At 41.3% G+C, this 72089-nt stretch overlaps 1 protein-coding gene across 5 annotated transcripts; it reads right to left on the reverse strand.

Annotated features, from left to right (window-relative positions):
* Nucleotides 1-33668: 33668 nt before the first annotated feature.
* LOC121757290 (protein IQ-DOMAIN 31-like) lies at nucleotides 33669-41755 on the reverse strand. Of its 5 annotated transcripts, none has more exons than XM_042152830.1 (6): nucleotides 40935-41755; nucleotides 40542-40820; nucleotides 39878-40069; nucleotides 39440-39511; nucleotides 38304-39318; nucleotides 33669-33927 (listed from the first exon to the last, which is right to left on the reverse strand). In XM_042152830.1, the coding sequence occupies exons 1-6, from the start codon at nucleotides 41007-41009 to the stop codon at nucleotides 33896-33898; spliced, it is 1665 nt and encodes a 554-aa protein (XP_042008764.1). In that variant the 5' UTR covers nucleotides 41010-41755; the 3' UTR covers nucleotides 33669-33895. The 5 variants fall into 5 exon arrangements, with proteins under 5 accessions (XP_042008764.1, XP_042008763.1, XP_042008762.1 ...); XM_042152829.1 differs by lacking the exon at nucleotides 33669-33927 and having other exon boundaries at nucleotides 38179-39318; nucleotides 40935-41077; nucleotides 41556-41755; XM_042152828.1 differs by lacking the exon at nucleotides 33669-33927 and having other exon boundaries at nucleotides 38179-39318; nucleotides 40935-41077; nucleotides 41527-41755.
* Nucleotides 41756-72089: the final 30334 nt, after the last annotated feature.

Consider the following 72089-nt stretch of genomic DNA (forward strand, 5'->3'; position numbering starts at 1 on the left):
GTAACCAAGGCCGAGAACGAGACTCATCATTCATTCAAATAGTTTATTACATCATTCCATGTGCTTATTACACAATTCAATTAGGCTATCATTCCATTTTTTTCAGCGTTGTGGCAGTGGTGATAGACATTGTAGAGAGAAAGAACGGTACGCGACAGCGAAACCGCCTTTACTTACTGGAATGAAGTAATAATCCTATTGGAATGAAGTAAAAACCTACTGGAATGAAGTAATATATACTCTGGAATGAAGTTAAATCTTCGTAATATGTTAGTATGTCTTATTTGCTATGGGATGAATTAAAATAGGCTCATGATGAAGACTAAAATAATTTATAAATTAGCGCATTTCATCCATAAAAAACTAGATCTAAAAACCCTAATTTGGTATGGTTCTGGGGTTCGACAATAAGGAGTGGATTTTCTATAATGGGACTCTCTCTCTCTCTCTATATATATATATATATATAGGGACGTGATCAGATCAATAAGTGAAATTTCATAAAAAATCAAAGCAAATTTGAGTCATTGGATCTTGTGATGTAACCGTTAGATTAATGCCATGTGTCATCTAGTAATGTAGATTACTAGTCTAATAATGTAACTTAGCTTATAATGTACTATTTTAGTAAAATAATGCAGCATTTTTGTCTAATAATGTAGCTTGGCTAATAATGTAGCATCTTAGTCTAATAATGTAGCTTATCACAACCATCTAATCTAAGGATTCAATGGCTGAGATTTGCTTTGATTTTAGACAGAGTTTCACTTATTAACCATAGTGCGCCCCTATATATATATATATATATACATATATATATATATATATATATATATATAGGTTAGTGATAAAATACAAAACTCATAAATTGTACACACTCCTAACTATGATTTGGACTGTTAAAATATCAACAGATGACAAAATAGTAGCAACAGAAAATGTTAGAGTCGAGGAGTCCTCTTTCCGCAAGACGAGATCGGGATAGATCAGTTGTGTTGATCGGGATAGATCGGTTGAAGGTACTTTGATTTTTGCACTGTTCTACTGAGTTTCCACAGAATTGTTGAAGGCTTGTGTTGATCGGAATAGATCGGTTGAATCAGAAGTTATGGAGTTGAATTTGTTGATTGATGGGTTCAGAATGCTTGGATCCGGAGTGGATTAAGCATCTGACGTTTGGATCTGAAACAGTGTGATCGGAGTTGATGTCGGATTTTCGTGTTTTCATTTCATTCCGTCTAGCGTATGTAGATCTATTTTATTTCCGGCTAATTGCAAGTTTCCAACGTCCACACTTTTACATTATGTTTGAATCTGAGTTTGTGCTCTGTTTTCTTCATGTTCGCATTTGATACAGGTAATGAGATGTGCCACAGTGTTGGTTAATCTTTTAGTTGTTATTTGCAGCTTTAATACCGTACTTTCTGTTTGCGGAAAATAGTCTCCACCGTTTTCCTGCTTTCTGTCTAGTCAAATTAGGAAGTTGATTTCTCAGTCTAAGAAGTTAGTTTAATGTCTCGCAGTTATGAGAAAGTTTAATGTCGGCATATGTTTTCAGTTTCCTAGGTCCGGTGTTTACTTCATTCCTAGGTCTAGTAGTAGTTACACCTCAACCCAAATTTGCGTGGCAGCAGCCGCTTTCTAATCAGAATCTTCTAAATGCTTTCTTACACATCCATCTTCGTGGGATCGACCCCTTGCTTCTCTATACTAGTCTATAGTATAACGGGTTGAGGGATCTTTGAAACGCGAGAGTTGTGTGTGCAATGACCGAGTCTTTTATATTCCCTTGAGTTCCTAGACCGAGTGATCTAGTGGATTCATTGGACTTAGTAGCTCGACCTAGAACAGTAGAACGCAACACACTCTTAAGCTACCTTCAAAATGGCGCCGTTGCCGGGGATGGAAGGCGTAATTTGTGATTGTGTTTAGAGATTTTGACGTACATAGTTTTGATTTGTTCTTTTTTTTCTTTTCAGCATTCAGTTTATGAGCAGCAGCTCACCGTTTGGATACTGGGGTAACTCATCTGAGTGGAGGAACGATCAGTTTATTTGGCAAGTCAAGGACACAACATCTACGGTCACCACCAGATCAGGGTTATCTACGGGAGATCCATTTCCGTTTGGTTCAGGAAGCGACGAAAGTTGGAGTTCGTCAGGAAGGGAGGATCCTAAGTCGTCTTCAGAAACAAGTACACAGGAGGCAGAAATCGGAGACATGGCACACGTAGTCGATCCAGACGGTGAGCCAGCCCAGGCTATAGTGATGAACCCGCGTCAGAGAGCCATAGATATCAAAACAAATGTGTTAGGCATTTTACCAACATTCTCTGGACGGAGGAACGAGTGTCCGTATGAGTTCTTAAATGAGTTCAGCAAGTTGTGCAGTATTCAGAAAAGGCCCAACGACACAATAGAAGAGGATTACCGCCTACGTGCGATTTCGTTCGCCTTGAAAGGAGAGGCCAATACCTGGTTACTAAGGTTACCTTCGGATTCCATTTGTACATGGATAGATTTCAAGTTAGAATTCCTGGATTACTTTTTCCCATCGAACAAGACGAACGCCCTCAAAAAGGAAATCGTGGAATGTAAGCAAGAGTATGTCGAGTCTCTGAGTCAGTATTGGTCGCGGTTTAAGGGATTGTTGGATGCCTGCCCGAATCACAGAATGATCGAGGCAGAGATTTATTATCTGTTCTATGAAGGGGCAAACCCCGAGTCGAAGGATTTGATGAATTCCTCGAGAGGGGGAAATTTCACAAAGAAAAAGGGGAGTGAAGCCAAAGAGATCTTGGGAAAGTTGATTGAAGGTAAACAGGTATACGACAGCCCGAGGAATGCTATGAGGAGAGGGTCAGCAAATGCGCTGAGAGAGCAAGATAACGAAAGAGTTGAGGCGAGAATAGATAGGCTTGAGAAGGCACTCCTGAATGCAATCGAGAAGACTAATTCAACAGCCTCACAAGAGAAAGAAAAACCTACAGGTCCAGGAGAAATTTTATCCCAGAAATACTATGGCCCTCAAGAGGGAGATTACCAGGCCCAAGTTAATGCGATGGGAAGTTTGAACCTAGATGGAAGTTGGAGACCGGGGAGACAGAGGGATGCACCCTGGAGGAACCATCCCAATTTTAGATGGTCTGACAATGATCCGAACCAGCCACCCCCACAACAGAACATTCAGTTGACACATCAACCAGAAAGACAAACTAATTGGTCTGGGAGAAATCAGGAGGGGCAGAGCAACTGGAACAACCGGAACCAGGGAGACCACTATAATTGGGGAAATAGGAATCAGACTCAGGGAAACTCCTATGTGCCACCACACCAGAGGAACCACACTGGAAACTATCAGAATTCCCAACCACCTTACCAAGGGAACCAAGGGCCAGGAAATCAATACAACAACAATTCAGGGGGTCAGGGAAACTTTTGCCATAGTCAGGGAAGTGGACCACATCTGGGTTCAGGACCAAGTTCAGGCTAGTCGAGTTCTAAAACACCAAGGAATCTAGATGACATGGTACATGATTTAGTCAGTTCTCAACAGCATATGCAGAACAACTTGCAATCCAACAATGACGTAGTGCATAAGCATCAGGACGCGCAGTTGGAGCAGAAGGTAGCAATGGATATGTTAGCAAAACAAATGTCCCAGATCGCAACATCCTTGAGCGAGATGCGAGGAAACGAAAGGAAGATTCCTGCCTCAGTAAGGCCGCCAGACAGAGCTAACATCAGTCAAATCACTTTAAGATCTAGGCGAAGTTATGAAGGTCCAGTGATGAGGAAGGAGGAAGAAACACCTTCCGTGAAGGGCAATGAAGAAGGATCTAATTCCTGAGTCCAAGAATTCGGAAGCAGAGGGTTCGAGGAATAGAGATGACCTTCAGGCAGGTGATCTGGGGAAACCGCTACCTATAGAAACTGAACCATTCTTCCTAGACCCAGAGCTGGAAGCAGAGAAAGAATTAGCAGAGGGAAAATGGATGGATTTCCAGCTGAAGGATCTGCAAGACCAGGGAGACAAGTGAAACTGTTCCCGCACCGAGGAGAGGCTAAGAAGAAAAAGGATGAGCCTGTAGATTTTATGGACATCTTTGGAAAATTGGAGATCAACCTACCATTTTTGCAAGCTTTGAAATTGCCTATGTTCAGAAAATTCATCAAAGAGTTCATAGCGGGTAAGACCAAACCCAGTGGGAAGATTCTGATTGGAGAAAATGTATCAGCAGTAATTCAGAAGCGAAGGATGCCATCGAAATGCACTGACCCAGGTATGTTCACCTTGCCCATTTCAATCGGTGATGTCAAAATTGAGCATGCCATGTGTGATCTAGGGGCATCGATAAATGTTTTACCGCTGTCCATATACAAAAAGTTGGTAGGAGTAGGGATGGTGAGTACAAAGGTGGTGATTCAATTGGCGGATAGGTCGTGCATTTGTCCAGAGGGAGTTTTGGAAAATGTTATAGTCAAGGTGCATGATTTTCTGTATCCAACTGATTTCCATGTTATCAAAATGAGCGACAATGAGTCTGCTGAGTCTAGCGGCGTACTTCTAGGGAGACCTTTTCTCCGAACCGCTAAGACCATACATGATGTTTTTGATGGTTTGGACTATAATAGGGAGAAGTATACGTTTAGCATAGATGAGGCAATGAAGAAACCTTTAGATGTTGAAAATTCGCATGCTATCGATGTTATTAACCCCTTGGTCCAGAAATATCTTGAGACAAAGTTAATGCAGGAACAGATGGATAATTCAGAGTCGAGCCATTCTATCGACAGAGAAGTAGCTGGATGGTGCGAGGCAATGCACACAAGAGAATTATCGGATGAAGAGCTGGCCGACGCTATTTCGGAATTCTGCATGGATCTGGAGACATCAATATCAAGAGGATCAACTCATGTGGCTAGTATGGAAAATACTCCATGGTCTGGGAAGGGAATGAAAATTGCTGAAAAAAATGATCCCTTGCCCCAGGAAACAAGCACTCCCAAGAAGGAATTGAAAACGCTTCCACCGGGACTCAAGTATGCCTATCTGGAAGAAAACGAAGCATTTCCAGTAATCATCAACATCAACCTGACCAAGGAACAGGAAAAGAAGTTACTGGAGGTAATCGGAAAGAACAAAAAGGCGATAGGATGGACTCTCTCAGACCTAGTAGGAATCAGTCTGGATCTTTGCATACATCATATTAGACTAGAGGAGGTAGCAAAGGCCTGTAGAGACCCCCAACGCAAGCTGAATCCAAACATGAGAGAGGAGGTTCTGAAGGAGGTTTTGAAGCTGCTATCCTTAGGAATCATTTACTCTATTCCAGATAGCTAATGGGTCAGTCCGATTCACATGGTACCTAAAAAGTCAGGGATACAGGTAGTTAAGAATGATAAGAATGAATTGGTGCCGACTCAACTTGTCACTGGGTGGAGGATGCGCATCGATTATAGGAAACTGAATGAAGCAACCAAGAAAGATCATTTTCCTTTACCTTTCATTGATCAGATGCTAGAGAGGTTGGCGGGAAAGCAATATTTTTGCTTCCTTGACGGATACAACGGATACTTCTAAATTTTTGTAGATCCCGAAGACCAGGAGAAGACTACATTTACGTGTCCCTTTGGCACGTATGCTTATAGAAGAATGCCTTTTGGGCTGTGCAATGCGCCAGGCACTTTTCAACGTTGTATGATGAGTATCTTCTCGGATCTACTGGAGGATTGCATCGAGATCTTTATGGATGATTTCACGGTGTATGGTAATTCTTTTGACTCCTATTTAGCAAGTTTGGATATAGTGTTAAGGAGGTGCCAAGAAAAGGATTTGGTCCTGAATTTCGAAAAGTACCACTTTGTTGTCCCTGAAGGAATTGTCCTAGGGCTTGTAGTTTTACAGAAGGGTATACAGGTAGACCCAGCAAAGGTCGGGGTGATTTCAAAACTGCCTTACCCTATGAATTAGAAAGAAGTTATGGGATTCCTAGGGCATGCTGGGTTTTACAGAAGATTCATAAAGGATTTAGCGAAGATTGCTCAGCCGCTCACCCATCTATTGCATAATGATGTTGATTTCGTTTTCGGTATGGAGTGTAAGAAGGCTTTTCAACTACTGAAAGATAAATTAGTATCTGCCCCTATTATCAGAGCACCTGACTGGAGTCTGCCGTTTGAAATAATGTGTGATGCAAGTGACTACGCAGTAGGGGCAGTGCTAGGTCAAAGAATCGATGGTAAAAGTTTCGTGATCTTCTATGCCTCGAAGACACTCAACCAGGCCAAGAAGAATTATGACACCACGGAGAAGGAAATGCTGGCGGTCGTGTATTCCTTTGAAAAGTTCCGACCATACTTACTGGGGTCGAGGGTGATAGTTTTTACCGATCACGCAGCTATTAAGTACTTATTGGCGAAGAAAGAATCCAAGCCAAGGTTAATCCGTTGGGTGCTACTCTTGCAAGAATTTGATTGGGAAGTAAGAGACAAGAAAGGAATGGAGAATAAGGTAGCGGACCACCTGAGTCGGATTTTTCAGGGAAAAACAAACGAAGCTATACCTGATGCATTCCCTGAGGAGCATCTATACTACATAGGAAAAATTCCTAGACCTATCAAGAGGGAAATATCAATTGAACGCTGAACCATGGTTCGCGGACCTAGCAAACTACTTGGTCACAGGAGAAGTACCTAGTTCTCAAGAAATAACTCGGGCCCAGAAGATGAAGCTCAAAAGTGAGGCCAATTATTACTACTGGGACGACCCGTACTTGTAGAGAATGGGAGCTGACCAGGTGATTCGGAGATGTATCCCCGATTGGGAACAGAGGGACGTGCTGAATCATTGCCATGCGTTGGCATGTGGAGGTCATTTTGGACTAAGGAAGACTGTGAGGAAAGTCCTAGACAATGGATTTTATTGGCCTACGCTACACAAGGACGCTTTTGAATTCTGTGAGAACTGTGAAAGGTGCCAGCAAACAGGAGGAATTTCGAAGCGAGATGAAATGCCGCAGGTCCCAGTGATTGTCTGCGAGATTTTTTACGTCTGGGGGATGGACTTCATGGGTCCATTTCCATCTTCATATGGGAATACTTATATCCTTGTGGTTGTAGATTATGTTTCGAAATGGATAGAAGCAAAGGCTATCACTTCATGTGAAGCCAAGGAGGTGGCCAAGTTCCTTAGAGCCAACATCTTCAACAGATACGGAGTGCCGTGTGTGATTATTTCTGACCAAGGGACACACTTCCGTAACCAGACGATAGAAGCTTTAATGAGGAAATACGGGGTCCACCATAGACTTTCTACCCCCTATCATCCTCATTCTAATGGACAAGCGGAGAACTCAAACAGGGAAATCAAAGCAATACTGGAAAAGACGGTGAATCCGTCAAGAAAAGACTGGAGTAAGAGGCTTGGAGATGCGTTGTGGGCCTACAAAACGCCCATCGGAATGTCACCCTACAGGTTGATTTTTGGCAAGATGTGCCACCTGCCCGTGGGAGTGGAACACAGAGCATATTGGGCGGTCAAGGAGATTAATATGAGACCCCAGGCTTCGAAGGAAGAGTACAAAGAGAAGACAAGGCTATGGCATGATAAAAATCTCCGGGTCAAGGAACTCCAAGTAGGGCAGAGAGTGCTCCTTTTCCAATCCAGGCTCAAGCTGATGTCTGGGAAGCTAAAGTCCAAATGGATTGGCCTTCGAGCAAACGGAGCTATGGAAATTCAAGGTAGTGCCTCAAAATCTACTCCTTTCATTGTGAATGGTCATAGGGTAAAGATTTTTAGGGATAATTCTGAGTAGGGCATAGTGCAGGAAGTGCCACTACGCGCACTCTATGTTATCGCCTAATTGGTCTAGTAAGAAGTGCTCTCGAAGAACTCCTGGGTCAGGTAAATGGGAATGCATTTTTAATCTATACACTGAACCCAGGGATCTCGAGGGTACTTGAAAGAGCATGTTTGTGTCAGGTGTCATTTCGAGCAAAGGTTGTATCCTACTGATCAGGATGGAAGTCCCAGCTAAGCCTGAACCTGGTATCAAAAATTCCTCAACCCACTTCTACTGACTAGTATAGTGGACGTAAGGGTCGAATCGCACAGAGATGATGTGTTTTGGTATCATGGTGATATTCTGGCAGGTTTGGTTAGCTACCACGCTTTGGGTTGAGACTTAATCTAGGTTGGAATTTAAGAAGGTACTCTACTGACTAAGAGGTGGGAGAGATGTTTGACAAGAGGCTGTGTACGTGAGAGTGGGGAACATGATGTTTCAGAAACATATGGAAAGTACGAGTTTACTATAAAAGGCTAAACGAAATATCAGAGGAAAAAGAGGTAGTTAGGTGACTAGGCCTACATATCTGAAAAGTAACAGCCGAAATGTAAATGACAAAAGTAAAAGTGGTTAAAAAGCAAAAGTGGTCCCAAAGTGGATGGAGATGTATTCTTCTTCAACAAGAATCAATTCGGATCAGCAAATCCAGACTTATCACAATAGAAACACAGATTAACAACTTCATGAACACAAATCTACAATTTAAACTTCAAATCAAAAGATCGAACACCGAAACTGCAACTAAACTTACTGGGTGACATGCAAGGTGGTAGAAACTACGTAAACTTGGCCTTCACACTTAACCATTTCAGATCTAAAATCTAGCAGCAAACTGAACTCATAAACTCAGATCTATCAACTCGGAAATGAAAACATTCTCGCAACAAGTGGAAATTACCTTAACAACTGGATCTAAGCTATCTAGGCAGAAAACGAAATCAAACAAGAACCGATGCAGAAAAAAAGCTTCGTATCATAAAATCGTTTGGATCGCAACTAAGACTTTAAAGTAAGCAAATATTGAACGTGCAACAGATCCAACGTAAGAAAACAAAGTGCGATTAGCTAAGAAAGCAAGTAAAGATTGTTTTGCCACTCCGGGCGATGAAACTGTTAACACTACGAAACACGCTGACTGGAACGAGAGGATGGGGAACTCCGGCGAACTGCTGAGCTTCAGGTGACCATGGTTGTGGCGAAGAACGAGAATATGAAGGATAATGCTGAAGGATTGATCTACCGAAGAGAGATTTCTAACTAAGCGTAGGAGTTGATGAACTAATTGATGATGATTCTCTCTCCAAGTGGCTTCCTTTTATAGGGAGGCCTCCCTTGATTTTTAGGTTAGACTCTCTTCATTAAATGACTCTTTTGCCCCTTGCTTGCGGCTGATTTTTCCAGCTATCATTCTTCTCCATCTCGAGCCTTTTTGGCATGAATCCTGGTCAGTATTGCACCCTACTGACGCCCTTTTCACCTGAATTATCCGAACATTCCCATACTGGCTAAAACACTTTCCCTGCACACGTTAGCAACTGTTTTGCAGATATATTCCAATTATGCACATTATACTGACCAGTAACCAAGGCCTAGAATACGACTTATCAAACTGCTCACACTTACCCCATGCTTGTCCTCAAGCGTGAAGAACAAACAAAAGAAGTAAGTCGAATTCTAGCCTGGTTACACCCCTGACCGACTCTATCCTAATCTAGACCCAAAACTATGACGCAAAGAAAAACACTAAAACAAAGACAAACACACATAAAAAAAACAAAAGAAAAAAACACTTAAACACATTAACGCATCAATCGGGCTATATTTTCAACCATCCCTCCCCTTGGGATCAGGTGCAATCCGGCCTTAGATAGCCTTGAATTTCCGCCGCCCCCCATTTTCCTTCCCAGTCAGTACATCTGCTCGTCAAGATCACCTATACTCGTGGCCACACACTGGATTCGCTCAGTCACTCATTCCTCAGCATGGGTGTTAGGACTGTTTTCTCTCAATATGCTAAACCACTGATGCTTTGGACTCGGATTTCACGTGCAACTCCTGAAGGTCTTAAAGGCTTGTAACGGGGCTATTGGTTTGTAGTGTTTGGGGTGGTTGTCCCTAAGGCTCTAAGGTTCAAAAACTACTACTTTATTTCGATTTCGGGGAACTGTGTGCACTTGGGGCTCTTGGTTGTTGCTTCCCTCGGCCGGTGTTTCTGACTTTGACTTCCAACTGGTCAGTAGCTCCTTGTGTCTTTGCCACCCTTGTTCCTTCTCTTCTTATTGTGGTCAAATATTTTTGACCATTTTCTTCGCATTTTCTCATTTTCTTCTGTGGCTTCGCAACCCTTATTCCTTCTTATCTTTTTGGGGCCTGGAATCTTTTCCTGGTCATTTTCTCCTTGTCTCTCTCTTTCTTGCTCCAGTTGGTTTCTTTCTTGTATGTCCTTTTGGCCAGTGGCCTCCTCGCCTCATGCCTTGCACACAACAGTCCAGTGGCTAGGGGTTATATCTAGGTATACACGGCTAGAAAGTGGAGTTCTACAGGGTGTTTTTTTTGGGGGCGGGGTTCCTACTGCCTTCAGTGTTTGCTACACGCGGTCACTTCAACCTAGGATTTTAACTCACATTTTAAGAGGGCTTTTGTGTTTGGCTCTAAGGATGGGCTTTTCTCTCATACTCGCATCATCTATACTGACTAGGAGATACTAAGGGGGGTGGTTTCCATTTTCCAGCATGTCTTATCTCCTTCGATTCCCCTCACCGTCAGCTCGAGACAGTTGAGTTTTAAGCCCAATCAACACGTATAACAGACCTAAAACTAGACCTAGAAAGACACTAACACAAACACTAAACACAGAAGACACATATGTACACATGTCATACTGGCCATTGCATCCCCCCTCCCACTTCACAAGTGTCTGCCCTCAGATAGAGCTGTGAAGTGGAAAAGGTAATGGCTAGTATGACTGACACACAGACATACCAAACAAGAAAACACATGCTTCTATTAAAAACTTCTCACACTTAGACTATATAATAGGCTAAGTGGGAGAATGTTAAATCCTAAACAGAACCCAACAAACACAAACACATATATACAAAAACTCCTCACACTTAGACTACGCAGTAGGCTAAGTGTGAGCTACATACACACGAAAACAAAACAAAGAAAACACGAACGCATGCGTCAAAATAGCAAACCCTTTACTTCTCACACTTAGACTATTATATAGGCTAAGTGTTATGAAAGGGGTTTGCTCACATACTACATATATTATATTACCTAAAAAAAACACATAAAAATGAAAAAAGAAAAACTAAAACTTAAGAAAAACTAACTTGTCAGGTGGGGTGGTGGTCACGCGTTTCTCCTGCTCCTCCTCGGTACAGGGACTGGTGCAGGTGTTCCTCCAAATCCTCTTCCTCATTTCCGGATGGTTCCTCCTCAGATTCCTCTTGTTCCGCTTCTTCTTTCTGCTCTGCTTCTTCCGTCTCGGGTACTACCTCCTCTGATACTCGTGGTTCATTAGTTTGGCCTCCGTGGCCACTCGGTCCTGTTTCTCTCACCAGCTTTCCTTCCGCTAATTCCATTAGAATTCATTCCATCACGTTAGTCAGGCAAGCCAATTCCGCCCTAGCTTGTCGATTCTCTTCCGCCAACTCTTCCACTGCCTTCTCTAGCCTCTCCTGTCTCTGCTCTTGATCTTGTGTCCCCGAATGTGCTGCAGATCTCCCAGTCGGTATAGCTTCCTCATCCATCGCATAAAACCGTGGTACTCCTGATCTCATGTACACATCATTCGTCCGGACGAAAAATGGGGTGTCAAACAACACAGGGGGGTCGACCATGATCTGGGGAGATAAGCCTTCAACCTCTGTGATGATGATGTTGTTTCTGACGAACACTCCCAAGATATGGCAGAGACTGAGGTTTCTCGCTGGGTGGGTGGCAATTAGATTGCATTGGTACGCTGTCCAGAATCCTAGATGTAATTTCCTTCCGCGCTTCGCGCACCACAGAAGGTATAACTCTGTCATTGATGTTCTTACCGCGGAGTTCGACTGCCCCAACAAATTGAAATCCAAGTGAAGCTGAACTAGGCGAAGGATTGGGTTATTGAAATGGATTGAGCGAGAGAGAGAGGATGCAAATTCCCCAGAGGCTGGGTGAGTTAACTCCTCCCATGCCTCCTGGGGCTCGAAGTCTACGTGTCTATGGGGAATTCCCTGTTCCCTGCTCCGCCACTCCGATCCTATCGCCTCCTTCAGACTGCACATCCCCAACCTTACTGTCCACTCAATCAGATTCATACTTATTTCCCCTCCAAACAAACGGAAGCTTAATGAAACCTTATCCAAATTTGTTGTGACCCTAAATCGGAATGTGGTAAAGAACTCCTTTGCTAACCTAACACTGATGTTCGGATTCCCATTCTCCAACAACCATTCAAATCCTAACGCATGCAAATAAGAGAGAAAATGCTCGCGGGCACCCAATTCATCTAAAGAAGGAATATGAAGTACCTTTACGCTCTTCACTTGCTTACTCCTTTCATCCTTGCTATCGAAAACTTTTTGTAGCTCTTTCAAGCCGAATAGCTTCATCTCCTCCACCAGATCATCAGTAAGGTCCACTGTCCAGCGCCGGTACCTCAGTCTCTCTACCGGGGGATGTACTGGCTCCCGATGATCGTGCGGAAGCTGTTGCTCACTGTACTCCTCATTTTCCAAGGAAATATCGCTGTCCGATTCTGACTCTTCACTGACAGCGTATTCGCTATCACTTTTTTCCCTCCGGTGTTCCTGGGTTCGTTGAACTGACTCAGTAATGACTATGCCAGTGTTCATTGTACGTGGCTTCTTGTTCCTGGGCTTCTTCTTCGTAGGGTCCTTCCCCTTCCGTTTTCTCTCTGCACGGTATCTAGCTTCCTCTCCATCATCCTCGTCTTTCTCTTCTTCGGGTTCCTTCTCAGCATGTGTTGAAAATTGATCCTGGGCAGTAGGAATGGTCTCCTTGTGGCCTACTAACCAGGATGCGAGGTCCAAACCCTCAGCCATCCCGTCAGCCTCTTCACCTTGGCCACTCAGTGTTGGAGAGACCGCTTCGTTTTCCCTAGCAGTATCCTCAAAGTCAGTAGTAGGTAAAAACTCCCCCCCAGGTTTTGTGGGAGTAGGCCTTTCCTCATCACTCAAGATCTCCACCGGATCTGCCTCTGTGTTTACCTTTGCTTTACTGGATGCCCACTTCCCTAAGCATCTTTGCGACACCCTCTTCGGCTTCGGCTGTTCTGCCCTAGGGCCGCCTTTCAACACCAACTTCCTCTTGACAGCTTTTGGTTTTATCACTGGCGGTACCACTGGTCCGGGTACCTCTGTTCTTGCTACTGTTTCCTCATCCTCGATATGCACATTACTCTTCCCCGCCTCCGCCTGGGGAGTTGTTGACTCTGTCCCTTCTTCTCTAGTTTGGCCTCCCACCACTTCGTCTACTGGCCGTTCGGCTAGGCCTTCTGAGTTGTTCTTTCCATCGTCCTTCTCACCCACTTCTGCTGCCCTTGATGCGAGGTCTAGACCCTCAGCCATCGTGGCGGTACCATCTTCCGTCCGATTTAATTCATCCAGAAGAGCTTGAAATTCTTCATCAGTCATAAGCCCTGCTTTCTGGCCGTCTCATTTAGATCTATCTCTTCTCTCACTGTTTCTTGATGAATGGGCTCCGTTGTCGGCGTTTTCTCTGGTTCATCGCCTCCCTTCTGGCTCTTTTCCTCCTTTCTTCTTCTCGCTTCCTTTCCTCTGGGTCAGAATCGTAGTTGGCGGAGATGGGGTCAACATCCATTGAGTCGCTTCATTGGGGAGTTTGGGCGGATTCTGAGGGTTCGGTTGCCGAGGGAGGTTCCCCTTCCGGTACAATTGTTGATGAAGTCGGAATGAAGTGGGTAGTTGTACGGTGGGCTGCACGATCGGTTCTGCTGCAGTTTCTGCCGGGGCTTCTCCAGTTGTGCTCGATTTTCCCCCGACTTGGCTGAAAGCGGCCAGCGCCGCCGCCCAATCTCTATTAGGGTCCTGCTGTCGAAGGAATTCCGCAATTGCATCCAAGGAGACCATTGTTGGCGCCTGAGGAGTCGGCTCCGGTAGTTGCGGTTCTGGTTGTGGGCTCGGCGGCCGTCCTTCCCGCGGCGGTGGTGATTCTGGAGTTTCTTCCCTGCGGGTTGAAGTGGGTTTGATTTTCTTTGCCCATGCTTTCTTTCCCATGGCTTAGATCTGTGATTTTCTGTGTGTAATGTGGGGGTTTGGTGTTTGTGGAGAGATGGTGAGAAATTTTGCAAAGAGAAATTGCAGGTGAGGGTTTTGAAATGAAATGGGAGAGATGGTGTGGTTATGAGAGTAGAATGGGTAGTTGAGGGTTTGTAACCGGCTATAAGCGGTTTCTAGGTTGGCGGTTGAGCGCGCTGCTTCCTGATTGGACGTCGTCCGTCCTTTTCTGCACACACGCCCTCCCAGCCACTGTCACCCTGCAAAAGCTGCAACAAAGTCCCAATTCAAATTTGGCCCTTTAATGATTTCCCCCTATATTTTCCTAGATTAGAAACAAAGTAAAAAGGACACTTAAATAAAATAGGAGTTTCACCAAAATGGGATTCTGATGGTCAGTATATACTCCAAATTAATAATTAAGGTCCGAAAATATTTTTGGGTTTTCTTAAAATTAACTAACAGGCAAAGATTAAATTAACTACCACGTATTTACACTATTTACATCTCCCATAGGAAAATTGGAATTCTACTTTGCCAGCATATGTAAATTACGCTAAAAGACCTAGCCCAGTGGAATTCCAATCCCTATCCTACCGGTAAGTATGAAACCTGAGTATGTGGTTGCAGTGGAATCTCATCCACCACAGCCATATCACTATTGTCCCTAAATACCTTTAGCCTATGCCCATTCACAATAAAAGGTTCAGAGTTAGGAAGACTCTCTGAAATCTCCACTGCTCCATTAGAACGGAGTGCAGTGATGACATAAGGCCGTGTCCACTTCGACTTGAGCTTCCCAGGCATGAGCTTCAGTCTCGACTGGAAAAATAGTACTTTCTGCCCAACAAGGAGATCCTTAGTCCTCAGATTCCTGTCGTGCCACAACTTGGTTCTCTCTTTGTACCACATGGCTGAGTCGAACGACTCCAATCTAAGTTCCTCTAGCTCCTGCAACTGCAGCTTCCTTTCCTCTTCACAGGCTGTAGTATCCACATTTACTTGCTGTACTGCACAATATGCTCGGTGCTCAATCCCGACGGGTAAGTGGTACATCTTTCCGAAAACAATTCTATATGGGGACATTCCTATGGGAGTTTTATAGGCTGTCCGATATGCCTATAGAGCATCCTCTTACCTCACGCTCCAGTCTTTCCTAGACGGATTGACGGTTTTTTCCAGAATCTTCTTTATCTCTCGGTTAGAGATCTCGGCTTGACCGTTTGCTTGCGGATGGTAGGGGCTGGATAATCTGTGGTGCACACCGTACTTCTTCATCAAGGCTTCGATGGTGCGGTTACAGAAGTTGGTGCCTTGATCGGATATTATGGCTCTTGGTACTCCGAACCGACTGAAAATGTTACTTTTGAGGAACTTGGCAACCTCTCTTGCTTCACACATGCTCGTGGCCTTGGCTTCTACCCACTTGGAGAAGTAGTCAACTGCAACTAAGATATACAGGTTCCCATACGACGAGGGAAAAGGCCCCATGAAATCCATCCCCCATATATCGAACAACTCACAAACAATGATCAGGGCTTGTGGCATTTCTTCTCGTGTTGATATTCCACCAGTCAGTTGACAACGCTTACAAACTCTACAGAATTCGTAGGCATCTTTGTTGAGGGTTGGCCAATAAAATCCGCTATCCAGAATCTTTTTGGCCATCTTCTTGGGACCGAAGTGTCTTCCACATGCCAAAGAGTGGCAATGCGTCAATACGTCTCTCTGCTCCCAGTCAGGAACTCACCTTCTTATCACTTGATCTTCCCCTACCCTCCAGAGATATGGGTCGTCCCAAAAGTAGTATTTCGCTTCACTCTTGATCTTCATTCTTTGAGCTTTGGTGACGTTCGGCACTTCTGAAAGCTCTCCTGAAACTAAGTAGTTGGCTAGGTCCGCATACCATGGCTCCTGCCCTATTTTTTCCTTTCCTTTTTCTATCACATCCTGGCCAGTAAGCTTCATCACTTCTTCCCAGTCAATTTTTCTGGCGGCGAAAATCACTTCACACAAGTGTTCCTCAGGGAATCGATCTCGTACTTCCTCGCTGCTCCCATCTTTCACTATCCTGCTCAAATGATCCGCAACTTTGTTTTCGACCCCTTTCTTGTTTTCTACCTCCCAATCGAACTCTTGTAACAGGAATACCCATCGGATCAAACGGGGTTTGGATTCTTTCTTGGTAACCAGGTACTTAATGGCTGCATGGTCAGTATAAACGATGACCTTGGATCCCAACAAGTACTGTCGAAACTTCTCGAATAAATAAACCACGGCCAGCATCTCCTTCTCAGTGGTATCATAATTCCTTTCGGCTTGATTTAAAGTTTTAGACGCATAGAAAATTACATACCTTCTTCCCTCGATCTTCTGACCCAGCACAGCTCCCACTGCATAGTCGCTGGCGTCACACATGACTTCGAACGGATGATCCCAGTCAGGAGCCCGGATAATGGGTGCAGATATCAACCTCTCTTTGAGGAGGTTGAAAGCAGTCTTGCACTGTTCATCAAATATGAATTCAACTTCGTTTTGAAGAAGTCTGGTAAGGGGTTGGGCAATTTTGGCGAAGTCTTTAATAAATCGGCGATAAAACACCGCGTGCCCCAGAAAACCCCTTATTTCCTTCTGGTAAGTAGGGAACAGTAGTTTGGAAATGACGTCCACTTTGGCCTGATCCACCTGGATCCCTCTCTCTGACACCACGTGCCCTAGGACGATGCCCTCTGTGACCATGAAATGACACTTCTCAAAATTCAAGACTAGGCTCTTCGCTCGACACCTCTCCAAGACTACATCCAAATGACGAAGGCATGAGTCGAAAGAGTCTCCATAGACTAAGAAGTCATCCATGAATATTTCTATACACTCCTCAATTAGATCGGAAAATATGCTCATCATGCATCGCTGAAATGTTCCCGGAGCGTTGCAAAGTCCGAACGGCATGCGTCTGTACGCATAGGTTCCAAACGGGCAGGTGAAGGTGGTCTTATCCTGGTCTTCAGGGTTCACGTAGATTTGAAAATACCCGCTGTACCCATCCAAAAAATAAAAGTACTTTTTCCCAGCCAGTCGCTCCAACATCTGGTCGATGAACGGTAGAGGGAAGTGGTCTTTCCTGGTCGCGGCGTTCAGCTTGCGGTAATCTAAGCACATCCGCCAACCAGTGACTAGCCTTGTCGGTATCAGCTCATTCCTCTCATTTTGAACCACCTGAATCCCGGACTTCTTGGGAACCATGTGCACAGGGCTGACCCACTCGCTATCGGGCACCGAGTAGATAATCCCCAATGACAGCAACTTTAAGATTTCCTTCAATATTTCCTCCCGCATGTTGGGATTCACCTTTCTATGCGAATCTCGATGTGCCTTTGCCCCTTCTTCTAGCCTAATATGATGCATGCAGACGTCAGGGCTTATTCCCACCAAATCTGTAAGGCTCCATCCAATTGCTTTCTTGTTCCTGCCTAGGACAGTCAGTAGCCTTGCTTCTTGCTCCTTTGTCAGGCTGCTGCTTATGATCACTGGATATGAATTTTCCTCCCCGAGAAAGGCATACTTCAGGGTTGCTGGTAACTTCTTCAATTCAACTTGTGGGAGAAGTGTCTGCTGGTAGAGGGTTCCTTGCAGCATCCCCTTCCTTTTCTAATTCTCCCTCTAAAAATTCAGTTGTACTGACTGGTAGCTTAGCCCCTGCGGCTCCAATAAATTCTGATTTCTGGCAGAAGTCCTTAATAACTCCTTCTATCTCTTCATCAGTTAACCCTTGGCTACTGATTAGGTCACACCATGCAGCTGCCTCTACATCAGCCTGCCCATATACATCCAATGCTTGTAGCTTTTCCTGCAATAATTCAGTCTCAAAAAAATCTTGGACTAGGGGGTCAATTACATCCACATAGCATAGATTTTCAGAATCGATAGGCTTTTTCATTGCCTCATTGATATCAAAGGTAAACTTCTCTCCATGAAAATCAATGCAAATTGTCCCTTCATCCATATCTACAATCGTCTTGGCTGTTCCCAAAAACGGTCTCCCTAGCAAAATACCACTAGATTCTCTAGCTTCAGACTCACTCATCTTGATCACGTAAAAGTCAGCAGGATAAGTAAAATCATCTACTCTCACCAACACATTTTCTAATACACCCTCAGGACTTATGCATGATCTATCAGCCAGTTGGATCAACACCTTAGTGTTTGACAACGTTACTCCCTTCAGCCGATTATAGATTGAAAAAGGCATAACAATAATAGAAGCTCCCAGGTCACACATTGCATGCTCGACTTTTACATCTCCTATAGTTATAGGCAAAGTAAACATACCTAGATCGGCTCTCTTGGGTGGTAGCTTTTCTTGTACAATTGCTGACGCTATTCCTTCCACCATGATCTTCCCATCCTTCTGGGCTTTTCCGGTTATGAATTCTTTGATAAATTTTTCAAGCGGGGGTAGCTTCACGGCTTGGAGGAATGGTATGGTGATATCCAGCTTCCCAAAAATTGACATGTAATCCACTGGGTTTTCCTTTTTCCTCTTGGTCACGAACCGGTAAGGGAACGGTTTTTTTCCTTTCGCTTCTTCAGTCGGTCCTTCAACAGCCTTCCCGGAGTTTTCCTTGGGTACATTCTGGGCTGGAGCCTCCTTCGTGGGTTCCGTTTCCTCAGGAAGGTCTCTCCTGGGCAGTACACCTCTTGTTTCATTCTTTTCCAATGGTGCTTTATCCAAAAAGAATGGATCATGCATCTGAGGTAGAGGTCTGTTGAGCTCTCCCTCCGAGACGACATCCTTCAGTATATTCGTCCACCTAGGCTCTCCGTTAGACTTCTTCGGTTGGGGTCTTTCATAGGTTGTACCGGGCCGCAATGTGACCTTGCTCACGTTCGCCTTTTCAGGAACATGGACTGTAGATGGGAGTTTTCCTGAATTTCCCTTCATTTCACCCATTGAACTCGCCAGCTGAGCCATTTGTGTCAGGTGTTGTTTCGAGCAAAGGATGTATCCTACTGATTAGGATGAAAGTCCCAGCTAAGCCTGAACGTGGTATCAAAAATTCCTCAACCCACTTCTACTGACTAGTATAGTGGACGTAAGGGTCGAATCCCACAGAGATGATGCGTTTTGGTATCGTGGTGATATTCTGGAAGGTTTGGTTAGTTACCACGCTTTGGGTTGAGACTTAATCTAGGCTGGAATTTAAGATGGTACTCTACTGACTAAGAGGTGGGAGAGATGTTTGACAGGCGGCTGTGTACGTGAGAGTGGGGAACATGATTGTTTAAGAAACATATGGAAAGTACGAGTTTACTATAAAAGGCTAAACGGAATATCAGAGGAAAAAAAGGTAGTTAGGTGACTAGGCCTACAAATCTGAAAAGTAACAGCTGAAAAGTAAAGGACAAAAGTAAAAGTAGTTAAAAAGCAAAAGTGGTCCCAAAGTGGATGGAGATGTATTCTTCTTCAACAAGAATCAATTCAGATCAGCAAATCCAGACTTATTAACATAGAAACACGGATTAACAACTTCATGAACACAGATCTACAATTAAAACTTCAAATCAAAAGATCGAACACCGAAACTGCAACTAAACTTACTGGTGACATGCAAGGTGGCAGAAACTACGTAAACTAGGCCTTCACACTTAACCATTTCAGATCTAAAATCTAACAACAAACTGAACTCATAAACTCAGATCTATCAACTCGGAAATGAAAACATGCTCGCAACAACTGGAAATTACCGTAACAATTGGGTCTAAGCTATCTAGGCAGAAAAGAACGAAATCAAACAAGAACCGATGCAGAAAAACAACTTTGTATCATAAAATCGTTTGGATCGCAACTAAGACTTTAAAGTAAACAAATATTGAACGTGCAACAGATCCAACGTAAGAAAACAAAGTGCGATTAGCTAAGAAAGCAAGTAATGATTGTTTTGCCACTCCAAGCGATGAAACTGTTAACACTACGAAACACGCTGACTGGAACGAGAGGATAGGGAACTCCGGCGAACTGCTGAGCTTCAGGTGACCATGGTTGTGGCGAGGAACGAGAATATGAAGGGTAATGCTGAAGGATTGATCTACCGAAGAGAGATTTCTAACTAAGCGTAGGAGTTGATGAACTAATTGATGATGATTCTCTCTCCAAGTGGCTTCCTTTTATAGGGAGGCCTCCCTTGATTTTTAGGGTAGACTCTCTTCATTAAATGACTCTTTTGCCCCTTGTTTGCGGCATGCATCCTGGTTAGTATTGCACCCTACTGACGCCCTTTTCCCAGCTATCCTTCTTCTCCATCTCGAGCCTTTTTTGCATGCATCCTGGTTAGTATTGCACCCTACTGACGCCCTTTTCACCTGAATTATCCGAACATTCCCATACTGGCTAGAACACTTTCCCTGCACACTTTAGCATCTGTTTTGCAGATATATTCCAATTATGCACATTATACTGACCAGTAACCAAGGCCTAGAATACGACTTATCAAACTGCTCACACTTACCCCATGTTTGTCCTCAAGCGTTAAGAACAAACAAAAGAAGTAAGTCGAATTCTAGCCTGGTTACACCCCTGACCGACTCTATCCTAATCTAGACCCTAAACTATGACGCAAAGAAAAACACTAAAACAAAGACAAACACACATAAAAAACAAAAAAAAAACACTTAAACACATTAACGCATCAATCGGGCTATATTTTCAACCATCCCTCCCCTTGGGATCAGGTGCAATCCGGCCTTAGACAGCCTTGAATTTCCGCCGCCCCCCCTTTTCCTTCCCAGTCAGTACATCTGCTCGTCAAGATCACCCATACTCGTGGCCACACACTGGATTCGCTCAGTCACTTATTCCTCTCCAGGAATGTTAGGAATGTTTTCTCTCAATATGCTAAACCACGGATGCTTTGGACTCGGATTTCACGTGCAGATCCTGAAGGTCTTAAAGGCTTGTAACGGGGCTATTGGTTTGTAGTGTTTGGGGTGGTTGTCCCTAAGGCTTTAAGGTTCAAAAACTACCACTTTATTTCGATGTGGGGGAACTGTGTGCACTTGGGGCTCTTGGTTGTTGCTTCCTTCGGCCGGCGTTTCTGACTTTGACTTCCAACTGGTCAGTAGCTCCTTGTGGCTTTGCCACCCTTATTCCTTCTGAGTTTAACATTCTCCCACTTAGCCTATTATATAGTCTAAGTGTGAGAAGTTTTTAATAGAAGCATGTGTTTTCTTGTTTGTTTTTGTTAAGTGCTTCTGTGTTTTGTTTTTGTTAAGTGCTTCTGTGTTTTGTTGGGATCTATTATTACTTCCATGTTTCCCCCCTTCACTAGGATAGCTTGGGGACAAGCTTGAGTGAAGTGGGAGGAGGAGGGAGTAGTATAGTTTGTGCCTAAGTTTGATAGTTTTTTTTTAGGTTTAAGTGTTTATGTGTGTCGCATGAGCTAGTGAATATAATACGGCAAGATCCCCTTAGTAAGAGCAATTGATGATTGGATGCATGTCAACTTTGAGGCCTTTTTTCTTAATAAGCTGAAGTCGGTTTGAATGAAGTAAGGACGATAGAGGATGCCCTAGATAACCTAGTTGTGAAACCCCTCTATAAAAGTGAGTTATAAGCCTATACACTTCGAGCTAACTTGTATAAAAAGGGGATCGCCACTTGATGATTTGGGAGTAGAGTCAGAAGGAGAAAATAAAAAAAATAATAAGAAGAGGAGGAAATAAAAAAAATATAGGTTTTGTAGGTATAAGCTGGACGAATTCCAGGAAAAAGGAGGTATAAGCTGGACGAATTCCAGGAAAAAGGAGGTATAAGCTGGACGAAGTCCAGGGAAAATTAAAAAATATATCCTAAGGGCAAGGAGCAATAGTACCCTGACCCAAGAAATAAAAAGAGACGATAGGAAGGAGAAACTCTCATAACCCGATGCATCAGTGGTATAACTTGGACTTAAGAGTGATTCGATCCTAACACCCTTGGTGAGGAATTAGTGATCGAGTGAATCCAACAATTGGGGAGTCAAAGGGCTATCTTGACGAACTGACAGACCGATTAGGTAGAAGAGGAAAAGGGGAGAATTTGGAGACTGTAGACGAATTGGATAGACCTTAAGCTTGTGGGGACGGTTGCCTAAAAGTTGAAGCCAGTTCATGCCTTTGTGTTTTTTCTTCGTGTTTTTCTTTAAGTGTTTGTTTTCACTCTGTTAGTCTGTTAGTGTGACTAGGTCTAGGAGTTTGTGTTTTTGCTTTTGTAGAGTCGGTCTGAGGACAATCATGCATTGAAATTTGCCTTATTTATTTTTCTTGTCTTTATACTTGAGGACAAGTATGGTTAAAGTGTGAGCAGTTTGATAAGGCTAATTTCATGCATTGGTTAAAGGGTAAAATTCATTTGTTTGCGGGGTCTAACGCATATTTTAAGCCAGGTGTGTAGAAGGTTTTCGCCAGATCCAGGAAAGAAGAGGACAATTACATGGTCCAAGGAACTGGTGAATAAGTGAGCAATTTGGAGGAAAAAAGACTAGACGGAGGAGATAACGAAGCTGAAGGGTAGAATTGAGATTTCTACGAAGGCTTCTAGAAGATCAACTCCGCACCTATATAAGGATGAGAGCATGCAAAAAGAAGGAGATCGGAGAGTGGAGGACTTGTGACCAGATTGTGGCTCGTAGCTTACTCACTTTTACACACTTGGGGGAAATGTTCGGGAGATCATAGGGTAGTTTTCGGGTTATCTTGAATTTCAATTTCCGTCATGAATTTCAACGAGCTTCGTTGTTCGAAGCTCAGCTTCGTTTTCCGTTGAATTTCTGTTGGTTATTGAAGTTTCTGTTTCCGTATTTGAGTTACTGTTAATTTCGTGCATGGATGCAATAGGTTTTAAGTTTGTCGAGGTACTTTGATTTTTGCGTTGTTCTACTGAGTTTGCGCAGAATTGTTGAAGGCTTGTGTTGATCGGGATAGATCGGTTGAATCAGAAGTTATGGAGTTGAATTTGTTGATTGATGGGTTCGGAATGCTTGGATTCGGAGTGGAATAAGCATCTGACGTTTGGATCTGAAACAGGGTGATCGGAGTTGATGCCGGATTTAGGTGTTTTCATTTCATTCCGTCTAGCGTATGTAGATCTGTTTTATTTCCGGCTAATTGCAAGTTTCCGACGTCCACACTTTTACATTCTGTGTTGGTTAATCTTTTAGTTGTTATTTGCAACTTTAATACCGTACTTTCTGTTTGCGGAAAATAGTCTCCACCGTTTTCCTTATTTCTGTCTAGTCAAATCAGGAAGTTGATTGCTCAGTCTAAGAAGTTAGTTTAATGTCTCGCAGTTATGAGAAAGTTTAATGTCGGCATGATGTTTTCAGTTTCCTAGGTCCGGTGTTTACTTCGTTCCTAGGTCTAGTAGTAGTTACACCTCAACCCAAATTTGCGTGGCAGCAGTCGCTTTCTAATCAGAATCTTCTAAATGCTTTCTTACGCATCCATCTTCGTGGGATCGACCCCTTGCTTCTCTATACTAGTCTATAGTATAACGGGTTGAGGGATCTTTGAAACGCGAGAGTTGTGTGTCCAACGACCGAGTCTTCTATATTCCCTTGAGTTCCTAGACCGAGTGATCTAGTGGATTCATTGGACTTAGTAGCTCGACCTAGAACAGTAGAACGCAACACACTCTTAAGCTACCTTCACGAGGGCAGAGCTTCGACGGAAGACTATGTAGAGAGAGGGAGAGAGCTATGCAAATGCTATACTTGTGGTTTACAGTTTCAATTATTGTTTTGTTATTTCAATTTGAAGCGTTCAAAAAGAACAAAGTCGAGAATCAAGATGTAAAATAAAAATGATTCTAAGTGTTAGAGAAGGTGAATACACAGCCTCGTTTGAGAAATTATGCAACGAAAGTCATAATTCATCAAACGACTCCTCAATATTTACCACAATCAACAAAAAATGTCAACACAGTGTCAATGGTTGATGCTGTGTTGAAATTGTGTTGACATCAAAATCTTCAAATTTTACACTTTGTTGACATTGTATTAACGTTGTGTTGATACTGTGTTGAAAAGTTTAAAGTTTTACAATATATAAGTTTGCATTTTATCACTGCCATATATATATATAAATATTAACACTCAGTCAATACATCATCCATAGAATTGTATTTCACACATCATGCAGTTCATGTCCATCTATCTCACAATCACATAATTGCAATTACACTCGCATCATACTTTGCACTTCACAGTTTCATAATCATGTAATTTCAACCACATAAGCATAAAACTTTCGTCGTTCATGGAAGCAACATGTATGTTCTTCAAGTTAAATTCGTAGTTCGAACATGTAATAACAAATCTCAACATCAAGCAATACAAGTTCACATTCATACTTCAATATTCATCACATTCAACGCCACCATGCTACATGGTTAAGTTTTACTCTTCTTAAGCTCATAGTATATATACTCTTGTTAGGGTTTTTCTGGAAGGGGCTTTGAATGATATTGTAGAACAAAGTCTCAAGTTTGAACACCCCTTTCATCTTTGATGGTTTACCAAAATCCCTTGTGGTTTGCATCCCAATCTTTTGTCAGACTAAGGTTGAATGTTAAGGTATGCTTTACGAGTTCTTGTGTTGTTAGTTTTGTGGAGCCATTAGGTTATTGTTTGGGTGAAAGTAGGCATTGGGTTTCTTTCTTATTCTTTAACCTAAATCATATCACTTATCATCTCCTTCATCTTTTCCATCTTTTTATTGTTCTATTTCTTGTGTGGGTGATTGGGTATTTTTGCAAGAACAAATTTGGGCATCATTTGTTTTTTGAATACCTATGATTCACATTAATTTGTCACATTTTATTTTTTACCATTTCTGTAGAGTACTCCATATTCCACTAATTCATTTTCACTCATATTTTATTATGAAAGTAATATATAAAAGTAGGACTCGCATTTCACTAACTTTCTCAACTCACTTTCTATTACATTTCTTAAAATCCATGTCCGGTCAAAGTTTGACAAAATTTATGTTTCAGTCCATGTCACATCTATATTGCCACGTGAGATTAAATATCCCGTGTCGGTTCAACAATAGCAAGAAAGACTACATGTTGAAAATTCACATAATCCTTAATGTTCACTTCATGTTGGAAAAAACATCAAATTTCTCACCAAAGTTTATAGATTTACCGACGAATGCTCATATAAAGTAAAATAGTAGTACTATTGATAAAGTAAGATGGATGGAGAGAAAAATTAACTGCAGTATTGTTATTGTTAGTAGAGAATGAGTTTAACCTCATTAAAGAGAAAATAGTTACCTAAAATAAAAAATTTCTAGTTTTAAATGACGGACCAAAATAGAAATAGTTCTATTTTAAATGACATGAATAATACTCTCTCTTTCCTATTAAAAATGAAATGTTTTCCTTTGTTGGTTGTCCCATTAAAATTGAAACGTTTCATAAAATGGAAACAACATCTCTACTTATTCATCTCTCTTCGTTAATTCACAATATAACACTGCATAAAATTTCATGTCAGAAACCAAATGTTTCATATTTATTGTCACGGAGGGAGTATTAAATTAGTGGAATTTTTAATTAATGATCATTTCATGCATAAATATATTTTTAAATTTTACTCTCTATGTCCATCAATACAAGGCCAATTTTAATCGGGCTCGGGTTTTAAGAAATATAGTAGAAAATGTTAGTGAAAAGTGGGTCCTACATTTATATATTAGTTTTATATTGAAATGTGTGTGAAATAAAGTCGGTGGAATGTGTGGTCCATTACCAAAAGTAGTAAAAAAATAAATAGGACATTTGTTGGTAGACGGACGAAAATGGAAAAGTTAGACACTTATTGGTGGACGGAGTGAGTAATTTTTAAGTATTTGTAATTTAAATATTTTAATGAAGTGCTTTTGTTCTATATATTGTCTCTCTTTTTAACTTCAGGAGTACAAGAACGAATAATGTAATTTAAATGTTCTGGTGTGAGGAAATGGCGTATATTGTATGTTTGTATAAGTCTGTAAGAGTTATGGCCTGAGGCAGAAATAGAGGAGAATGATAACATGGCAGGTGTCTTGGCCCAGGAGAGGTGCACCATTGTAGATGCCCAAGACCATTAGCAATTTAAGGGCCCTTCTCAAGGGCCTATCTCCATTTCCTTCTGCCATGTCAGCATTTTCCCAATAGGGCATATCTCCCTACAATGCAAGGGCCTATTGATGCACTATTTTTTAGCACTGCAACTACTTGCAAGTATACAAGGCATGTGCAATATAGCTAAGGGTAAGCACAAGGATATCGAACACAGGGAATGCTATCACCGATTGTCTATCTAAGACTAGGCTTCTTCTACTATTTAGAGACACGATTGTGGTTGGATTGAATGCTTAAAAACATTAATAAACATAAAGCAAGTAAGCAATTGCAGATAATAACGCAGAGAAAAGACAAATGAGACAAGAGAATTCCAATGATGTGCTTTCACAGTTATGGTTTATACAAGTTCTAACTGCAACACCCTAGCACATTTCATGCTTTACCAGAACGTGTCACTCATACATGAAGCATTATCATCTACTTAAAAATAAAGCAAGCAATGAACAAAATGGATATTAAATAAATAGGAACTGTATAAACTAAAGTCGTTACTAACACATCCCTAGGATTCTAAAGATTTAGCTGCTCATAGACAAATAAACTAACCATATAGTTTGCAGGGAAAACATAGAAAACATAAAAATTATGAAGATAAACCCCCAATGGATGAATCTCGTAGTCTTGATATTACCTTGAATCCAAGCTTCAAACGCCAAGTATGGTGGAACAATGATGAACGATGGAAGGAACTCTCAAATATAATTCTCTAGTGTAATATGTAGCAAAAAGTTCCTTTGATGAAGCTTGAGGGGGTATATATAGCCTTTGGAGTCGTGCATCATAATATGGTAAATCTTATATCCAGTTAGGAAAGTCTAAGAGAGAAATTAGGTAAATTGATCCACGCTTTCCCAGTGGTCGCTACGGGGTCTTCCGGAACTCTCTAGATTCCAGTGAGCGGTCGTTGGACGTGTTCCTCTTTCAAGCACAAATTTCTGAGACGGGCCACTGCAGGGTCAGCGGGCAATGGGCGCCCGTGGCTGATGGGCATATCCCACTTCCCATCTCATTTCTAGATTTCATTTTTAATTGTTGGCATCAAATAAAATGAGAATGAAGGGGTAAATATAAATAATGGGGTACGGAGGTACATAGAGAGAGAGTTTAAAAATAGTTTTAAAAAAATTGATAGGGCCTATGATCGGCCCTATCACCGCAACGGTGGGCCGATCATTGCCCTATGGTGATCGGCCATGACCGTTCAATCGCCCCTTTAGGGGAGATGAGAGAGAGCCTATCATAGGCTCATTTTCTGCAATGGTGGCGGATCTCTCGGAGCCATGATTCTCCGGGCCTATCATTGCCCTGAGAGATTGGCTATCCATTGCCAATCATTGATTTATAATAAGTCATCGTCACCCCGTCCAACTAAAATAATCCAACAACTTAGTCCTTAATTGATAATCATATAATAATGAGTCATGACAACTGAACGATATCTAATTGTATAAAGTTGCATGTAATCGATGCACATCCTCCACCCAGTGACAAGTCGAGTGGGCACTAATTCGTTCTTGTCATTCTTAACTACCTGAATTCTGGACTTTTTAGGCACCATGTGAATCGGACTAACCCATTCACTGTTTGGTATGGAGTAAATGATGCCTAGGGAAAGCAGCTTCAAATTTTCCTTCAGAACTTGCTCCCTCATGTTTGGATTTAGCTTACGTTGCAGATCTCTATAGGTCTTAGCTCCTTATTCCAACCTGATGTGATGCATGCAAAGATCCGGACTGATCCCTTCTAGGTCTGAGAGAGTACATCCTATTACTTCTTGTTCCTTCTGATTACCTCCAGTAGATCTCTCTCCTGTTCCTCGGTCAAGTTGCTGTTGACGATGACCGGGAAAGTCTCATTTTCTTCCAGATAGGCATACTTGAGGCCTGGTGGGAGCATTTTCAGTTCCTTCTTGGCGGTACTTGTTTCCTGGGGCAAGGGATTTTTTTCTGTCGCATCCGTTATCATTCCTTTTCCAGACCCAGAAGAATTTTTCATGCTAGCCACATAGGCTGATCCCCTAAACCTAACTGTATCTGGATTTTTACAAAACTCCGAAATAGCTTTGGCTAGCTCCTCATCCGTTAATTCCTTAGTGTGCATTGCCTCACACCAACCAGCTGCCTCTCTGTCAATAGAGTGGCTTAACTATGAATTATCAATCTGCTCCTGCATTAACTTGGTCTCAAGGTATTCCTGGACCAGGGGTTTAATAACATCGATAGCATGCAAATTCTCTACATCTAATGGTTTCTTCATTGCTTCATCTATGCTAAATATATATTTCTCCCCATTACAGTCCAGACATATTGTTCCATCGAAGACATCGATAATGGTCTTAGCGGTACGCAGAAAAGGTCGTCCTAAAAGCACCCAGCTAGACTCGGCAGATTCATTATCACTCATTTTAATAATATGGAAATCGGTCGGATACAGTAAATCATGCACTTTGACTATAACATTTTCCAAAACTCCCTCTGGACAAATGCACGACCTATCCGCTAATTGGATCACCACTTTTGTATCCATCATTCCTACTCCTACCAACCTTTTGTATATGGCAAGCGGTAAAACATTTATCGATGCCCCTAAATCACACATAGCATGCTCAATTCTGACATCACCAATGGAAATGGGTAAGGTGAACATACCTGGGTCAGTGCATTTTGAAGGCATCCTGCGTTTCTGAATCACTGCTGACACGTTCTTGCCAATCAGGATCTTCCCACTAGGTCTTGTCTTTCCAGCTATGAATTCCTTGATGAATTTGCTGAAGACCGGCAATTTCAAGGCCTGCAAGAACGGTAGGTTTATCTCCAACTTTCCAAAGATATCCATGAAATCCACCGGTTCATCCTTCTTCTTCTTAGCCTCTCCTCGGTGCGGAAATGGTTTCAATTGTTTCCCCGCTCTTGTAGAACCTCCAACTGAAAACTCACCCGTTTCCTTACTCACTACTTCATTCTCCACTTCTGGCTATAGGTCTAGGAAAAATGGTTCAGCCACACTTGATAGCAGTTTCTCCAGGTCGCTTTCCCGAAGGTCTTCTCTTCTTACAACACTCTCTCTCTTCGAATTCTCATATTCAGGAACTGAGTTCTTCCCTTCATTGCCTTCTGTGGGAGGTGTCCCTTCATTTATCCTCACCACTGGACCGTCATAACCTCGTCCAGATCTTAAAGTGATCTGACTGATGTTAGCTCTGTCTGGTGCCCTTACTGAGGCAGAAATCTTTCCTTCGTTCCCTCGCATCTCGCTCAAGGAAGTCGCAATCTGGGACAATTGCTTGGCCAACATGTCCATTGCTTCCTTCTGCTCCAACTGAGCGTCTTGAAGCTTATGGACCACATCATTGTTAGATTGCAAGTTGTTCTGCATATGTTGTTACGAATTGACTAGATCATACACCATATCATCAATTTTCCTTGGCTTAGACGTGGGTTTGCTGGGATTCGGTCCCGAGCCCTGGCTCGGTCCACTTCCTTGGTTCTGGCGAAAGTTTCCCTGACCTCCTGAACTGTTATTGTACTGATTTCCTGGCCCTTGGTTCCCCTGGTAAGTAGGTTGGGAATTTTGATAATTTCCTGGGTAATTCCTTTGATGTGGTTGTACATAAGAGTTCCCCTAGTGGTTTTGATTCCTGTTTCCCCAATTCGAATGATCTCCCTTGTTCTAGTTGCTCCAGCTGTTCTGCCCCTCTTGATTTCTCCCAGACCAGGTAGTCTTCCTTTCTGGTTGATGTGTCAACAGGGCGTTCTGTTGTGGAGGTGGCTGGTTCGGATCGTTGTCAGACCATCTAAAATTGGGATGGTTTCTCCATGGTGCATCCCTCTGTCTCCCTTGATTCCAACTTCCATCTAGGTTCCAACTCCCCATTGCATTCACCTGGGCCTGGTAATCTCCCTCTTGAGGGCAATAGTATTGCTGGGGTGAAATTTCTACTGGACCTTGAGGCTTTTGTTTCTCCTGTGAGGCTGGTGGGTTAGTGTTCTCGATTGCATTCAAGAGTGCTTTCTCAAGCCTATCTATTCTCTCCTCGACTCTTTCGTCATCTTGCCCCCTCAGAGCATTTGCTGACCCTCTCCTCTTAATATTCCTTGGGCTGTCGTACGCCTTTTTGGCCTCTATCAGCTTTCCCAAGATCTCTCTTGTTTCACTTCCCTTTTTCTTCGTAAAATTTTCCCCGCTCGAGGAATTCATTAGATCATTTGACTCAAGGTTTGCTCCTTCATAAAACAGATAATAAATCTCTGCCTCGATCATTCTATGATTCAGGCAGGCATCTAACAATCCTTTAAACCGCGACCAATATTGACTCAGAGATTCATCATACTCCTGTTTACACTCTACGATTTCCTTCTTAAGAGCGTTTGTCTTGTTCGAAGGGAAAAAGTAATCCAGAAACTCCAACTTGAAATCTCTCCATGTCCGGATGGAATCCTGAGGTAGCCGCAGCAGCCATGTGTTAGCCTCTCCCTTGAGGGCAAATGGAATTGCACGTAGGCGATAATCCTCTTCTGTTGTGTCATTGGGCCTTTTTTGAATACTGCACAGCTTGCTAAACTCATTTAAAAACTCATATGGACACTCGTTCCTACGCTCGGAGAACGTCGGTAAAATGCCTAGTACATTTGTTTTAATATCGATGGCCCTCTGACGCAGATTCATAACTATAGCCTGGGCTGGCTCACCATCTAGATGGGCAGTGAGTGAACCGATCTCCGGATCTGGATCGACTACGTGTGCCATGTCTCTGATCCTCGCCTCCTCTATCTCTGTTTCTGAAGACGACGTGGGATCTTCCCTTCCTGACGAACTCCAATCCTCGTCACTTTCTGAACGAAACGGAAATGGATCTCCTGTAGATAATCCCGATCTGGTGGTGACCGTAGATGCTGTCTCTCTGACCTGCCAAGTAAACCGATCGTTCCTCCACCCAGATGAGTTACCCCATTGTCCAAACCGTGAGTCTCTGCTCATAAACTGAAAATAAAGAGAAAGAAAAACAAATTAAAACTATACACGCCAAATTCTCTTAACACAATCACAAACTACGCCATCCATCCCTGGCAACGGCGCCATTTGAAGAGTGAGGGAAGCTGTGTGTGCTTTTGTACTAGGTCAAGCTTCGCAAACCCAGAGAATCCGCTAGATCACGAGGTCTAGGAACTCCGAGGATCTCAGAAGTCTCGGTCGTCGGACACACAAATTCCTCCTTCAAAACCCCCAACCCTCTATACTATGAATTAGTACAGGGAAGTAGGGTCGATCCCACAAAGATGGATGCGTATGATGGCATTTAGGTGATTCTGGAAAGGTGATTGTCTGCTGCCACACAATTTTGGGTTGAGGAAAGCTAACTCTAGACTTAGGAACAAAATCTAACACTAGACCTAGGAAACTGAAAACATCATGCAGGCATGGAACATATTCGTAACTTCAATCCCTCAAACAATTTTCCTTGACCTAGTAAACTACTACCTAATTTAGTTAAACAGAAAAAACGCAAGCAGTGGGGACCATTTTCCTAAAACAGCAAAGTATGGATCAAAAGCTGCAGATAACAAACTATAAATTTAACTAATAACAAACTGCATCTCGTTACCTGATTTAAGCACGGACATGGAGAAAACAAAGTAAATAACTAGATTCAAATAGAACATACAGATTTGGACGTCGGAAACTGACGATTAATCGGAAACTAACAGATCTACTTCTACTAGACGTAGTAAGCAGAACACAGAAATGAAACATCAAACTCAAGCACAATCAGACAACTCTGCTTCAAATCCACATGTCGGACGCTTAATCCACTCCGGATCCAAGCAATTCGAACCCAACAACGACCAAAATCAACTTCATAAACTCCGATTCAACAAATCTGCTCAGTTCAACGACAATCCAACCCCGATTATACTCCAATTCAACAGATCAAGTGCGAAAAGCATCCATTCAAGTAAATATCTATAAACTCAGAAACAAACATCATCCATACTCAAAATCGACATCATCATAACGGAAAATAGAAATTGCATAGATAAGATCAATAGTAATTTGACAGTCAACAAGGTCGAGCTTCGAACAGCGAAGCTCGGTGAAAATTCGCAACAACAAACGAAATAAAAGCAAATAAATTGTATCTTCGCCCTTCGTGAGGACAGTGTTACGTAACAACCAACCGAAAGTAAACCCTGAATCCCCTTGCTTATTACTGAAAACCAAATGTGTAGAAGTGTGTATGAGCTGAGAGCCAAAAGACCGAGAGTGCCAAAAAAATTTCTCCTTCGAAATGCATGCTTTCTTCCTTATATAGATGTGAAGGTGATTTTCTAGAAGCCTTTGCAGGAAATCTCTATTCTGGCCTTCAGCTTCACGACCTCCTCCGTCTGGTTATTTTTCTTCAAATTGCTCACTTTATCGCCATATTTCCTTCGCCTTGCAATTATCTTCCTCTTTTCATTGGCCTGGCGATTTCTACTACACACCTGGCTTAAAAAGATGTGTTAGACCCCGTAAATGCATGAAAATAATCCCCTAACTTGTGCATGAAATTAGCCTTATCAACTAACTTAAACAAGTATTGATTTTTTTTCCACGAACGGACAAAATCAGAATACATTTCATTTGTTAGTTACAACTAAAAAATTATAGTGACGTGATCACAAAGTCCCAAAAATCAGATGTTGTTATCCATCTCATTTTAGTGTAGTTAGATTTTGTTGCAGGTGGGAAAAATAAGTCAGATATGGTTACCCATATAATTTTAATGTAGTAGATTTTATCACCGGTGCGAAAAATCCAATAACTATTTAAGTTCACAATATTATACTTCCTCTGTTATGTTCCATTAAAAATGAAACGTTTTACTTTTAGATTGTCCCATTGAAAATGAAATGTTTCCTAAAATGGAAACATTTCTATCTCTACTTTTTCATTTCTTTTACATTACTATCTTTTCATTAACTTACAAAACAACACTATGCCAATTCTCAAATGTTGCATATTTAATGGGACAGAGGGAGTATGTCAATTTAAAGTTCATGGGTAAAAACAAATTTTTGAAAAGTTTTGTGATATAAGACGGCAATATCCCATTATTAAAAAATAGTATCTCCGTCTAGCTAATCCTCGCGCGGATCAGAATCATTACCCTTTAACTCTTGGGGCTCTCGGGAATTATGTCAAGCAATCAATGTATTGCACCACGTTACAGCTACAGGAAAAATACAGTGGCAGCACAAATGCACCGAACCACTGTAGCTGCATCTTAGCCTTAGATATCGTCACAACATCCAATCAATACAAACTTATCCTAAAAGTAAAAAAATTAAATAGTGCTAATAAATCCAAAGTAGAGATAGAGGCTTTCTAACAAAGCAGACAACATAGTTAGCTTATAGTATTTAGGGGATGTAAGAGAAGCAACAAATTAAACAATGAAGCACACCGTTAATTTTCGAATTAGTCATCTACAGCTATACATTCTTAAGTAAACCCTCGCATACAAAACAAAGACGACAACATATCAAACGACCTAAAACTTGGCATGTCACATTCAACTTGGCAACAGAGTTACACACTGTCATGCGATGCTTCCAAGACACCCCATCTCAGGTAACTGCTACACTGTCATCTCCTCCAACCAGGCTGAACCACGTTGTCTGAAATGTGACAAATTAATATTAAAGACAAAGTAAATAAAAATTTTGCATTAAAGGGGTATATACTACATACTGTAATTGAATGAACAATTTTGAACTTGTTCTATCATATAATCTTCTCTACAATCAATCATATGCATTGTCAATCCCAATGTGACACCAAAAGTAAAATCTCAGCCTAGCTAACACTACATTTAATCAATCCAAACCAACCCAAATGAAAAAAAAATCTCACTTCCACTAACCTAATGGTATTAGCTTTTTACCGGTTAACCGCCGGTTCATGAACCGGAACCAGGACCGGCAACGGCAGTTTCGCGGTTCAGGCGGGCCTGTTCAGGTTCATGAACCGTGAACCGGCAGTTCGTCAGTTCAAACCGGCGGTTCAATGTGTCCAACGACGGATTCCGGCTAGGGGCGTAGGGTTGCAGGTGAGGGTGGCAGAAAAACCAGCGGCTTCTGACGAAAACCGCCGGTTTATGACAAAAACTGCCAGTTTTCGTCAGAAACCGCCGGTTTCATTCTCTCCTCATTCTCTCTAATTGCGTAAGTTGTTTACTACTTACTACTTACTACTATATTTGTTGTTGTGTTCTTAATTTACCATTTATTCCATACTCCATATTCCATCCATACTACTTTCATTTATCACTATGTCTTCTTCTCGTGGTGGACCGGGACGTGGTGATCGGGGCAAAGGAATTGCCTAAGATCAAAGTAGTCGTCCCTCAAAATCAAGGCGACCTAGTCGTCGAGAAGTTATGGAAGAGGTTTCCCGAGTGGCGGCTGAACGCCTGCAAGTAAGTTCTAAAAAATTAAATTATTTTTAAAATTCATAATTTCATAAAATTGGGTTTTTTAATTTTTTTTTTGTGTTCCTTATTAAACTTCAACTTATATTATATTTATAGATAGAAGAAAATCATAGGATGGCCATGCTACTTGCTGAAATGCATCAAGGTGGGGGCGGGGGCGGTGGTTCCCAACAAAATGACGAGTACGACGTGTCTATATCGTCGGACTCAGACAACAATGATGATAGATCTCATTCTCGTATTCCTTCTAGCACCGGAAGAAATGAGGAGATGCCTCCTCCCCTCCACCCACTAACACTACAAAAGCTTTGAAATCTGATATTTTTGTTAAACACTACAAGAAGGTCCCGGTGGTGATTCCAAGTCCTCATGATCCGCACTCTCAAGAAGAGACATCGATGTTTCATGCGTATTGTAACTATTGTGATAAAGTCTACAAATTTGCGAGTGGTGGGGGATATGACACCCTCCGTCGTCATTTGGTGACAAAGCATCCGATAGAATGTGGCACTACCTCTACACAAACCCAATTAAACTTCCAACCCGGTGGCTCAGGTTCGTCAGGTACGCCTCTTTTTAAATATGATAAAAAAAATTTATAACGTTATGACTAGATGGAATGCAATGAAGCATTTTCCTTTTAATGTTTATGATGACAAAAAATTTGAGATTACTATGCAAAGTGGTTTAAATATAGCTATAAAAAGAATAGGTCGAATGACCGTTCAACGATCTACCGTTAGACAATGTTTAGATAAAAAGGTTGAATTATCACGTTATTTAGTTAACTTGGGCCACAAAGTGAACATTTGCTCATATGTATGGACTGATTGTTTTAACCGACATTCATACATGGGCATTACAGTTCACTTTATGGACAATAGTTGGACTTTGAACAAACTTTTAATTGGTTTTAGAGAATTTGAAACACCACACACTGCACCTGACATTGATTCTTTAATTATTCAAGTTTTGAATGAGTTTCAATTATGCAATAAGATATTTTCTATTAGTTTTGATAATGCAACTGCCAACACCGCAAGTATTAGTGATTTGATTGCGGCTTGTGCTCCGGTTATTGGAGGTAAGTATTTTCATCAAAGATGCATATGTCATATTTTAAATTTATGTGTACAAGATGCGCTTGAATTATGACAAAAGCATGTTAGTCCTATTAGAACTGCAGTTAGATTAATCCATCAAAAGCCAGCTATTGGCAAAGCTTGGAATAAATATTGCCATCAAAAGAATGTAAGATATACGAATTTTACTATGGATGTGTCTCATAGATGGAATTCGATATATGATTGTCTGAATTCTACTTTGACACATAAAGATTCTTTATGTGATTTTTATAGAACATATCCCGTTCATAATTTATATCTTTCGCATAGTTGTTGGGAACATAGTGTGGCTTTATTTAAATTGTTTAAATATTTCAAAAATGTTACTATTGAATTGTCGGGTGTTTATTATTGCACTGTTGTTCGTGTTTTAGAGCATTGCATGTATATATCATTTGGTTTTAAAACTGCAATGAAAAATGCTTCCTCCTCACCTGAATTGATGTGTGTTTTATATTATATGATTGAAAAATGCCTTAAGTATTTCAGTGAGATTCCAACGGTGTTTTTGATTGCAAAGGTCTTGGATCCAAAATAGAAATTAGCCGGTACCTCCAAAATTTTAGATTTTTATTATAACAATTTGAGTTCTATTGATCTTGGTCCACTTCAAGCAATCCAATCGAATACCAGTGACGAATTTGGAGTAGACCTCTCCGAAACATTTCAAATAAACCTCCCGAACCGGTCAATTATCCAACAAACCTTCGAGTTTAATTTGCGTGCTCTCTACACCGAATATGAAACCAAGTATAACAATACCCACCAAGTCAGAAGACCCCCCCTCCTCCACAACATAACTACGGCTTCGCATTTCAAGCCGATTATGATGACCCCGACGTGCAATCCCAATTAGCCGACCTATACAGCTACAGCACCGGCGGAAGGTCCTCAAGTATGGTAAGTGAATTAGATTTATATTTCGATTCACTCATTTCCTTTGGTGATGAAGGTCCTACTCCTCCCGCCCAAATCGACGTCCTCGATTGGTGGGGAACCCACGAGAAAGATTTTCTCATACTTGCATCAATGGCCAAGGAGATTTTTTCTGTTCCGGCTTTCACTGTCGCCGTCGAGTCCGCTTTTAGTGTTGGCTCGCGTGTGTTGGATGAATCAAGAAGTAAGCTCTCCGCGAAAAATATGGAAGCAGTGATGTTACTTGATGATTGGGCCAAAGCTGACGTTAGAGAACAAGAAAATGATTGGGATGATCGTCAGGAGTGATCATAAGATGAATTCACCGGGGATGAATCGTAGGCCAACCGTCAACCGCCGCCGGCCAAGCCAAATAGGTAAGTAAGGTAAGAGAACTATGTGGGCTTTGATTCCCTAATGCAAATGAGCATTGGGGATACGTAGGCACCTCAACTTAAATTTTAAATTTAAGTTGAGCTCAAGTCCTTTATCCTTTATTTCTTTTTTTTCCATTGATTCCTACTTTAAAAATATGCAATTACAATTAAATAATTGTATTTGTATATACTCTAGTTGATGGATTAGATTTCTCTATAAGGCTAAATCCAGGAAACTTTTGACAATTCTACTATAATTGTTGATTGTTAGACTAAACTCAACATTTAAAGTTGAATTGCTAAAGGTGTCCTCAATTTAGTTATGTAGAAAGATCTCTTTCGCCAATTAAAAATATATATACTTATAAGTTTTTTTTATAAGAACTTATAAGTCTTTTTTGTAATTTGTAATTAGTTTCGTTGTTGACTAGTAGTCTCGTTTGTATTTAAATTTTTGTTTAAGAATTCAAGACATCAAGATTTTTGTGATTTGTAATTGTTGTAACGTGTAATCTCAATATAATTGCAACTTTCATCGTGATTTTTTGAATTTTATTTACGCACATTTCATACATAAATAAATAAAAAAATGCAAAAAAAAAAATTGGACGAACCGCTTGACCAGAACCGGAACCGGCGATTCAGGCCGAAAACCGACAGTTTTTTGAACCTGAACCGGAACCGCCGGGACCCTTGGCGGGCCGGTTCCGGTTCATGGGAAACATGAACCGTGAACCGCCGGTTCATGAACCGGAACCGGCGGTTCCTGAACCGTGTGCAAGCCTAGACCAACCTAACCTAATCACCAATAGAATAGTGATATGTGTCAAGAGATGAGTTAAAAGTGAAGGTTTTGACCGATTTAGGCCAACCAACTCAGCATCTGGGTCATGAGGTTAAATCTATTTTTGTTTTTTTACTTCTTTTTTGTCTTTTAATCATGACCAGTTGGACATTGTTGTGCATAAACTTAGTTAAGGCTCGTAATGACGACTATAAATTTAAAGGCATATGTCCATGTGAAAGCAGAAACCATAATGAATAATTGAATATAGAAGTAAATCTACGGTTGGTATCCTAATTCTTAACACAAGTTAAAAAGAAAAAACGAATGGAGATATAGGAAGAAGCAATAGAGTGCTTACCATCTCTAGAGACTGTTAATGATTTGTTAACTTTGCTTCCCTTGCCATTAGCTTGCAAAGGCTTCTGTATCCTAGGTAACAATGAGCTCAGTTTGCCATTGGTAGAGGCTGGTAACGAATGCCTACGAGCATTTCCATAATCTATTGCTTCTCCAGCTAATTTAGCAGCAGCTCCTTGAGCTCTAAGCTTGGCCTTGGCAGATTTCGTGGCTGCCATATAACTCGGTAAGTTTGGGGAATTCTGTGAGATATTTTCAGGATAATCAGGCTTAGCTGGAAGGGACATCCTCTTCCTAATCTTGTGATTTTCCTTGCAATTCTGTTCTTCCTTGCAGCTTGATTCATCATCCAAAGAAGGTATACTCTCCATCTTCACATCATTTTCCAAAGAAGGGGTCTTAGTCTCAGCAACTGGATAGTTATTTTGTTCCACGTCAATTGGCTCATCCTTTGTCGTTTTTGCAGGGGCTTTAAATAAATCTGCAGAATCTGTTTGGTCAGCTAGAATATCTATATCCCCTGGGTTTTCAGGAGAAACTACCATTTCCTGCTCAGAAATATCGGGAGTAGCAAACGCTACTATCTCCACACTATGAAGAGGCTGTGGTTTCTCAGTTTCTGGACCAGGTTTCTCAGGAGCTGTTACTGCAGACGCTGAAACCTTTCTCAAGTTGCGTTTAACCCTCTCAAGTTCACTTTGGTTTTGTTCTTGCGCCACCTCTGTTTGACTGCTGACTTTCCTCAAGACGCGTTTGGGCTTATCAATTTCAGAAGAGGCTACACAACCATTTTCCCCATGCATCATGGTTGAAACCTTTCGGATAGTCTTCTTCAGTTTTATATGTTCAGCCTCCGGCTTTCTCTGAGGCTTTGTTCTCATAGTCTTCTTGGTGCGTACAGATGGTTCCCAAAAGCGGGATAATGACCAGCGTCCAAGCCAGCTCCTAGCTGAATTGGGTTCAACCAGATCATATTGAAGACTCGAGGGCATAGCAGTAGGTGATGTTGCAAGAAGCTGAACAAGCAATAAAGTACAGCTATAAGCATTTAAGTATTTCCAAATTCCAAGGAATGAGAAGTCTACAGTTTTAGGTTTGATCGGGTATCATGTAAAAAGTAAAAGATAGTGGCAAAACCTTCCGGATAAATGGGTGACTTGCTAGCATTTCTGACCCAAGAAATGACCCCGAGTGTGCATCGACAGTTACCTAATAAGCAGCATTAAAATGATCAGAGGCAATGCGAGGAAGCATTGAGGATGAAGTCTGTTGTACGACAATGTGCTTGATTACCGCGCAAGAATCACAGACCACAGTATTAAATTTAAGCAAAAGACAGTGACATGGTTAAGACTTGAGATATACAGCTGCACCATTCCAGCAAAGACAGCAGAGTTCTACTAGGGACTGATAAACGTAAAGCTAAATCCTGATAACTATGTCAACCTTAATAAGAAATGAACCGAGCGACGCTGATACAAAATGTTGATATTTTCAATTGCAAATGAACTAAAGCAGAAAAAATAAAGAAGCAAGACTAGTAGATTAATTAGTAGTTCGTCAAATAAGGGTTACCTGAAGCTCTACTTTCCCCACTTCAGGTATAGCATCCGAAAGCCAAACGCTTCTTCCACGAGCCAGTGCCTGGAACTTAACAATTGCCTGCATGGAACGCAAAGTAGAAATAGCCTGCCTTCTAACCAGATGTCCGCGAATAAGAGCGTGTAGCCTTATGATGCCCTTCAGAGCCCAAAAAGCACGACGAGCCTGCCATTGAAATACGACCAGATCATGTAAAGTAATTTATGAGGCATGTACAAATGTATAGTAACTAGCACAGGAATATGAACAGATTCGCGATAAACAAGGTGCAAAGCTCGGGAATAGGCAGAAATGTACTTATATTTTCAGGTAACATTCTAATGTTAGAGGGATTCAGTAAGAATTTGTATCATCACACCAGTAGCCAAAACTTGAAGGCAGTATCAAAATATGTGATACTACACACTGAGAGTTGCATAACTAAGTAGAATGCTTGACAAGATTAACTTACGATCAAATAAGGGCTAGTTGACAAAGTTATTTAAATACATATATTCTGAAATCTCAGCAATCAGCAATCACGCATAATGAAATTTTAGTCTACCAGACCAATGTCAACAGAAAGAACCTCTCTAAATGAAGAAGATACAGCTTTTAACCAGGAAGCAATTTATATACACAATGCTTGAAATTTTACCAAGTAGCCCCTAAAGACTGCTTGAGTTTTTGTTGCAGCTTGTTCTTGCCTCCTCATATCCTCATCACTGACTGGAGCAAACTCATAACGCTTTGGTGAATCGATTCCTTGATCCTCACAAGCTGCATCAACAGCATCACATCGAGATCCAGATGTTCCTTTGTCGAGTTCCAAGTTCTCTACACCACTCTTGGTAAATTGATAAGATATAAAAGAGGAATCCCTAACTGGATCCTCGACTGGGGTCTTAACCACAGCCTTTTTATTAGGTGTCACATTCTTCACACAAAATAGCAACCATAATCAGTACAATTGATCTTCATGCCACACTGATGAATGAGATACCGAAAGATAAATCAGAGATCTTAACAGCTGAACCAACAAATTTATTACTTTGTAATAGTTTGACTTAGAATGCTTCTTCCCAAAGAGCACCGTCTTGATCCACTTTCCTGCCGACTTCCCCATTGCAGCTCACCGCTAGATGCAATGCCAACTCAAATGAACTCCTCCATTTCTCCCAAAAAGAAAACTGCCTGAAAATTTGAGAACGTTGATTTTGATAACTAAACACGACCTAGTCTCATATTCCCCATCAGAAAATTTGCGTGCAGAAGGGCGGAAGCCTTCTAAATTAAGAAAAACAAAAAAGGTAAATTAAGATTCCAATTTCAAAAGAACATAACCCAAATATCAATTCATTCGTAGCTGCAAAATATGCAGAGACCAGGTGGAAAACAAGATTTATTGAGAAAGTGCATATTCAAAATTCAAATACAAAATTCGCACTGGTTTTTCTATACAATTCCTAAAAATATGAAAGCAAAAAGGAGATAAATAGAACCATATTTGCAAATACAACAGTACCAGCTACAGTGAGCAAAGAGCTAGTAAGCAATTTATAACTAAGATAATCCGGCAAGATTCGAATCAAAACACACATAAAATAGCTGCGCCGAAAAGAAATGCATGTCCAGAAAATTACATGAACAAATGGAACAATGTGGTTCGGACCTAAGCTTCCTTGTATCTGAACATAAAAGACTTCTCTTTAACTCAACATTCTGGACCTACATATGTCTTCGAAAACCCACAAACACAAATCTCAAAGAAACAGAGACCTAATTCACGAATAAAAACTAAAAATCCTGAAAAAAATGGAGAAATCAGAAGCAAGTAGTTGATTGAGAGGAAGTAAAAACCATGGAGATAAACACGCCAGTCGAACCTATTAAGTTGGTCCATTACCATGGGAAAATCGGGTTTATGGGGGTGTTTACACTAAAGATTACGTAAATGTACCCATTTTGTTATCTATTCCATAAATGGGAAAAACGCCAACCACATTGGCGTGTGTTTAAGTAAAAACGCCAATACTAATGGCGTGTTTTAAGGTAAAAACGCCAACGAAGTTGGCGTTTTCTACTTGTGTCGTATTTTGGGGCGTATTCTCTCCGATTGCAATTACGATAAAACACGCCAACTTGGTTGGCGTGTATAAATAAAAAAACGCCTTTGTAATTGGCGTGTTATCGTTGTTGAAACGACGAACATATTGGCGTTTTCCTAAAAGACGCCAACATGATTGGCGTATTTACTAAATATTAGAAACGCCAACCTGAGTGGCGTGTTTACTCAGGGTGATATATCAGGCGTTCCTCCCCCAAATCGCGAAAATCTCACCATACACACCCTTCGCGATTTCTCCAGCGGCGCGCATCCTCTCCGCGATTTCGGCCTACATTCATCAATCGGTGCTATTCTCCCCCAAATTCATCTATTTTATTCGGTTAGTATGCTTACCTTTTACATTATTAGAGTAATTGGTGGATAGCTAGGGTTTGTAATGGGTTGTGAATTGAGTAGAAATATTATGCATTTTAGATTGGTTGAATGATATTATTGTTGATTATTATGTTGGATTGTTTGGGTTTAAGTTAATTTGTGTATAAATTTGATTATAAACCTAAACCCTAGGGTTGTTATAGCTAAAAAATTGGGCAAATTGTTTTGGTTTATGTGGGTTTTGGTTGATGTATGTTGATTAGTTTAGATTGTTAAATTTGTTTATATTGTTAGGTTTGTCAAATTGAAATTGGACAAATTGAAAATGTTAGGTTAGGCAAAATTGAAATTGGTAGGTTGGGCGAATTGTTAATTGAAATTGTTAATTTTGTGTAGGTGAATTGGTTTATGATTTTGAATGTGCAATGTTGTGTAAGTGAATTATTTGATGTTGGTGTTCAATTTTGTGATATTGGATTAAATTGTATCTAATTATTGAAATGGTTTATGGTTGGTTATTGTTGAATTTGGATTATGAATTTGGATTAAATGTTATGGTTGGTTATTGTTGAATTTGGATTATGTAGGTAAATTATGGCATCATCTTCAACCTCTCGTCGTCGGCTTGCATGTGGTCCTGCGGATCCATCTGTATTATATTTTCAGAGACAACACGTCTCTAACAATATATGGGCAGGAGTTCAATCCGAATATGTACGTTGCCGACGATATGAAGGAATAATTTGGGATGTTCTGGCAATAGTGGACCAGATGGGGTTTGGGGGTATATTAAGGTGTGGTAAACCAAAAGACATTGACCACCATCTTATCACAGCTCTGATTGAACGTTGGAGGCCAGAGACTCACACGTTTCACTTTCCAGTCGGTGAAGCGATTGTGACACTGGAAGACGTCGAGGTCTTATGGGGCCTGAAAGTTGATGGAGAGGCTCTGACAGCTTACATCCCCCCGACGGAAGCGGGACATTGGATGGACAGGTGTTTGGATTTTCTAGGATTCATATCGGACGCATCTGAGTTGAAGGAAATGGCTTTTAAGCAGACGAGCTTATCGCGCCAATTGAGGATTGAGCTGTCTGGTGACCACGAACAGTACATATATACTCAGCGGGCTCGTATATATTGTCTGCTATTACTTGGTGGTCTGATGATCCCCAATGCCTCCGGAAATAAAATTCCGTTCTTCTACCTACACTTTTTCATGGATATAGAACGGTGTTCTACATATAGCTGGGGTGGGGCGACGCTTGCTTGCTTGTACCACAATTTGTGTGAAGCGTCCGTTGCTAAGAGGACGGATGTAGGGGGAGCCTTAACTCTATTACAACTTTGGGCTTGGGAGAGAATCCCAAATATTAGACCTAGGATGCTAGATCCCGTGCATACAGACTATCTACCATGCGCAAGCGAGTAAGTTGTTCATTTATTCATTTTTGAAACTTAATGTTCATCAATTTTTGTATTCTTCGCTCATAATTTAAATTTTTTAGATGGAATGGCCCGGCGTCATATGTAAAAGCACCCGGACATTGTATTGAAAATTTCCGAGATCAGTTCTCCATGATGCATCCTAATCAGGTACTTCATATATTTATAAAATGTTTTTGGTTTTTTGATTTTTGTTTTTATGGAAATTATTTTGAAAAATTTGTATCACATGTAGTTTATTTGGATGCCTTATCTCCACCGGGAGTTGCCGGAAAGTTGTGATGCCGGTCGTCCTATATGGATGTCGATAACAACGCTTATTTGTTGGAATCTGGCTGAGCCACACCTGCCACACCGAGTGTTGCGCCAATTCGGGATTGTCCAACCGTATATCCCGGATCTCCCCCGGTTCCACGGTTCTGATTTTTTGAAACAAGATCGTCGTGGAAAAGCTGGTCGGAATTGGGTTCAATGGCACGCCAATTATATACAGGAGTGGGACAACAGGCACTTTACGATATGGACTGATCTGGAGGACAGTACTGAGCCTGTTGCAACGGAAGAATATATGAATTGGTTTCGCCAGATCACTGTGGTGTATTTAACCAAACCCGGCGTGCATGCTGAAGAGGGATTCCACGAAACGGCATCTTCTCATAACTTTACGGTACATTATTTATACTTAACTAAACCCTGATTACTTATTTAAATTCATATTATGATATGTACTTAACTTTGAAAAATTGTAGGTGGAGACGCTTCACAAAATACGCCACTTTCTAAGAGGCCGAGCTGCGACAGGACATTTCTGTCCGGATATGGAAACCATTTCGAGGATGGTTGAAGAAGGACTGCAGATATCCGGGGAGCCTCAGCTGATGGACTACCCTCCTTCGCAGCGCTCTGCAATGGACGTGGACGTACCCATAAGGCAAAAGGAAAAACGACGAACCAAGCAGAAAACCGTCCGCGGAGAGTCGTCATCTCAGTTCGTACACAACTCCGATGACGATTTTGAGGACCCACCTCCACCGAGCTCTGCACTTCGAGGCCGTCATTCTATTAGCCACATTGGGTTCTTCTTTCCATATGGGAGAATTCATTGCATCTATGATTCCCACATGCCTATCAGATATGACACATATTTCATGCTTTGCTACATGAAGTCTAATGCGTTCCATAAACCAATTCCAACTTTCTTTGGTTTCCTCATCAACAATGGCATATGCAACAGGCAAACATTTCTTATTAGCATCAAATCCAACGGCAATAAGAATTTTACCTCGACATCGTCCACGTAGATGAGTTCCATCAACCGTTAAAACTGGTTTGCATAGTTGAAAAGCCTCCACAGCTGGTCCAAAAGCCCAGAATACGTACTTGAATACCTTGTTCATACCATTGCTTAATATGTCATCGTGCATCCATTCCACAATTGTGCCAGGATTTTGTCTTTGCACTTCATTCAAATAAGCTGGTAAAACTTTGAACGACCACTCCCATCCACCGTATACAAGCTCAATCGCTGTCCTCCGAGCATACCATGCTTTCTTGTAACTAACTTTGACATGAAATCTATTTTCAATATCCGCCACAATTGCTTTTACCTTGTAGCAAGGATCGTTTTCTATCTGATGGCGAACACACAACGCTATCATACCCGACGAAAGATTAGCGTGGCCATTATAGTTACGATCCCCCATGCAAGTATGAGCAGTGCTGAACACTCTAATTTGCCAGTGTTCATCATGCTTCCTCAGTGTTGCTCGGCACTCCCACAAACATTTAGGTAAGGACGTATCTTTCGGATTTCCTTGTGGCCACTTACAAACTGCATGCCATCTCTTTCCTTTACTTTCAACAACTGTATATTGTCGGATTTTTTCCAAATGCCAATGAGTCACAGCTGCCTTCAATTCCAACTTCGTTCTAAATTTAGTATGCAAACCGACATTGGTAGGATCTTTTTCACTCCAATAATGCACACTGGGATCATCACGCTCAAAGTTTTTGGGATCAAAACTATCATATGGACCTGGTAAGGTGCGAAAGTAGTTGATTCCAGGCTGTGGGAACTGTGGAACTACTCTTCCTCCAACTGCCCTTCCACCAACTGATGTTTCTCCAACTGCTGTTTCTCCAAGTGGAATGGATGGTCTTGAAGCAACAAATTGTTCATCATCCGATGGATCACCATCTGAGTCTGAACTAACCGTGTCGGAATCTTCAGAATAATAAGGTGATTGTGGATCAAGAAAGTCGGCTTTATCAGGACCTATTATGTCCTCAACCACATCACAATTGTCACGTTCCCCTAAATGCACGCCTCCAGCTTCAAAATCTTGTGTTGCAGCTAAATATGGTTCTTGGGCTCTTGTAGACGTACCAACATCAAAATCTTGTGTTGCAGCAAAATATGGTTCTTGGGCTCTCGTAGACGTACCAACATCAAAATCTTGTGTTGCAGCAAAATATGGTTCTTGGGCTCTCGTAGATGTACCAGCATCATAACTTATGACATGATGACTATGATGTTGAGTAATTGCCGAATACTCAACATATAATTCAATTACACCTCCAATAACCATACTCTCACTAAACATTAGTTGCATGCATACTTCTTCTAGTTGAACACCTATAAACGTGACTCCGGATCCAAAGCATATAGTACGTTTCCATATTATTTGAATATTGTTTTCATATATGCTTATCCCCATCCTTTCACAAATTTTTTCCACCAGCTCATCGTACGAAATTGTTTCATCCAACATAATGAATCCTTTAGCAACAGGAGGATCATACGAAATAACTGCTCCGGGAATTATCTTTCCACCCCAATATAAATTGACACACCACGTCATACTATCTGCAATAATGTAAAACACAAATAAATATGTATTATTTTTACATTCATCATTATGTAGAGTCAGCCAAACACTTGACAAAATAATTCTATTAAATACACTACAATATATATTATCATAACAATCCATTAAATATTGGTAACAAAATTAGGTCACAACAATCCATCAAAATATTTCTATTAAAATATATACTATCATAATAATCCATCAAAATATTAGTGCGCCCATAACAATTGGTCAAACTATTATATTAATTACACTACAATATATATTATCACAACAATCAATCAAATATTGGAAGACTAATGTTTAGAAGAATGAGTCTAAAATTTGATATACTAACCGATTAGAAGGACTAATGTTTGGAAGAATTAGCCAAATTCAAAATATCCACGCTTAAATCCACCACCGGGTCGACCCCGAGAGAAAGGTTTTTCTGCCTTGGGAAGGGTTTTCACGTTTTGGGGAGGGAAAGTGTTTAGGGTCGCGATGTTGGGGGAGATCTGATAAGTATATGGTTCAACAGAAACACGCCGACCTGAATGGCGTTTTTAAGTTTAACACGCCATCCTTATTGGCGTTTCTATAGTAAATACGCCAACTTCAATGGCGTTTTAATAAGTAAACACGCCAACTATATTGGCGTTTTATCCTAAAACACGCCAATTAAGTTGGCGTTTTTAAATGGCTGTATTTTGTGAAAATACACCTAAAATACGACGCGATAATAAAACGCCAATGGTGTTGGCGTATTTATAAATAGTAACGCCAATGTGGTTGGCGTTTTTCCCATTTATGGAATAGATAACAAAATGGGTACATTTACGTAATCTTTAGTGTGAACTCCCCCATAAACCCGATTTTCCCCCATTACCATTGCAGTGAAATGGACGCTCTTTCCTTCGCAGACTCTCACTCCATCGACGAGAGATTTTGTGGGTAATTGCATTGGGCATACAAAATGGTTCATCCACGTTTTAAAATGGTACACACAGTTTTTGAGTCTGTATAAATCATACAAAACATTTCTTAGTAACTAATTTGTCTTGAGATTTTGGTGTACTCTGAATATTACTATGCCTTTTATGATTTGCATTTTTCGTTTAAGATTTTTGTTTAAAAATAATGTTTATCCATTGGTTAGGGTTTGAAACCTCTTAGTAATTCACAAATAACGAATCAAAACCCTATTTCATGAATTTCTTATGGTTTAGAATTATCGATTTGATTCTTCAAAGAACCGTCGACTGCTTGCGCCTTCTCCACGTGATGTTCTTCGTGCTCAATCACGAACCTTCTAATTCTAATATGTATCTCGAACTCAAATAATGACATTTGGGTGGACAAAGCTTGTCAGAATAAAAAAAAAGGCACATGCGAGTCAAAAGAAGTCGCTAAGTTTCTGAAGGCCAACATCTTCAGCCGATTTGGGGTATCATCTCATACCAAGGTACTAATTTTTTTAATCGGACCATCGAGGCACTAATAAAAAAGTATGAAGTTCACCACAATTGTCTAGTCCTTACCATCCGCAGAGTAATGGCCAAGCGGAAATATCAAATAGGGAGATCAAAAGCATTCTCAAGAAGATAGTAAATCCCTCGAGGAAAGATAGGAGCAAAAGGTTGAAAGATGCTCTATGGGCTTACATGTACAAGACACCAATAGGGATGTCCCCGTATAGAATTGTCTTTGGGAAAGATATGTCATCTACCAGTTGGAATCGAGCACCGAGCCTACTTGGCAGTGCAACAAATCAATTTGGACGTTGGAGCTGTTGGGGTTTGTTTGGTGCCCCTTGCACAGCGGAAGTCATGCTTAAACAAATAAATCATGCGAACAGATCTATTTGACTGATTATGGGATTAATTAACCACATGTTAAACAATCAATTGCATACAAGAACGCACATAAATCATGCTTAAGGAATTAAACCCTAATTCATAATATTCTACGGTTTAGGATTACCGAACAGATTCTCTGAAGAATCGACGATTGCTTGCGCCTCCTGCACGTGACGTTCTTCATACTCAACCACGAACCTTCTAATCTATATTCTGAAATCAGATAATGACCTTTGGGTGTGCAAAGCTTATCAAAATCTAAAGGACTTAGCTAGATAGAAGACTGAACTTCAGTTCCGTGAAACTGAAAATTTCATCCACTCATTGGAAGAGAGGGGCACGAATTTTTATGATTGAAATGCATTAAATTAGTCTTCTATTTAGTCTCTTTTATATAAAGTTATAATGAGACAGATTAGGGATCCATGGAGGTTGGACTTGGGTCAAACCTGATGGTCTTTTACTAATTAAATTGAGCACCAATTTAATACAAGCCCAAACAGAATATTATTATCATCCACTATTGTATAAATATCCATTAATTAATTTAAGTATGCTATTTGACTTTAATTAAATAATATCTTTTTCCAAGAGTTGTTTAGTTCAAAATCTTTATTTATATTCTAGAATAAATTCCAACTGGCCGGGTTTCTGAATAATTAAACCTTTTTCGAACACCTCTTGAGGATACTATCAAACTGAACTCACCCATCACACGATTCATTGCAATAACAATACTAGCACTCTAGACATTGATCATCACTACCCAAGACATTTGATAAATCAAAGTAGTGCATAATCAATATCGTATGCTCAATGTTATGTCAACAATGATTAAGAAATAAGAATCACTGAGACCTTGTCTTTCAGTAAATAGAAAGAAAGACTTATCTCAACTATTAGATCCTTCAGTGCTATACCACACCAGTGTTGTTTATTGCCGTTTATTTCCTAAGGTAAGGAAACATGCGGACTGACACTGCAACCTTTCACGATAGGTAGCCAAAGCCTATCTAGTTTATGAAATTCTATTTCTTTTCTACAAAGAACCGACTGTGTCACCTTTTGTGAACTTCATTCACGACCAGTCTACTGTGCAGAAGAATTAGACTTGTTTTCTTCTTATACATTTAAATGTTTAAGAAACATCTTATAAATTCACAAGCAATATCAATGCGATAACATTACTTCTTCTCGCCTTGGGTTAAAAGTGGATTGTAGAGTTTATTGTACACAAACAATTATATCCGTGCAACATGCTCGAAATATGTTTTTCAGTAGCTGCAATTGCAGGAGCTAGAGGAGCTAAGATTCGAATCATATGATTCAGCCATGTGATACAAAGAAAGAATAAAGCTATGGCACGACATAAATCTGAGAATGAAGGAGCTGCAAGTTGTCCCGAAAGTACTACTCTTCCAGTCCATGCAGAAGTTGATGCAAGGAAAACTGAAGTTCAAATGGTCAGTGTTGGGGATTGGTGCCCTTGCATAACGAAAGTCATGCATATATAAATCAAACATATACGGATCTATTTGACTGATTATTAGATAATTAATCACATGTTAAACAATCAGTTGCATAAAAGAACACACACCAATCATGCTTAAGAGATTAAAACCCTAATTCATGATATTCTACGGATTAGGATTACCGAACAGATTCTCCGAAGAATCGACGATTGCTTGCGCCTTCTCCACATGAAGATCTTCGTACTCAACCACGAATCTTCTAATGTGTATCCCGAACTCAATCTGACATTTGAGTGGGCAAAGCTTGTCAGAATCGAAAAGAGCTTGATTAGAAAGGAGATAGAATTTCAGATATGGAGAGAAACTGAAAAAGCCGTTAACTCCCTAAGGGAGAATGAAAATTATAAGTAAAAATCATTCTTAATCTCCTTTTTAATCTCCTTTTATATTGAGTTATAATGTGTCAGATTAGGGATCCATGGAGGTTGGACTTGGGCCAAACCTGTTGGACTTTTACTAATTAAATTGAGACCCAATTTAATACAAGCCCGACATAATATTATTATCAGCCACTACAGTAAAATAATATTGACTGTCCGTCTAATCCTAAATTACGAGTAATCCGAGCTGTACCTGTTTAATTAATTATTTCCCTTGTTTAAGATATAAATATCCATTAATTAATTTAAGTATGCTATTTGACTTTAATTAATTAATATTTTTTCCATGAGTTTTCTAGTTCAAAATCGTTATTTATTATTCTGGAATAAATTCCAACCGGCCGGGTTTCTGAATAATAAAACCCTTTTCGAACACATCTTGAGGATATTATTAAACTGGACTCACCCAGCACACGATTCATCGCAATAACAATACTAGCACCTCTAGACATTGATCACCACTACCCAAGATATCAGGATTGCGAAAAATCCGCACCATTTGATAAATCAAAGTAGTGCATAATCAATATCGTATGCTCAATGTTATATCAACAATGATTAAGAAATAGCAATCACCGAGACCTCGTCTTTCAGTAAATAGCAAGAAAGACTTATCTCAAATGTTAGATTCTTCAGTGCTATACTGTCACGACCGCCCTTACTAAGGATAGTAAAGACGGGGAAATCGTGACTATGGAAGGGACTAAGGAGCGGGGAAGAAGAAGGGGAAAACAATGAAAGACAACATCTTAAACAAAGCTTCAAAAGAAAAGTTTTAATCGATTAAACAATTAAGCAGCGGGTTAATATCTCAAGGTAATTGGAAGGACTTGGAAAGAGGTCGAAAACACGAATAGAATGTGGATCAAGTTATATGGAATGATAACCGAACCGATTGGATCAGTTAGCAAATGTCGTTGCCACTTAATCAATGCAATCTAGCTCTCGCCCTTTCCGCCCTGCCAAAGTAATTTATAACTCCCAATTTTGCACAACTTTAACAGTAAAGCGGCAAGTTCGGGGTCGATGCCACAGAGAAGTTGGTGTGTCGAGTGTGTGAGTAGTGAACAGGGGGGTTGGTTGCTGCCACGCTTTAACTTGGGAGTTTTTAACTACTGGTTTTAATCTAGACAGAATTAAACTAGCTAGCTTGATCAATGAAAATTTAACTACTGGATCAAGTGAAATGCAGGTAATAACAGAAAAGTAAATGCGCGGATTAAAACGAAAATAACTTTGATTAAACTAAAAGCTGAGTACAACGTGAAATTTAAACTAAGCAAACACTTTGGAATCTAAGAAAGCGGTAAAGACTGAGAAAAATCTTAGCAGGAAACTTAAGATAACGCTAACAGAAATGAGTATTCTGTAGCGCTCCCTTTCGGTCGCCCTTTAAACTAAGCTATCTAACTAAGCTAGAGAGCTGAACTAAACTAAGCTAAAGAGCTGAACTACGCTAAATAACTAAGCTAAGCTAAACTAGACGGAAAGTAAAGTCTCGGATGCCTTCTTGTGGTGGCACACCCTCTATTTATAAGCTCGATTCGGCCGCCAGCTGGATAACGATCTTGACATGGAATATTCGCTCATTCTGAGAGTGAGCGACTCATTGATTGCTACGTGTTGTTCTTCTAGAATGACGACGCTTTTTGGGAACAGATTCGTGACTCGGCTCCGTCCTTGCGTCTCATATTCCAGCACGTGTCCCCTTCTAGAATGTCGTCCTTGATAACAGAATGGTGCGCTATATCCAGCTCATTTCCTCACGTGTTCTTCTTCTAGAAGCCAGCGGTCCCCACCTAACTGCTTGATCGCTCCCCCTTGATCAACTCCCCCGATTCTTGGCCTTTTATCGCCTTTTGTACTTGCTTGATCAGTTCAGCCTTGCTGCCTTGGTTAAGTGGTATTTCTGCACATTTAACACTTGTTTTGCACGATAAACCGATCAAGTAGCATGTATTTCACCCTTAAACCGATGCATGAAATGAGCCTTATCAAACTACTCACACTTAAAACATACTTGTCCTCAAGTATAAAGAAAAATAAAAGAAAAAGATAAGGCAGATTTCATGCATGGTTTACTTATTTCACTAGTAAAGGAAAACGAAAAGAAAAACAAAACTTTAAGATAAAAACACGTATTCACATGTATGCATTAGACCGAATAATTTTCCAACAGTCATACCCGAGGTCAAGATCAATCCATTTGTCAGTAGCTTGTGTTCCTTCTCTTTCGCCTTTGCTTGATCAAGGTGTCAGCTTGTCAAGATTGCTCAATTTAAAAACCACTGTTGGATTCACTCAGTCACTTCTTTCTCACCAGAGATGTTAGGACTTGTTCACTCGGTGTTGGCACAAATTTAATACTTTGAATCGGACTACACAAGATAGTTCCTTAAGGTCTTTGTTTTGGGTTGTAACGGGGCTCAAGAGTAGTAACGTGTTAGGTTAGGGTCCTAGGGGTTCTAAGTTTAAATATAAAATTTTTAAAGAAAAATCACATGAGTCGAAAGGCCAAAGATTTGACTAAACTCGTTGGATTAGAATTGGGATATTTATTTCTTGGTGCTCCCTCTTGGTCAGATTTCGACCTTTAGCCTTATAACCTTCGGCTTATTATTATTTTTACTTTTGATTTCCTGGGTCAGGTTACAACAATTTCTTGCCCTTTCTTTTTTTTTATTCTTTTCATATGATCAACCTGATTGTCTAACTTGATCAACCCGGCTACCCTTTATTACGACCATTCTTATTGCTATCCCCCTTTTCTTTCCCTTGACAAACTTCATTTCTTTGACCATCTTTCCTCTTGTGATATGAAACTTTGAATTTGGTTTTAAGGCTTCAAAGAAAGGGAAAGAGTGTATGGGCTCGAATTGGCTACTAGGGGGTGCCTTGACTAATGAGGCGGGTTTGTGGAACGAAAGAAGAACACGGCTCAAATGGTTAAGTCCTAATACCTTTAGTCATTACTACTTGTGCAATTTTCATCTCAATATTAAAAGTCAGCCTCTCGTAATTTTTTTTTCTTTTGTAAAAATAGTGGAAAGTGTTCTACTTTTGGCTTATAACTCACATATAGAGAGGCTTCACAGTTGGTTTAGAAATTGAGCGTTTTCATCATACTTGCGTCATTCAAATTGATCAAGTTTTTGCAATCAAGTTTTACACGTGAGCATACTGAATCCTTTTTCTAACTCTCCCAATAAGTAATCAAGTCTTCCATTTATCCAATTTCATGCATATTGCCTATTTATTACTACCTGGAATTTGTTATTTTTGAGAAAATATTTTAGCATGTATGATTTTATTGTAACTAACCCGTCCCCCCTCCACATTGCATATGAACTCGTCCTCGAGGGACTGGATGCAGTGGAAAGAAGGGTTAGGCACATGCGATGACATAACAACAACCAAGGGAACTTCTCACACTTAGACCAGACACTGGGCTAAGTGTGAGGCAGTGCCAGCAATCAAAACATGTTAATCAAAATAGAAAAACAGAACTTAAATACGTAAACGCAGGCAATCAGAGATAGCAAAAATATCATGCATACTTCTCACAGTTAGACCAGACATTGGACTAAGTGTAAGAGAACAAAAGAGCATGAGTATATACAGACCAACAAAAAAAATTGTCTGTAAACTTAAAACGAGCGGAGATATGGAGGGGGGTGTACTTCAAAGTTCCCTGGGGGGTTGACTCGGAGAAGCTGAAGGTGGCCTGGAGGACATCGGGCGCCGAGGTGGAGGAGAGCTTGTAGAGGGAGGTGGTTGCATAGCGAGGGTCAATTGGCGAATAGCTTACAAGACCCTGGATTGAGCGACCAGCTGGGCATTCGAATTCTCCACCAGCTGCGTTAGCAACTGCTTCACGCGGAGCCTCCATTCGTTGATAGCGCGTGCAGCCACCTCTAGTTCTGCTATGGTTGTTAGCTCCAACCTCTATCGTGGTTGTCTGTCGGGGCTTACCGGTTGGTCCATCATTATCCTCTTATTCCCGCGTCCGGCCTCCTCTGTCTCCACCTGCCTGATCTCTTGTTGCTCTCCCTGCTTCTCCTTCCGAGCCTTCGAGATGAAGCGAAGTCTCCCGTCACGCAGTCGTTCAAGCACCTGAATTCTTACAAAGAAATCAATGTTAAACAGTTCAGGTTTTGGGCAGCGACTGGGAAGCTCCACACCCTCCTAGAATTCCAGGGTCCAGTTTCGCCTTAGATATGCTCCGAGAAGGTGGAAGACGTTGAGGTGGTGGGCAGGGTGACTGGCAATCTGACTTATCGAGTAGGCAATCCAATAGCCCAGGTTCACCCTCCTTTGCTTCTTCATGCACCACATAAAGTAGAGCTCGGCCAGAGTAAGGATTGCCAATGTATTGGCTTGGCCAAGGAGATTGCAGGCTAGGTAGGCTTGGGCAAGGCGGAGGGCCGGATCAGCACTATGGTCCCCTCTGGACTCAGAAGCTTTAAACTCGGGGGCACGTCCGTTGCACAGGCTTTGCCAAGGAGATTGCTGGCTAGGAAGGCCAATGTCGCGCCCGAGCCACTCTCCACTGGCTACCTGGGCCTCGGTATGGAGTCCCATCCTCACTGAGAACTCGTTCAGGCTCATCTTTTGTTTATGCCCGAACACCCGGAAGGAGACGCTCCTAGCCTCCAAGTTTGTACTTCCGGTAAACCGGAAGGATGTGAAGAATTTTTTGGCCAGGCTCGTGGGCACGAAGGCATCCTCGATCTCCAGCAGCCAGTCAAAACCAATCCCAGTAATGTACTGGGTAAATCTATCCTCAACCCGGATCGTCTCCAGGGATGGCTGGTGGAGTCTCCTGCCTGCCTTCATCTGCTTTGTAGCCGTCACCCTATGGTGGACCTCCTCGTTCCACTTGGGGTTTTCAAATACCAGCATCTGCCGGAGGAGGTTCGTGGTCAACACCACAGTTTGTTTGGCATATTCGGCAGCAGGGGGTGTTGCAGGTCTTCCTTATCGCCTGCGGGATGTACGGGCCCACCGGAGTTCTCTTCCCTCTGTGTCGCTGCCCTCAACTCCTTTTTGTGGAGGGGCTGGCTGGTCTGCATCAGTAATAATGATGCCCCGGGATGCGGGGCGGATTTTCTTCGGAGGAGGAGAAACACTTTCCTTTCCCTTCCTCTTCCTTTCACGTGCAGTCCTCTGACGGCTGTCCTTGACAGCCCCAGCTCTTCAACGGCCTCACTGGCCCTTTGGTTTATCGCCCCAATGGCTCCTTGGTTTCCCGGCGCATCTGGCTCATCCAAAATTGACCGCACTACGCGAGGTCTCTCCACTTGCTTTGCCCTTTGCCTGCTGGCCGCCATAGCCCCCACCTCCGCCACCACCCGGTTTACCTCTATTCTGCGCGCCCGGCGGCGCAGCGGCTCATCCTCTCTATCCGGGACTGACTCATCCTCTGCATGTGGAATGAAGTTCCATTCCACTTCTATTTGTTGCATTATTTCGTTGGGAGGAGACGGAAGGTCCTCCTTAGAATCGTTGTCAACATTCACAACCTCGATTGGTTGTGTCGGTCCTAGGAGGGTAGGGGGGGTAGATCCTCCGCCACTTAGTGGTATCGGAGTGTAGGGAGCAGCCGTGCCATCTGCATGTGGTGGCGGCACGGATTCTGCTTCTCCGGTCGGGACGACGGGTTGCGCTCTCTCCCCCTCAGAGTCATCCTCACTGTATTGTACTAAGGGAGCGACGGGTGTAGGTTTTGTGGTGCGAAGTGGGGCTTGTGTTTGGGTGGTGGATGTGGGGTTTCGGGATATGGAGGCAACGACCTTGTCCTTTGACAGGATCACTCCCATTTGGGCTTTTACAGCTGCGTAAACCGTCGCAACATCCACGTCGGAGGGGAAACTCCGGAGGATTCTTGTCAAGTGTCGTTGAGCTTCTTCGTCCACCTCGGGTAGTGGAGTGGCAGCGCTTGTTTGGGGTGGAGCGGTGGTTGGTATAGGTGGGCTAGGGTTTTCTATATGGGCTTGTGAGGAGGTTTCTTGGTTATCACTATCAGCACGGGTATTGGAAGAGGAGGATGAAGTCGAGAGTTGTTTAAGCAACATTGTCACTGGTAATGTGGGTAGGTCTTGGTAGAGAAGATGATGTTCTTGAAAAAGAGATTTTAAAATTGGGGAGAATTCTTGATGAGAACAAAAGGACTGATATGTAGGCGGCTTGGGTAAAAGTGATATACAAATCTGAAATCTGTTTTTTATAATGAAATCGCGGCTGTTGGGATCTTCTACTGTTGAGATCCTTTCGGCTGTTCAGATCTTTGCGACTCTTCACGTACGGGCACGCCTTTTCAGAGTGCCAGCTGGTAAAGCTTTTCTGATGCGTTTCGTCCTTTTAATGCAGCAGTTGGCGCTTCCTGGCACCTCTTAAGTGACTACGCACTCCCTTTCATCACCTGCCCTGATCAACTCAATCACTGTACCACCAATTAAATTCGAATTGTACTGATCAAGTAAACAATAATTTTTTATGAAAAACTCCAATAGTTTCGCTTGATCAGTTTCCTTCCTTACTTCCGACTTTTAATTTTAAATTAAGAAAATAAATTAACATGATAAAAACTATTTACACTAGCTACTTAAGAAGTTGACCAGGCTCTCTCAGGATGTCACTTGATTAAGTCTTTGTCGCCTGATCAAGCAGACTTCCCATAAGTGCCCAGTCAACCCTTTTTACCTGTCTACTGGAGAGAGTTAGGCATTAGTAGTGGAATGTCGTCCACTACAAATGCCTCCATTCCTTCTCTGTATGGTTTAACCCTATGTCCATTCACTATGAAAGAAGGTGAATCAGGATCGCCTCCTTGGAGTTCGATTGCTCCATTCGCTCGGATGGCGATAATGGTATAAGGACCTATCCACCTAGATCAGAGCTTTCCTGACATCAATATCAGTCTGGATTGAAACAACAAAACTTTCTGGCCTATCTTTAGTTCCTTCTTGCGAAGGTTCTTATCATGCCACATTTTTGTCTTTTCTTTGTACCACATGGCAGAGTCATAGGCGTCCACGCGAAGCTCTTCCAGCTCCTGTAACTGCATTCTCCTTTCTGTAGCTCCAACCTCGGTATTCATATTCATTTCCTTGATAGCCCAGTATGCTTGATGCTCAACCCCCACCGGCAGATGGCACATCTTCCCAAATACCATTCGGTATGGGGACATTCCAATAGGCGTTTTGAACGCTGTCATGTAGGCCTAGAGTGCGTCCTCCAGTCGACGGCTCCAGTCTTTCCTCGTGGGATTGACCGTCTTCTCTAGAATCGCGTTGATTTCTCTATTAGAGATTTCAGCCTGGCCATTGGATTGTGGGTGATAAGGTGTGGATAGGCGGTGGTGGACTCTATATTTTTGCATCAGAGCTTCGATAGTTCTGTTGACGAAATGAGTCCCTTGGTCAGAGATAATAGCCCGTGGCACTCCATATCGGGTAAATATGTTAGATTTCAAAAACTTCGCCACTTCTCTGGACTCACACGTCCTAGTTGCCTTCGCCTCGATCCATTTGGACACATAGTCCACTGACACCAGTATGTAGATATTACCTTCAGATGCGGGAAAGGGTCCCATGAAGTCCATTCCCCATACATCGAATATTTCACAGACAATAATGGGGATCTGAGGCATCTCGTCTCTAGTAGATATTCCTCCAGTAAGTTGACATCGAGGGCACTTCTTGCAGAATTCATAAGCATCTCTATGGATAGATGGCCAATAAAACCCACTATCAAGTATTTTCCTTGTTGTTTTCTTTGGCCCAAAATGACCCCCACAAGCTAGTGTGTGACAGTGGATCTTTACGTCTTCCTGCTCCCATTCTGGTATACAGCGTCAGATTACTTGATCTGCCCCCATTTTCCATAGATAAGGATCATCCCAATAGAAGTATCGAGAATCGCTTTTAAGCTTTAACTTCTGTGCTCTTGAAATTTCGTCTCTTCTGGGTAACTCCCCCGTTACCAAGTAATTAGCCATGTCCGCGAACCATGGCTCCTTCCTCATGTTCTGTCCTTTGCTTCCTTGGTTGGCTTGAGCAATTTCTTCGCTTGGTTGATCCACTGGCGCTCAGGTATTGACTTGATCAGGCAGAGATGCTTTTCAGGAAAAGCCTCTGGAATAGCTTCACCATTATCTTCTTGCAGAATTCGACTTAGGTGATCTGCCACGTTGTTCTCACATCCTTTCTTATCCACTGCTTCCCAATCAAACTCCTGTAGAAGGAGTACCCATTTGATCAACCGCGGCTTTGACTCTTTCTTTGCCAAGAGGTATGACAATCACCTTAGACCCAAGCAGGTAAGGTCTGAACTTCTCAAATGCGAAGACTATTGATAGCATCTCCTTTTCGGACACATCATAGTTCTTTTGTGCCTGATTTAGAGTTTTGGAGGCGTAAAAAATGACGTAACTTTTCCCTTCGATTTTTTGACCTAATACCGCCCCCACAGTATAGTCACTAGCATCGCACATCACCTCAAAGGGGTGATTCCAGTCGGGAGCGCGTATTATTGGAGAGCTTATTAATCGGTCCTTCAGAAACTGGAATGCGGCCTTGCAGGCATCTGAGAATTCAAATTCTACATCGTTCTGGAGAAGTCTTGTTAGAGGCTAGGCTATCTTTGCGAAATCTTTGATGAATCTCCTGTAGAACCCAGCGTGCCCTAAAAAGGCTCAGATCTTCTTCTGGTTGGTAGGATATGGGAGTTTTGCAATGACTGCTACCTTTGTTGGGTCGACCTCTATTCCCCTGCTTGATACTACGTGGCCCAGAACTATTCCTTCAGTAACCATAAAATGGCATTTCTCGAAGTTCAGAACTAAATCCTTCTGGCGGCATCTTTCCAATACCCTGTTCAGACTATGCAGCCCTTGATCAAAATCATCCCCATAGACAGTGAAATCGTCCATGAAGATCTCAATACAATCTTCCAACAGATCCGAGAAATGCTCATCATACATCTTTGGAAAGTGCCCGGAGCATTGCAAAGGCCAAAGGGCATCCTCCTGTAAGCGTAAGTGCCAAAGGGGCAGGTGAACGTCGTCTTTTATTGGTCATCTGGGTTTACAGCGATCTGGAAATAGCCACTATAACCATCTAGGAAACTGAAGTATTGTTTCCCTGCCAACTTCTCCAGCATTTGATCAATGAACGGCAGAGGGAACTGATCTTTCTTTGTGGCTTGGTTCAGCTTCCTATAGTCTATGCACATTCTCCACCCAGTAACTGGCCTTGTCGGGATTAATTCATTTTTCTCATTTTTCACCACTTGAATCCCTCCTTCTTAGGCACCATGTGTACTGGGCTGACCCAATTACTGTCGGGAATGGAATAGATAATTCCGATTGAAACCAGCTTGACAATTACTTTCAGCACCTCTTCCCTCATGTTGGGGTTGAGTTTCCGTTGTTGGTCGCGGTGTGGCTTGGCTCCTTCCTCTAGCCGGATGTGATGCATACACAAATCCGGGCTAATTCCCACCAAGTCTGTCAGCTTCCAGCCGATAGCCTTCTGATTCCTTCGTAATACTTCCAGTAACTTGTCTTCCAGCCCTTGGGTCAATCGACTGTTTATAATGACGGGCATAGTTTTGTCTTCTCCCAGGAAGGCGTACTTTAGATGCGCTGGAAATGGTTTCAACTCCTTCGCGGGTTTTGGCTCTTCGGTGGGCAGAGGGTTTTCTGTAGCTTCATCACCCAGTGGCTTTCCTTGATCAAGCTGCTTTGCTAGGTTGGATACTTGAGCTGTCTTACCCTACCCAGTTGGCCTTGGACGTTCGCAAAATTCTGTTATTGCTTCTGCGACGGCTTGGTCGTTCATTTCTCCAACCTTATTTGTTTAAAACCACTCTTCTACTTCCTTTTCGACCTCTTCATCTACAGCCGAGTCCGTGAACTGCCTATTTAAAAATTCTTCTTCCAAAAACTCCTGTACCAAGGGCTCAGTTACATCTACGGAATACACGTTCTCTCCATCGGCTGGCCTTTTTATGGCCTCATCGATATTGAATGTATACTGCTCTCCCTTGAAGTCCAGACTGATCATCCCATTGCGGACGTCTATGATAGTGCTGGCCGTGGACAAGAATGGTCGTCCCAGTAGGACTCTACTCGACTCTTTTGTCGTGGGTTCTGTCATCTTGATTACGAAAAATCAGCTGGGTATAGAAAGTTATTCACCTTTACAATAACATCTTCCAGAATTCCTTCGGGGTGAATACATGATCTGTCGGCCAACTGAATCATTATATCTGTGTCGACTAGCTTGGCCTCTCCCAGCTTCCGATAGATGGAGTATGGCAGAACGTTGATAGATGCCCCTAAGTCGCACATGGCGTGCTCTACCTGAATGTCTCCGATTGAAATTGGGAGTGTGAACATTCCTGGATCAGTTTTCTTGGAAGGGAGGTCACTTCTCTGCAGAGACGTTCTCATCTGTAATCAGTCTCCCTTCCTCATTGACCTTTCCTGCCAGGTAGTCTTTAATGAACTTACTGATCGGGGGCATTTTTAACGCCGTTAAGAGCGGTACCTTTACATCCACGTCCTTGAACATGCTTGCCACATCGATTGTGGCATCTTTTTTTCTTGTCACCATTCCACGGTACGGATAAGGCTTAACCCTTTCAGTTTCTTCCTTCTGACCTCCTTCCGAGGCCTCTCCTCCCACCTTTTCCTTGGCTCTTTCTTCCACTTGACCACCTCTACTGGATTCTCCCTCTTCCTCACGGCTTGGTCCAGAATCAGTTGGTGGAGATATCGCAAGACGGCTGGGGCCTTGGTAGACCTTCCCTGACCGCAGGGATACTTCACTAATATTCTCATGACCAGGTGGTTGCATAGTGGCTTCATTTCCCTTTAACTTGCCCAACGATACTGCAACTTGAGAGAGCTGTTTCGTCTGCATTTCCAACGCCGCCCGTTGCTCTTTTTGAGCCTCCTGGATTTCCCGCACTGCATCATTTGGATGGTGTGGTACCAATATTTCTATGTGGCTTTCGTTGGGGTGACTGTTATATCTTTGATTCGGCGGTCCTCCACTATAGTTGGGCTGCAGGTAGTCAGATTGCCTGTACTGTTCTTGCTGATATCGCGGCTGGTTGTACTGTCGATTTCCCGGGTGTTGATTTCCCCGTAGGTGTGGTGGGATGTACATGACCATCTAGTTGTTCGACTGCCTTCCCTGGTTGATAAACTGAGTGCCTTGCTGTTTGTACCCCCAATTTCCTTCCTGTTGTCGGCTTGAACAGTTAGGCTGTCCTCCACTTGACCAGTTTTCTTGAGGTACGTTATGTATTCTGTTTCCTCCAGAGTTTGGTCTATCCTGGATCCGTGCGGGCCAGTTGAGTTGCCCTTCAGAGGGTTGTACTTGCTGGGTTAATAACTGTAGTGGTTGGTTTTGATCAGTCTATCGGAAATTGGGGTGGTCCCTCCATGGAGCATCTCTCTGCTTCCCTTGGATCCAGTTTCCATTTGCGTTCCAGTGGCCAACGACATTTACTTGATCCTGCGGTTCTTCCTCTGGGGGAAACTCGCAATAGTAGTAGTGATGTTCTTCTGGTGGGGACGGTTGCGGCACATACTGTGGCTCTTTTGGTGTAGGCGGTGGAGGTGGTCTGGTTTTTTCTACTGCCTCTAGCAGTTTCTTTTCCATTTGCTCAAATCGAGCTTCCAACTTTTCATCGTTCCGCGCCTCTGCCACGTGCACTGCACCTCTCATATACTGCCCTCGAGACGTCTCATACAACCGCGAGACCCTAAATTTTTGGGCTGGTGTAAAAATATTGGACTCCAAATTAATTTATAAGATGAAGCTTCAGTGGAAAAAATATTTGGTTCGGGCTGGTTAATTTAAGTCGGTCCACGAGACCCTAAATTTTGGAATTTAATCTCTTGAACCCGGAAAATATTAGTCGGGATAAAGTAAAAGTCAGCAAATAATTAAGGCGGACTTTTATTAGCCAAATAAGTATTTCAAAATACCTAAAGAAAGGAATCTGAGAATTTATTGTACCCGAGCAGTTCGGCAAGACTCCGAATAAATTAAATCTCCGATTTAATTAAAGATTTGAGATTTATGAATCTAGAAAGAAGGAAGTAAAAAAATAAGCTCATGCTTAGGCATGCATACATGCAAGATAAATAGTTACTTAATGCCTAATTTAAGTATATTATTGTTATAAAGGAACGTCGTCGTACGACGAGTAATCTCAAGTCAGGAAGCACCCGTTTGAAAGAGTTTAAGCAAATGAGGTGGATTTTTTCTTTCAAAAATGTGTTTTATGTGAAAGCGTGAATATTTTGAGATGAGTTGTCATGCCTAGTTTTTATTTATGATTGCCTATCTGTTGGCTATGCCAAACCAGTTAAATCGAATTCGGGTCCCAGTAGGGCCGCAAACCCTACTCGGACTAGTGTACACATAGGGACCGTGTGCTAGCGCTAGCGTTGGCCGATCCAGTGACCGTCGTGGAATGTGGCCACATTCTCGGTTCACACAGAACAGATATGGTATTTCATGAGAAGTTTTATGACTGCAGTCTACTTTCAGAAAGAAATAAACAGTTTTAGTGATCGGGAATTATTTTAAGAAAAATCTCGTGTTCACTCAAGTTTGGCTGACAACTAGAAAAGAAATGTGTTCGGCATGAGCTCACTGAGTATATCAAGTACTCAGCCCTGCATATTGTTTTCTTAATGTGCGGGTTGATCGGTGTCGAAGCAGAGGAGGTGCTGGGAAAGAAAATAAAATAAGAAGTAAGGTAGCTGATGTAGTATGTCTTCACACAGAAAAGATCTAGAATTTTCTTTAGACCCTTTGGCTTTTCCAGCGATACGAACGTATTTAAGTAATTGTCGTTCTGTAAGACCATAATGAAAACGTAATTTTTTTGAAATTCTAGACGAATACTTGAGATCTTTATATTATAGATCGGTGGCTTTTGGAAAAAGTCTCTTTTTGTCGAGAGGCACCCATCCTCGTAAAGGCGCTGTGGTATCTATCGAACTATCTTTCTCACCGCGGCTCAAGCAATCCAATTCTAGGGAATCTTCAATCGAGGCGATGACTTAGATTCCATTCTCTTTTGTTTTGGTACTCTTCCGCTGCAAAATCTAGAATTTGCTTTAGAAAAGACTATACACCCAGAAACTACCCTGATTCGATATGGTAGTACCCTTTATAACATTCAGAAAATGTTTCCCTTGAATTAAGTACCATCTATGATGAGTTTGAGACCATTTAGTAAGTTTAGTCGCGAAATAGCTACGCTTTCTTTGACTAGGGAGCAGTAGGGCCGTGACAAAGTGGTATCAGAGCACCGTCCTTTCGCTCTGACCTAAGAACCTTCCTTCAAAGCCTCAGTCCAGAATAATAGTACTAGGCTAGGAAGTGTACAAGATGATAAGTACAAAGATCCCAACACCACGGCTCAACACGATCAACTGCAGCAGAAAAAGGGGTTGACGCCCACTCACCCAGAAGAAAGTTTTAAAGAAAGAAATATTTTCCATTTTGAGAAGGAAAATGGATTTTATGAGATTTAAGAAAAAGAAAAAAATGTATTTTCACAACCCTATATGGGAATGAAAATGTTTGTTGAAATGTTTGTGTGATCTAACGTGATAGTTGATACTTTGCATAAGATATGCTTAATGTAGCTGTGATTTTTCAAAGAGCTTGACAGAAATGTATAGATGTCATGTGTGACTATGTATGCGAACCTAGAGTGCTTTAGAAAAGTACCTTAGGTGAGACATATGTGACCAAGTACTAGTAGAACGAGAATTTGTTACCGCCTTCAAGGGCGACGAGACCAACTAACACCCATCAGTTGGGGTGAACCCCTAATTCCAAGGAATTATGAGATAGTAACGATGAACCAAGAAGTTCCCAGTGTCTTTATAAAATCCAAGTCATAACGAAATTAGTGTACCTTCAATCCTGTTAGGGAGATGTATCCCTACACGAAAAGAGATCATACTCGCGATCTAGTAAAGTGATCTAATCTGGCGTAACAGGCCCAAGTGGCTACGTGACCCTGAAACAATACTTATAGCATGTTGTGAAGCACGATGGAGAATGCAATGTTTTACAAGAATCAGCGTTCTAAGTTATCGAGAACAATATGAAAGTATGACCTCCAGCTGCAGTTATCAGTTTAAGAGCACGAGAATACCCATCTTGGAATGTATGGTTTCCTAGAACGTGTTTATCATGTCTGAGCTTCACAAGAACAAACAAAGAAGTGTCACATAACTAGAACAGATGATTATGATCAATAGTACTTGGATTCCCAATGAAATTCATTCTAGGAGTCCTCCCAAAGGACAGTACCCCCTTCTATTCAGACTTTAGTTTGACTCGCAAGTAACATGTTAGTATTCATTTTTCTATGCAAGATTTGACTCACTTCCAGTTTATGGACTGCAGTCCTTTGACTCATCGTTCATAAAGAGTAAAGTTTTAACAGTGTAAGCTCCGGTCATAAACCTTAAATTCTAAAGTTGTTTATATCTATGACCTTCAGAATAAGCTTATTCTTCAGACATTCTCTGAACCTCCTGGACAACGATGTCCTGTCGTCTATTAAGACTTTTGATTGACTCACGTTTTGCAAGTAATACGCCACTTTCATTCTTTTCATGGAGGCGGTGACCCAGTTTAAGATCCCAAATTTAGGATACTCTTATGTTTCAAGCATCGTTATTGTTGTTGTCTCTTTGAACCACAATATCCCGATTTCTTGGACTCATGCAATGAAATTTCATTCTTATGATGCTTACAGTTATGACCTCCAAAATGGTAGGGCCATTTAAATATTTCCTCAAAGAATTTCATATTGTGTTGGAACTTTTGTTCACCTCTCTATTTTGAAACCGTGTTGTAGCAATATCTTCCCTACAGAGGTGAAATTATTCTATCTCGGTTCCAGTACATGTATTATTCCTAGTCTCGGAATTTTTCTGCAGCTTGAAGCTAAGGCAAGCATATTGCACTTTTCCCTAATGAGCTTGGTCTAGCTGATTTTTCTAAATAGTTCATTTCAGTGTAGTGCCTTAATGAACCTATGAAATCATTGATGTGATTTTGTTATTCATTGTCAAGATGCCTTTGAAACATGATCAATGTTCCTTCATTGCAATCGCCTACGTTTCTAAATTTTTCGCGGTTGATCATCTTAGGCGGTGACATGTTTGAACCACTATCCTTGATGCTCAGATCCTTTCAATTTAATTGGACAACCGTACTGTCCTATTTGGCAGCTTACTATGGAAAATTACAGTTAATTCATTTCCATCCAGTTTTCATGATCTATCTCATGATTATTTCTAGCTCCCATCAAGGGTGAGCCTCAAGTTTTATGAGTTTATCTGAAACCAGTTGGGCCACGTAGTTCTTTGAATGGACAAGATAAGCTCCATTGAACTCAGTACTTGCCTTCAAGGTCGATTATCGATGAAAATTTATATGAGTTGCACAAGAGATGTTATTATTGTCCAATTTGGTATTCAGGAGCCCTTCAAATTTTTAGTCATACTCTTCTGTGTGAATATTAATTCCTATCCAAGTTAACACTGCTAGATTAATCATCGAGTTATTAATACGAGACTATCAGGAAAGACATAGTATCAATTTCGTTCAGATACGCATGATGAATAAGTCTTTATTGACACACGTGCAAAAAATGATACACCAACTAGAAGCGTCGCATAACCGACAACACAAAACATTAAATATTTCACATCTACGTACCGCTTGTAACAAGCTGGTAGAAGATTGAATATTATGTTATGTAGAGAAGTAACTAGCCTTGAGTAGAAAAATATCAAGGAATATATGTGGATTAAATGACATCCGATGACGTAAAAGACCTATATAACTGTTTGATCGATCGAAATGCTTATTCCGAGTAGGATAAGTAAGCCACAAGAACAATGACTCAATCATGGTTATGTAATGAAAGCCATGGAGAAAATGCGAGTACATTCGTAGTTTATGTTTGACGAAACAAATCCCATCAGCAAGAGGGATTCGTCTGAGAGGTGGCCAAGAAAAGCTAAAGCTGGAGAGACATTCGGGAAAGATGAATGCGTGATAGCATCGCTACCCTCACCATCCCTACCCTCACCATCCCTACTATGAAGGGAAAAATCGAAATTCTTCTTTAAAGAGTTATCGCAAGAGAACTGATTTGGAGCCCTATAATATAGAGCAAGGGCAAACGTTACCAAAAAAATTTCAAAAATATAACTATGATATGCCACACCCCCAATTAAGCGGCCTAGAAGGGAACTGTCAATAGAGTTTTGTGTTAATCTAGACATGAGATCTAGATCACTTTGAAAAGTCATGCTAGATTTTTGTACCACGAATCGCTCGGTCGAACAAAAGCGCATGGAGTCAGCAATGTTTGGAGAAAGAAGCCAACACCTCTAATGCACTATTCCAGTATTCAAAGATAAGCATGAGTAGGACCAAGTCTGTGCTAACTCATGACAAAAGGATCGCAGTAAGTACAAAAGTATCTCGAAAACTATGAGAGTAGACTACCCCAGCTAAGCGGGAGGTCCCAAGGTCAATCCGCTATCTCAACAACTATAATTACGATAGATGCAAGCTTTAGAGCTCTATAGCTGACGATGAAATCTAAGATGAGGAATGGCTTCATCAGCCAGATGAAATGAAACATTTAATGGATGACTTGAACCAGTCATATTATCTCAGTCACCATATAGAATGTCGCTTAATGAGTTAGGAGAACTTAAGATCCAGTTACAAGAATAAGTAGACCTGGGTTGCATCCGACCCAGTGTATCGCTATTGAGCACACCAGTACTCTTCGTAAGAAGAAGGATGGAACCTTGAGGATGTATCGACTATCGAGAGCTGAACAAGTTAATCCTCAAGAACAAGTACCCATTACCGAGAATCAAAGACCCCTTCGAGCAGCTGCAAGGAGCTGTGGTCTTCTCGAAGATGGACTTGAGATCGGGTTATCTTCAGCTGAGAGTTTGACATGACGATATACCTAAGACAACATTTCGCACCAGATATGGCCATTACGAGTTTACTATAACGCCTTTTGGGCTTACAAACGCCCCAGCTGTGTTCCTGAACCTAATGAACCGCGTGTTCCACCCACGTTTGGACAAGTTCGTCCTAGTTTTTATAGACGACATGCTCATTTACTCGAAGAACGAGAAGGAGCACGAGGAGCACTTGAGGACCACTTTAGAGTCGTTAAGAGCCGAGAAGCTCTATGTTAAGTTTAGCGAGTGTGAGTTATGGCTTAACGATGTGAACTTCCTTGGACACATAGTGACAGCGGAAGGAATCCGAGTGGACCCTGCTAAAGTAAAAGCTGTGCAACGTTGGCAGTCACCAACGATGCCCAAAGAAATTCGGAGTTTCCTAGGACTGACAGGATACTACCGAAGATTTATTGAATGATTTTCTAAGATAGCGAGGCCAATGACTCAACAACTCAAGAAATGAGTTAAGGTTGATTGGACCCCAGAATGTGAAGCAAGCTTCCAACTACTAAAGGAAAAGTTGACCACAACACCAGTTCTAGCCGTGCCGCAAGCGGGAGTCGACTATGTAGTGCATACAGATGCATCGAAGGTCGGACTCGGGTGCGTACTGATGCAGAAGGGCAAGGTGATTGCATATGCATCACGCCAGTTAAGGCCGCACAAGTTGAACAACCCGACACACGACTTAGGAATTGGCAGCAGTGGTGCACGCTTTGAAAATCTGGAGACATCATCTCTATGGAGTTCGATGTGAGATCTTCACGGATTATAAGAGCATCAAATACTTCTTTGAGCAAAAGGATCTGAATATGAGACAACGCAGATGGCTAGAATTAGTCAAGGACTATGACTGCGGAATAAATTACCACCCAGGCAAAGCCAACGTGGTAGCAGATGCCTTGAGCAGAAAGACTGCACCTCAAGTGGCTACTTTCCTCACACAAGAGGAAGAACTCCTCCGTGAATTCGCCAAGATGCGACTGGAGATAGTAAGAGCCCCGGAAATGGTGGACAGCAGAATTTCCATCTTGGTCATAGAACTAGGCTTAAGAGCCAGAATCATCGACGCCCAGAGACGCAACGAGGCGTTAGAAAAGATTCGTCTCAAAGTGAGAACCGGAAAATGGGACAGTTACCGCGAAGAGGCGGATAACGCCCTCACTTTTGGAGGAAGACTGTGCGTACCCAATGATGAGACACTCAGGAACGAGATCATGAGTGAAGCTCATGAGATGCCCTACACTGCCTATCCTGGAAGTACGAAGATGTATCAGGATTTGAAGAAGCAATTCTGGTGGGATGGCATGAAGAGAAGCATAGCGTCGTTGTAGAAAGATGCCTAGCATGTCAGCAAGTGAAGGCTTTACATCAACAACCCTATGAGAAATTGCAACCTCTCGAGATTCCAGAATGGAAATGGGAGCACATTGCAATGGATTTTGTGACAGAATTACCAAAATCTCAATGAGGAAATACTGCCATCTGGGTGATTATAGATCGCCTCACCAAAAGTGCTCATTTTATACCGATTCGAATCACATATGGATCTGACAAGTTGGCTCAGATCTATGTGCAAGAGATGATACGCTTACATGGCGTACCAGTAACGATCACTTCGGTTCGAGATTCAAAATTTACTTCTAGATTTAGGAGTAAGTTTGGTAAGAGAAATGTTGGAATTCAGGTCTGGCAAGCTTATAAGACGGTTGGCAAGCCTTATGTCTAGGTGTTCCACGTATAGTGTTACCCTGCGACCAGTTTCTTCCATCTAAACCAATTCCTAATCTAAGTCTTTATCCTCCTTTTTTGAAGATGGCCAGTAAATTTAGAAATCTGTTAAGATCCAGTACTAAAAACAAGAATGAGAAAAATATTGTTTCAAGTAGTGAAATTCATGCCCCTATTGATTATTCAAATTGGACTATCCCTAAAGAAAAAGCAGAAAATTTCTATGATATAGGGCTCATTAATTTTAGAACTGCCTTTTCAATAAGGACTCATGAAGAAACTAGAAGCATATTGCAAAAATCGGAAAGTTTTCCCCTCCTTAATAGAGAATTTATAAAAAGATACAGGGAACAAAAGTATAGATATGCCCATTTTGGTCTTGCTCAAATTGCTGTCAAACCCTTGGTTCACATAGGAGTTGATACTCCCATATATATTACTCGAAGAGATAAAAGACTCAAAAAATATCAAACATCTATTTTAGCTATGGTTCAGACCAATATATGTAATGGTCCTATATACTTTAATTGTTCTCCTAATTTCTCTGTAGACCATACAGATCCCATGATTCTTGAGTCTCTCATCCTTGATGTCCAAATACAAGGAGATGAATTTCATGAATGTAAAAATTTTGCAATCATGTTTAGGGTCTATCTTAGACTTATGTCTTCAAACTTAAATCCTAAATTCAGTAAGAATCCTTTCTCAAAAGGAGAAACCATCCTCTTACAGGTTGATGCAGAACAACCTACCACCTATAATCCTAAAAGACATAAATGGAATGACATTACAATTCCAAGTCAGTTCATCATAAAAGAACCACAAGCCCCTAGAAACTTAGAGAAAACTGAACCGTCAGAAATCACTGAAGAACCTGATGGAACTGTAATAGTCAAATTTGATAGAACAAATTCTTTCTCAAATTCCAGAAACAGTGGGAGTTTTATCCATGAAAGTAGTAGAGCCTCATGTTCTGATATGCCAAGCACTTCGGAAAGAAATTGGACTTTCGAAACCCCCATACCTCAACCAAATTTAAATGTCGAGGAAAATATAGGTGACCCTTACTCACCTACTAGAAGTACTATGGTCATAACTTTTAATGGAGAATTTAAACCTGATATGGTTTATTTAAACGAAGAATTAGACAATCCTTTCTATAAAGAAAAAGAAAAATGGTTCAATAAGTTAAACATTAAAGTTAAAAATAAAATAAAAGATGAATGGATGAAAGAAATGATAAGAATTAAAACAAATTTCCTTTTCTATGATTTCATTGCAATATACCTATCCTTAGAAGGATGGTATAATTGTTTTAAAAAACCGGCTACTAAAGTCGGCTCAAACCTTATGAGAAAATGGTGTTCTTCTGAAAATAATGATATTTTTACAGCAATTCATCCCCCTCTTCAATCCTTAAAAATACAAACTTCCAAAGGAGAAATTATTGCTGACCCTTTCAAACGAACTAAAGTGAATGACCCTGAAGAAAATAGAGAATTCCGAAAAATCATTCAACAAAATAATTATGCAAACCAGATTCTTCATACTATTGCAAATCAATTAGATACTATTTCTTCAAACAACTTTCCTGCTAACAGACAAAGTATCCTTAATGATACTTCCAAACTTTTTTTCAAAAGTAATGAAATTTTAAAAAATAAGAATATTTCTTTTAATTCAAAAACAGAGAACATTCTTAAAAAACTCTCTGAAAACCTTGGTGAATCAAGTAAGTCAACTACTAATGTTATTCATAAAAGCCATGAGTCGAGTACTGAGCAATCAAGCTTCTCTTCATCTGAAAAGGAAGATAATTTTGTTGAAAAATTAGAAGATGTTTTCAAAGATTCTAATAACTCCCATCTCAAAATAAATAAAATTTTCAAAGGGAAAAAATTTAACAGCAGTAAACCTTATTATAATAGACCTTCGCCGGCAGACTTACTCTACGAAGAAAGAGGTCAATTTCATAAATCCAGTTATGACGGAACTTCAATTACCGAGTGGAATATTGATGGAAAACCTGAATATGAAATTCTCAATACTTTACAAGAAATGGGAATGACAAAGATGGCGTATAGATACGCAGGTATTTCTGAAAAAGAAGCTTGTGGCCTCCTTGTTAATGGCTCTACAGGCCAACTTAAAAATTGGTGGGATAACACTTTAAGTTTGGAAAGCAAAGAAGAAATTCTTAATCATGTTGTTAATATTGAAGATCAAGATGGAGATATACAAGAAGCAAGCGATGCTTGTGACTTTCTTGTTGTCACCATTTCAATGTATTTCGTAGAAAATCCTAGGGAAGAGTATAATATCTCTTCTATGGTTCTAAACAACCTTAGGTGTCCTTCCTTATCTGATTACAGATGGTACAAAGATGTCTTTTTAACTCATGTCCTCAAGAGAAGTGATTGTAACCAAGCCTTTTGGAAAGAAAGATTCATAGCAGGATTACCTAAACTTTTTAGCGAAAGAATAATACAAAAACTCAAAGATGATATTAACTCTGAAAACATCCCTTTAAAAAATATAACGTTTGGCCAATTATTTGCTTTTGTCAAAAAAGAAGGGCTAGCCCTTTGTATGGAAATAAAAATACAGAACAAATATAGAAAAGACAAACAAAAGGAGAAAAATGAATTAGGATGTTTCTGTGAAATGTTCGGGATTGAAAAAATTGAAGCTCCTTCTTCTAAGATCAAAAGGAAAACTAGAAAATTCAAAAAAGAATCGCAAAGGCAAAATAATTACAAACCACCCCAAGGTAATTTTAGAAGAACTAAGCCTATAAGAAAATTTAAACCAACTAATAATAAAGATAGAAATGAAATAAAATGTTGGTATTGCAAAAAATCGGGTCACACTGAAGACCAATGTTGAAAGAAAAGGAAGAAAAACATCA

The sequence above is a fragment of the Salvia splendens genome, chromosome 12 (assembly GCF_004379255.2).
Source record: "Salvia splendens isolate huo1 chromosome 12, SspV2, whole genome shotgun sequence".
In the NCBI taxonomy this organism is placed as follows: domain Eukaryota; kingdom Viridiplantae; phylum Streptophyta; class Magnoliopsida; order Lamiales; family Lamiaceae; genus Salvia; species Salvia splendens.

Excerpts from the sequence above, each read along its gene's own strand:
- LOC121757290 (XM_042152829.1), bottom strand. The coding sequence starts at position 41,009 with ATGGGGAAGTCGGCAGGAAAGTGGATCAAGACGGTGCTCTTTGGGAAG. Across the intron at positions 40,070-40,541 it reads CAGTCTTTAGGGGCTACTTG|GCTCGTCGTGCTTTTTGGGC; the intron begins GTAAAATTTCAA and ends TTTCAATGGCAG. Across the intron at positions 39,319-39,439 it reads GTCACCCATTTATCCGGAAG|CTTCTTGCAACATCACCTAC; the intron begins GTTTTGCCACTA and ends TTGCTTGTTCAG.